This window comes from Bufo gargarizans, chromosome 3 (assembly GCF_014858855.1).
Source record: "Bufo gargarizans isolate SCDJY-AF-19 chromosome 3, ASM1485885v1, whole genome shotgun sequence".
Taxonomy (NCBI): Eukaryota; Metazoa; Chordata; class Amphibia; order Anura; family Bufonidae; genus Bufo; species Bufo gargarizans.
In genome coordinates this window covers 591,596,257-591,668,345 of record NC_058082.1, presented here as the reverse complement: position 1 = coordinate 591,668,345, position 72,089 = coordinate 591,596,257, and the positions used below count along the sequence as shown (strand labels likewise).

Genomic DNA, 72,089 nt, shown 5'->3' with positions numbered 1-72,089 from the left:
TAATTCCAGGTGGTATGTCTATAAATAAGGCGGTGAATGTGCCTTTAAGGATGGCGCGCTCAATTTAGAAAGTAGGTTATGACGGGGGAGCGGGCCTTTAGGAGGAGGCGTAATTATTTCCTAGAGGTTCTTTTGTCTTTTGTGATCCCGGGGGAGCGGGGCGCCCCCATGTACCGTGTCCATGTCCTGCCTGGACCACATAGAAATCTCCCAGTGGGCCCATCAGTAATCATGACCCATTTTCCTTCCAGCGACCCAGATCTCTGTAACGTAGACCAGGCTTCAGAGCATCGCTCCTTCCGTCACTAGGCTTTTTTTCGGCTTTCTTACTGCAGTTACTTTACTAGAAAATACAGAAAATCTGATAATCCGGCGATGGATACTGGACTAAAGGAATTTTACTGTATGTACCGTGCATTCCGAAAGTCTTCAGATCCAGTCAAATTCTTCACATTTTATGTTGTTCCTTGTGATAAAAAACAAAACAAAACATAATTCTACATTTAGTAATCCCCTCCTCCCCCCATGAGAAAGTAAAAACTGAATTTTAAAATTTTTTGCAAATTTATTAAAAAGGAGAAACCAAAATACCAGTATTTTTTTCCCTTTGCTATGACACGTGACACTTGGGCTAGGGCTTCACGGCGACACAAAGGGTACAGCTACATTGCAACATGTGTCGCACCAATGTCACGCAACACTGATTGTAATGATAGTCAGAGGGGACACGACAGTCACAAAAAAATCCATCAAAGTTGGCTCTATGCACGACTGTCGCCTTGCAGTGTGACACCATTGACCATCATTATAAAAAGAAGTCGCATGACACCGGTCGCCGTGTAGCCCTAGCCTTAGATCTGGGGCATCCCATTTCTCTCGATCATCTCTGACATGTTCTACAACCTGATTGGAGTCACCTGTAGTAAATTTAGTTGATTGGACATGATTTGGAAAGACAAGGTCCTGTCTATATAAGATCTCACCACTGACAATGCAGATCAGTGCAGAAACCAAGCCATGGGGAGGAAAGAACGTCCTGTAGAGCTCAGAGACAGGATTATGTGGAGGCACAGATTCCGAGAAGGAGACAGAAAAATTCCTGCTGCACTGAAAGTTCTCAAGCGCACAGTAGCCTCCATAATTCTTACATGGAAGAAGTTTGGAACAACCATGACTCTTCCTAGAGCTGGCCACCCCTCAAACTAAGTAATCGGGTGAGAAGGGCCTTGGTAACAGAGGTGACCAAGAACCCAATAGTCACTTTGATTGAGCTCCAAAGATCCTGTGTGCAGATGGAAGAAACTTCCAGAAGGTCAGCCATCACTGCAGACTGGCAATCTGGGCTTTATAGTAGAGTGGCCAGAAAAAAGCCTCTCTTCAGTAAAAGACACATGAAAGCCGCCTGGAGTTTGTACAAAAAAAAAAGCAGACTGTGAGAAACAAGATTCTCTGGTCTGATGGAACCAAGACTGAACTTTTTCACCTCAATTCTAAGCACTATATCTGGAGGACACCAGGCCTTGCTCATCACCTGCCCAATACCATCCCTACAGTAAAGCATGGTGGTGGCAGCAGCATGCTGGGGGGGCAGGGAGACTGGTCATGGTGGAGGGAAAGCTGAATGGAGCAAAGTACAGAGATATTCTTAATGAGAACCTGATCCAGATCTTGGACCTCAGACTGGGCTGAAGGTTCACCTAACAAGACAATGAGACTAAGCACACAGCCAAGACGACACAGGAGCGGCTTAGAGACAACTCTGGGAATGTCCTTGGGTGGCCCAGCCAGATCCTTGAACCCAATTGAACATCTCTAGATAGACCTGAAAATGGCTGTCCACCGACGGCCCCCATTCAACCTAACAGAGCTGGAGAGGATCTGCAGAGAGAAATAGCAGAAAATACCCAAATCCAGGTGTGCAAACCTTGTGGCATCATCCCCAAGAAGACTGGAGGCTGTGATCACTGCCAAAGGGGCTTCAAGTAAGTCCCAAGTAAAGAGGCTGAAGACTTATGTCAATGTAAGGGAAACATAGCACAAGAAGCAAGAGAACAAACTGTGAACAAAGTGAAATGGTCTGAAGACATTCCAAATACACAGTACGTCTATGTGGTATGGCACTCGTGATCTATGTGACATGCAGCTCTTGGGGGCTATGTGGTATAGCATTCATAGGCGGTATGGGGCCATGGGGGGCTATGTGGTATGACAATCATGGGGTGCTATGTGGTATGACAATCATGGGTGCTATGTGTATGACAATCATGGGGTGCTATGTGGTATGACAATCATGGGGGGCTATGTGATATGACAATCATGGGGGCTATGTGGTATGACAATAATCATGGGGGCTATGTGGTATGACAATAATCATGGGCGCTATGTGGTATGACAATAATCATGGGGGCTATGTGGTATGACAATAATCATGGGGACTATGTGGTATGACAATAATCATGGGGACTATGTGGTATGACAATAATCATGGGGGCTATGTCGTATGACAATCATGGGGGGCTATGTGGTATGACTAATCATGGGGGCTATGTGGTATGACTATAATCATGGGGGCTATGTGGTATGACAATCATGGGGGCTATGTGGTATGACAATCATGGGGGCTATGTGGTATGACAATCATGGGGGGGGCTATGTGGTATGACAATCATGGGGGGGGGCTATGTGGTATGACAATCATGGGGGGCTATGTGCTATGACAATAATCATGGGGTGCTATGTGGTATGACAATCATGGGGGGCTATGTGGTATGACAATCATGGGGGGCTATGTGGTATGACAATCATGGGGGGGCTATGTGGTATGACAATCATGGGGGGGCTATGTGATATGACAATCATGGGGGGCTATGTGCTATGACAATAATCATGGGGGCTATGTGGTATGACAATCATGGGGGGGGGTGCTATGTGGTATGACAATCATGGGGGGGCTATGTGATATGACAATCATGGGGGGCTATGTGCTATGACAATAATCATGGGGGCTATGTGGTATGACAATAATGGGGTGCTATGACAATAATCATGGGGTGCTATGTGGTATGACAATCATGGGGGGGCTATGTGATATGACAATCATGGGGGGCTATGTGCTATGACAATAATCATGGGGGCTATGTGGTATGACAATAATGGGGTGCTATGACAATAATCATGGGGGGCTATGTGGTATGACAATCATGGGGGGGCTATGTGGTATGACAATCATGGGGGGCTATGTGCTATGACAATAATCATGGGGTGCTATGTGGTATGACAATCATGGGGGGCTATGTGCTATGACAATAATCATGGGGTGCTATGTAGTATGACAATCATGGGGGGCTATGTGCTGTTGCACTCACTGATACTGTGGTGGACACTTATTGGGAAGTCTCTGTAATAATTTTTTGGGGTCCCAATTCCTTGCCCTGTTGGCTCGCACTGTATGGGGACACTATGGAATTTGGTGGGCTGTGGCTGCTCCGGAGTAGTAGAATGTGGCACTCTGTATAGAGTCCAATGTGAAGGTTAGGGGGCTGGGGGTAGCAGTCTTGAAGATCTTCTGTTTTTAAAAAGTTCTGACCAGCGAGACAATTGTTGCATGCAATGTGGCCCCGCATTAACGAGGCTGGGCGTCAGTGCACCATCTTGATGAGATGACATGCCCAAGGAGGCTCAAGAAGTCACAACCACTTACACTGTTTACATGGCCTGGAGTGGAACGCAATGGTGTATCGCCACCCTGTGGGCCAGGTCTGCTGGGAAACTAGAAGGAAATATTCGTCTTCTCCTCGTTACTAAGCTCCCAGAGGAAGAATTTCTGATGTTTTATTCAGTCCTGATATTTAATTCAGAAAATCTGTTTAGTGAAACGAGTCGAAGCCGAGAACAAGTCATCTCCGAGCCGCAAACAAATACTAATGCTTTAATTGGGAAATCGTTACGAGCCATGAAATTCACAAGCAGTTAGGAGACAAATGGGACTCCCAACAAGATGCTAACTAGTGATCTGACAACTCCACTGTAACCAGTCCAGTGGTATACCTACCATAGTTGGTGACAATGGGTGACTGTATTGAGGCCCTGGTGGGAAGGGACCCGGTAGTGAACTGCTTCCCCTATTTTGCTACCTGCAGCCAACACTAGAGGGAGCTCATATCATATTGATTTATACAGCTCCCATTGACTTCTGTACTACTTATACACATCTTTATGCATTAAGCTCCCCCTAGTGGTGGCTGCAAGAAGCCAGAATTACATGATTTATCAAATAAAAAATAGAGTTCTATTTGCAGACTGTGATCCAGGGTGAGTTTTTTTTATAGTGGTTCATTATTTATCCGTTTTCTAAACAGTACAACCCCTAAAATGTGCTTATGCGTGGCTCTATGCTGTTCGCACCCTTTCACTTTTTTCACTTTTTGTTATCTTGCGCCTTGTACTGTAAGTTTCCCCCATCATTCTGCACTCAATCACGAGAAAGTGAAGACAGAATTTTAGACATTTTTGCTAATTTATTGAAAAAAAAAAAAATAATAAATTCTGCCTGGACAGAAGTATACGGACCCTTTGCTATGACACTTGACATTGAGCTCTGCGGCTCTGAGATGTTCTACACCTTGATTGGAGTCACCTGTAGTAAATTCAATGGATTGGACATGATTTGGAAAGACGCAGCCCTGTCTAAATAAGATCTTACAGCTGACAATGTATATCAGAGCAAAAACCAAGCCATGGGGAGAACTGCCTGTAGAGCTCAGAGATCTGAAGAAGGCACAGATCTGAAGAAGGGGACAGACACATTTCTGCTGCACTTAGGTTTCCAAGAACACAGTGGCCTCCATAATTCTTACAAGGAAGAAGTTTGAAACAACCATGACTCTTCCTATAGCTGGCCGCCCCTCCAAACTATGTAATCAAGGGAGAAGGGCTTTGGTAACAGAGGTGACCAAGAACTCAGTGGTCATTCTTGCTGAGCTCCAAAGATCCTGTGTGCATATGGGAGAAACTTCCAGAAGGTCAGCCATTACTGCAGACCTCCACCAATCTGGGCTTTATGGTAGAGTGGCCAGAAAGAAGCTTCTCCTCAGTAAAATAAACATAAAAGCCGCCTAGAGTTTACAATAAAGCACCTGAAGGACTCTCAGACTGTGAGAAACAAGATTCTCTGGTCTGAAAAAACTAAGATTGAACCTTTTGACCTCAATTCTAAGCATCATGTTTGGAGTAAACCAGGCGACGATCATCACCTGCCCAATACCATCCCTACAGTGAAGCATGGTGGTGGGAGCATCATGCTACGGGGAACATGGACAGTGGTCAGGGTGGATGAGAAGCTAAGTACAGAGATATTCTGAAAGAAAACATGATCTAGAGAACTCTAGACTCTCATTCCAACAAGACAATGACCCTAAGCACACGACCAAGACACACAAGAGAGGCTTAGGGACAACTCTGAATGTCCTTGAGTGGACCCAGCCAGAGCCGAGCTTGGAGAGGATCTGCAGAGAAGAATGTGGAAAATCTCCAAGATTCAGGTGTCCAAACCTTGTAACATCACCCCCAAGAAGACTGGAGGCTTTAATCACTGCCAAAGAGGCTTCAAGTAAGTCTGTAGTAAATGGTCTGAAAACTTATGCACATGTGAAAGGGGCTGAAGTAAAGAGTCTGAAGACTTATGTCCGAGGTAAAGGGTCTGAATACTTATGTCAATGCAAGATTTTCGTTTTTCCTTTTCAATAAATTAGCAAAACTGTTTAAGTAACATTCTGTTCTCACTTTCCCATTATGGGGGACTGAGGGCAGAATGATGGGGGAGCATAACAAAATGTTAAAAAAGTGGAATGGTCTTTCCGAATGCCTTGTGCGGGATCAGGTCATGTACATGGACAGTTTTGTGGAATCTCGACGGTAACACAAGGACGGTAATTAGTTGGCTTTTCCAAAATAAACATCAACAACAAAGCATCACTCAGTATGTTTACCCATATATATCGAGGCCTCGCAGGGAGACTTATTAGGAGCTGGAATCTCATGTACTTCACAAAATTACCCAGAAATACAAACAATGAGCAAGAAAAATAAACAGCGTAATGAGAAAATAATGATCAGACATCTCCCCAGTGATCTGACAAAGCCGCCACATACCGAACACAATCTACTAATGGAGGATAACATGACACATCGCACCATCAAACCACCAACTGGGGTGTGCTTAACGAAAACAGTCTGTTCACTTCTATATTCTGGTCCATAGGAGCAGTATTATATTAGTTATATTCTTGTACATAGGAGGCAGTATTATAGTATATATATTCTTGTACATAGGAGCAGTATTATAGTAGTTATATTCCTGTACATAGGAGCAGTATTATATTAGTTATATTCTTGTACATAGGAGGCAGTATTATAGTAGTTATATTCCTGTACATAGGAGCAGTATTATAGTAGTTATATTCTTGTACATAGAAGTATTATAGTAGTTATATTCTTGTACATAGGAGCAGTATTATAGTAGTTATATTCTTGTACATAGGAGCAGTATTATAGTAGTTATATTCTTGTACATAGGGGCAGTATTATAGTAGTTATGTTCTTGTATATAGGAGCAGTATTATAGTGGTTATATTCTTGTACATAGGAGGCAGTATTATAGTAGTTATATTCTTGTACATAGGAGCAGTATTATAGTAGTTATATTCTTGTACATAGGAGGCAGTATTATAGCAGTTATATTCTTGTACATAGGAGCAGTATTATAGTAGTTATATTCTTGTACATAGGAGCAGTATTATAGTAGTTATATTCCTGTACATAGGAGCAGTATTATAGTAGTTATATTCTTGTACATAGGAGCAGTATTATAGTAGTTATATTCTTGCACATAGGAGCAGTATTATAGTAGTTATATTCTTGCACATAGGAGCAGTATTATAGTAGTTATATTCTTGTACATAGGAGCAGTATTATAGTAGTTATAGTCCTGTACATAGGAGCAGTATTATAGTAGTTATATTCTTGTACATAGGAGGCAGTATTATAGTAGTTATATTCTTGTACATAGGAGCAGTATTATAGTAGTTATATTCTTGTACATAGGAGGCAGTATTATAGCAGTTATATTCTTGTACATAGGAGCAGTATTATAGTAGTTATATTCTTGTACATAGGAGCAGTATTATAGTAGTTATATTCTTGTACATAGGAGCAGTATTATAGTAGTTATATTCTTGTACATAGGAGCAGTATTATAGTAGTTATAGTCCTGTACATAGGAGGCAGTATTATAGTAGTTATATTCTTGTACATAGGAGCAGTATTATAGTAGTTATATTCTTGTACATAGGAGCAGTATTATAGTAGTTATATTCTTGTACATAGGAGGCAGTATTGTAGTAGTTATATTCTTGTACATAGGAGCAGTATTATAGTAGTTATATTCTTGTACATAGGAGGCAGTATTGTAGTTATATTCTTGTACATAGGAGCAGTATTATAGTAGTTATATTCTTGTACATAGGAGCAGTATTATAGTAGTTATATTCTTGTACATAGGAGGCAGTATTATAGCAGTTATATTCTTAACCAAAACTCTTTTTATTGAAAGTGCAAACGGTCTGGTCAAAAAATACGTATCAGTATATAGCCATGTGCAAATGGCAGCAGTAGAATGGGTACAAATATTCTTACAGACCATATCATATCCACTAACATAGTGAGTATAAACACATTTAGTTAACAAAAAATGAAAGAAAAAAGACACAGACAAGAGTGGGGAATTGGGAGGAGGAGTAGAATGGGGTGGGTAGAGGAGGAAAGGGAGTTCTTCCAATTCACTCGGGATTGCGATACTTCTCCCACGGTCGCCACAGTTTGAGAAATTTGGAACGTGTGCGCGTTTCCCAATGGGCTAATTCCTCAAATCTAAACAGTTGGTCTGTTTTCTCGGTCCACATTAACATTGAGGGCGGCGAATCATTCTTCCAGAGGAGGGGTATCAACATACGTGCTGCAGTAAGAAGCATGGTCGGGAGGTCGGCTTTGGCAGGAGTAAGGGAATCATTGGGACACCAGAGGAGTACTAGTTTTGCATCCAGACGTACCTCAGAGGCGCATATCTGGTTAATTGTGTTCTCTATTTGAGACCAGAAGGGGCGAATTTTACTGCAGGACCACCATATGTGTGACAAAGAGCCGACTTCTGTTCCACACCTCCAGCACTGCGATGGAATATCCGGGTTGAGCCTATGTAGGAATTCTGGTGTTTTGTACCAGCGGGTCAGTAACTTGTAGGAATTCTCCAGAACTTTGATGCATAGGTTAAAGCCATGTGAATGGGCTAAGATAAAAGCCTTCTCCGGCTCAGTCAATTGGATTGTGAGCTCCTTTTCCCAGGCAGACACAAAGTGCAGTGCTGGAGGAGCAGAAGAGAGCAGCTCGCTGTAGAGTGTCGAGAGGGGCTTTTTCGGTAACTCGGGAACACAAAGCTTCTTCTCTAGCCAAGTAGGTGTATCATCAGTGGGCGAAGGTAGCTTGAGGGCTTTAATATCACGACTAAATGCCCCAATAGAAAGGAAGGAGAGGGCTTTGACCCTCGGCAGAACCTGAATCTTGTCCCATGCCAAGTCCCCAGACGTAGAAGCGATATCTTGTAAGGTAAGGTCAGATAGTATGCTCCAGACTCCGGAGGGTCTGAGTATATCGGGGTGAATATAGTTCTGTAGTAGATGCAGGGGAAGGTGGATATTAGGGAACCTGAGGTCCCGGGATTTATATAGTTTGGCCCATTCCACCAACATGCCTTTCCAAATGGGGGAGGCATATGCGTTATTCGGGGTGCATGTGCGGATTCCCTATAGGATAAGTCCTTCTTTGTAGGTGAGAAGAGCACGTTCCAGTTGTACGCAAAGATTCGGGGGTTGGCGTGAGAGGAGAGAAAAGCACCTGTTCAGGAGCGACGCTGTGTGATAAATTTGGATGTCGGGCATACCAAAGCCCCCAAATCTCTTTTCTCTTGTCAATATTGAGTACGCTATCCTGGAGGACTTGCCCGCCCACATGAACAAGGAGAACATACGGCGTATCTCCATAAAAAAGGAGCGAGGGAGCCAAATTGGTAGTGTCTGTATTAAATATAGAAGTTTGGGTACAATGAAGGCTTTAAGGAAGTTCTTCCTGCCTATCCAGGAGATGACGGGGAGTTTAAGGGACTGTAGATGAGTTCTAATTTCTTTGAGTAGGGGGCCGTAGTTGAGATTAAATAGGTCATCTTGGTTAGCTGAGATTCGTATCCCTAGGAACGTAATATCACGGGGGGCCCAAGCAAAGGAGGTGGCGCGTTTGAGGTTCTTGACTATATAGGATTTGCATGAAACATTCAGGGCCATGGATTTGCTATAATTAATCTTGAAATTAGAAATCCACCCGAACTCTTCGAACAAAGAATGGAGCCGTGGGAAAGAAATCGTGGGGTTGGTGGTCATAATTAATAGATCATCGGCAAATGCTGCGGTGGTATGCATACAAGAACCCATCTTGATGCCTTCAATGTCAGGGTCTTGTCTGATCTTGCATAGCAGGGTTTCCATTACTATGACAAAAAGAGACGGGGAGAGGGGGCATCCCTGTCTAGTGCCATTGGATATGGCAAAGGCAGGGGAAAGAGTGCCGTTGACCTTGACTCTGGCAGAGGGGGACGAGTATAAAGAGAAAATAGCCGCGATAAACTGATCAGGGAAGCCAAATTTCGACAGTGCCGCAGACATATACTGCCAACTGACCCTGTCGAAGGCCTTTTCCGCGTCTGTGCTGAGCAAGGCTAGCGGAGTTGAAGTGCTCCGCGCCCAATTCATGAGGTGGAGAAGGCGGACGGTATTTTCGTTCCCCTGTCTGCCAGAGACAAACCCAACTTGCTCCCTATGGATGATATCGGGGAGAATCTGCTGAATTCGCTGAGCCAATATCTTAGCCCACCACTTTACGTCCGTGTTAAGGAGGGAGATTGGACGATAACTACCACAATTTAGAGGATCTTTGTTCTCTTTATGAATAATCGTAATGTGGGCCGAAAGCGATTGGGGGGGGAGTTGGCCTCCGTTCAGAAGGTGATTACACATGGAGCGGAAGTGGGGGACTAGGATATCTTGAAAATGTTTATAGTACGTAATGGAGAAGCCGTCAGGCCCAGGGCTCTTCCCTGAGGGAATAGAGGCCAGTACTTTCCTCGCTTCAGAATCTGTTATTGGGGCTACTAGCTGAGTTGCCTGGGACTGGGTGATATTAGGGAGCTGTAGGGAGGAAAGGAATTTTTCCGTGGCATCCGTGAGGGTATTAAGCGACTGATTCGAGGGGGGTGGAAGATTGTAGAGCTCCGTATAAAACGTGCTAAAGGCCATCGCAATGTTAGGGGTGGACTTCAGGTGGGTTCCTTTAGCATCTTTGATAGCAGAGATAAAAGAATCAGAGTGTTGTTTTTTAACTAGCGCTGCCATAAGTTTGTTCCCCTTATCGCCATGAGCGTACGATTTAAATCTGGAGCGTAGGAGCAGTTTGGCCGATGTTACATTTAGTAAGTTCTTAAGCTTAGTTCTTGCATCACTAAGTTCAGTGGCACAACTAAGTGCCTGTGATTTTTTGTGCGTAAGTTCGAGCGACTCAATTTGGGACATAAGGGTGGCAATGGCTTGAGAGCGTTGTTTTTTAACGTGTGAGCCGAGGGCGATGAGTTCACCCCGGATCACCGCTTTATGGGTTTCCCATACAATCGGTGGTGAGGGAGGTGTGGGGCCTGCATTATTCCGCTGGAAGAACTCGGTCAGTGAGGAAGCTAGTTTCTGGGAGTTGGCTTGGTCTAAGATGAGGGTGTCATTGAGGCGCCAATTCCATTCCCTTTTTGGAAGAGTAGTCAAGGTGAAATGTATAAAAATTGGGGAATGATCTGACAAAGTAATATTACCTATTTTGGCGTGCAGGAGCAGTTGGGCATGTTTGGAGGATAAGAAGAAGTGATCCAGTCTATGGTATGAGGACTTGGCATGGGAAAAGAAGGTATAATCCCTACCAGAGGGGTTTAGAGTGCGCCATGTGTCAAACACACCTAATTTTTTCAAGGCCAGTTTCAAACGCCTTAGACGTATGTGTGTAATAGCCGATTTCCCGGAGGAGGAGTCTAAGCTAGGGTCAAGGGAAACATTAAAATCTCCCCCTAAAATGACAATGCCTTCTTTGAAGGAGGATAGGAGCGTGAGGGTCTGAATCAGCCATTGGACCTGTCCCCTATTTGGAGCGTAGACGTTAGCTAGTGTGATCTGGGTGTCAGCAATTGCGCCCTTCACAAACAAGTACCGACCATCCGGGTCTGAGGAAGAAGCCGAGACTACGAAGGGTAGTTGCTTGTGAATAGCTATGCTAACACCTCTGCTAGCCGAGCTATGTGTGCTGTGGTACCATTGTGAGAATTTTTTGGGTGGAAGATTAGTTATCTTACCCGACCGGAAGTGGGTCTCTTAGAAGAATGCTATGGAGACTTTGTCTTTCTGCAGTAGAGATAGGATTTGCGATCTCTTACATGGCTCATTCAGACCTCTAACGTTGAAAGAAGAAACTATGACTTCAGCCATCCCCGGGCGGTGGTTGGGTACATTGCATATCAACAGTTGTAGACCAGTCGAGCGTGGAAGAAGGAGGGAAAGACACGGTAGGAGAAGGGAGGACACAGACAAAATGAACAAAACATCTGCAAATAAAGAAAAAGAAAGTTAAATGCAATAACCAGCATAAAACACAGAGAGATGAAAGCTCCACAGGGCGCCCGATGTTAAAGCGATCCTTTTTCATGACGGCGGACAGCCGGGATCCACCGGGCGGGGGGTCTCGTGGAGCACTTGAGGGCCAGAAGAAGGCCATCAGGGGGTAGGGTCGTGAACAGGGTTAGATGCTGGTTAAACCCCAGCTTCTCGGGGGGGGGGGGGAAGGGGAAGGTAATGTGAACTATAAAACTTAGCAGTAACAAGGTCCCAAATAGAACGTAAAGGGAAAGTCTCTTTCGTGCTGTAACAAGGGACGTCATCTGGGTGTCATCAGGGGTCACAGGCCGGGTGACCAGCGAAGGAAGTGCCCTTCTAGTGGGCCGTAGAATTGGTTAGTGTCCCATAGGCGTCATATCATCTCAGCGGTACGGAGGAAACTCGGAAGTGGCGGGAAGATGGTGTTCCCGGTTGGGTCTGGGAGCTTTACCGGGGGGACAGTGTTCCACTGGGCCGGGCTTGGAGGCGAGGGTATTGGCTCTCCCTGGTCGGCGGGCATCCAGGACGGTATTTCCAGCGGTGAAATACCCATGTGAAGCCAGGCAGCGTTTAGATCCTGAGGGGAGCGTATAGTAATCTGTCTCCCGTTCTTCATAACGGCCAGGCCGAATGGGTAAAGCCATCTGAACTGGATGGCAGAGGCCTTGAGAGCTTCTAGGAGTGGCCGGAGAATTCGGCGTTTCGCCAGCGTAGTAGGAGCCAGGTCTTGAAAAAACAAGATCGGTGTGCCTTCAAATTCCAGACGGTCTGCTTCTCTACTTGCTTTCAGCAGAGCCGCAGTGTCCACATAACTTAGAAGGCCACAAACAACATCTCTCGGCGGCTCAGAGCCTTTAGGTTTAGGTCTCAAAGCTCTGTGTATCCTCTCAATTGTTATTTTCGCAGCTCTGTCCGTTCCCAGAAGATTCGCAAAAATTTCGCATGCGATTTTTTTTCCAGAGCTTCTGATGCGAATGATTCAGGCAGGCCCCGGATCCGAATATTTCGTCTGCGGCTGCGATTTTCTTGATCTTCGATGCGAAGCAAAGCATCATTAAGCAAGTCCTTATGCGATTTTAATGCCGCGCATATTTCTCCCTCATGGCGAATAATCGCATCATGCGAATTTTCTAAGTCCGCCACCCGCTGCCCCATGCTGCGCAGGTCTACCTTGATCTCTGCTAGGTCTTGTCGCAGGGGAGCCAGAGCGGAGTCCAGGACCTCCCGAAGTGCCTTCTTTGATAGAGTTCCACTCCGTTTTCGGGCTCTGTAATCTGAGATGTCAGAAGCGCTTCCTGCTTCAGAATAGTCTTCTCCCTCAGAATGCTGAGATGCAGCCGGCGCCATCTTGGGAGTCTCAGCCACACGGGTCTTGGGCTGCTTTTTCAAGTATTGCTCCATATCTGGTTGTTTGGAGCGGACCTGGGTGGTCTCTAAAGGGTCCTTGGTGCGGTCTCTCCCCACTTTGCCCATTTGCGCTGGTAAAAAGGTGCTTTTAATGGGGTTAATCACCAGCTAGTTGGAGGAGCTCAGCAACAGGCAGCCATTCAGGAAGGCAGCCAAGCTCCGCCCCATAGTAGTAGTTATATACTTGTACATAGGAGCAGTATTATAGTAGTTATATTCTTGTACATAGGAGGCAGTATTATAGCAGTTATATTCTTGTACATAGGAGGCAGTGTTATATTCTTGTACATAGGGGCAGTATTATAGTAGTTATATTCTTGTACATAGGAGCAGTATTATAGTAGTTATATTCTTGTACATAGGAGGCAGTATTATAGCAGTTATATTCTTGTACATAGGAGGCAGTGTTATATTCTTGTACATAGGGGCAGTATTATAGTAGTTATATTCTTGTACATAGGAGCAGTATTATAGTAGTTATATTCTTGTACATAGGAGGCAGTATTATAGTAGTTATATTCTTGTACATAGGAGCAGTATTATAGTAGTTATATTCTTGTACATAGGAGGCAGTATTATAGTAGTTATATTCTTGTACATAGGAGCAGTATTATAGTAGTTATATTCTTGCACATAGGAGCAGTATTATAGTAGTTATATTCTTGTACATAGGAGCAGTATTATAGTAGTTATATTCTTGTACATAGGAGCAGTATTATAGTAGTCATATTCTTGTACATAGGAGCAGTATTATAGTAGTTATATTCTTGTACATAGGAGCAGTATTATAGTAGTTATATTCTTGTACATAGGAGGCAGTATTATAGTAGTTATATTCTTGTACATAGGAGACAGTATTATAGTAGTTATATTCTTGTACATAGGAGGCAGTATTATAGTAGTTATATTCTTGTACATAGGAGCAGTATTATAGTAGTTATATTCTTGTACATAGGAGCAGTATTATAGTAGTTATATTCTTGTACATAGGAGCAGTATTATAGTAGTTATATTCTTGTACATAGGGGGCAGTATTATAGTAGTTATATTCCTGTACATAGAAGCAGTATTATAGTAGTTATATTCTTGTACAGAGGAGCAGTATTATAGTAGTTATATTCTTGTACATAGGAGCAGTATTATAGTAGTTATATTCTTGTACATAGGAGCAGTATTATAGTAGTTATATTCTTGTACATAGGAGCAGTATTATAGTAGTTATATTCTTGTACATAGGAGCAGTATTATAGTAGATATATTCTAGCCTCCATAATGAGCTGCACATTGTGATTGCATAGAGGGCTATTTGTTTTTGTAGAGTATTTTGGCTTTCTTGATGGTCTGTATGTTGTATTGGAGATGATTTGCTGTATATATGGTAAAGCACTCCCATACACACTGATGTATTCAGGTTTTCTGGCTGGATAACAATTTTTTGTAATAGGCTTTGAACATTAAAACTGTTAAAAAAGAAATGGAGTCATGAATCACCTCCCCAGTCGCCCCATCAGTCTGTCATTACTGGTCTCAGCACTTGGCGAGTGATTGGCTGAGCAGTCATTTCCCGCGCATCACGAGGAACCCGGAAGGAGAGATGAAGGAGTCCTGGAACAGTTAGGGGATTGGAGATTTCATTATCGCGTCTGGTTTTTATTTAACCCATTCTGAATATCCCCTTTAAGTGTAATATAATGTTAAGGCGTCTATTAGAGAGAAGCCTGTGAATTGTATTCCTGGCTCTAGACTTCGCCCTTTTATACTAGTAATAATGGCACCTGCTCGATTTTCGTCATTGACCTGGTTTTCTTCTTGTTGTTCCCCAGGACTGTCCCACGCAGTGCAAGTGACGATGCCTGACCACAAGAAAGCCGTCATGCTGTTCCAGTCAACCTTGTTGCGGTGCCATTACGCCACCACCTCGTCTCAGCCTGTCCTCGTCCAGTGGAAATACAAATCCTTCTGCCAGGATCGTACAGAGGAGGCTTTAGGCATCAGGAAAGCTCCCAGCAAGGCCAACATGGGGGGCAACCAGTATCTGGACTGTGCTGACGGCAGCAGGACGGTGCGACCCGTGGCTTCTAAACTGGGAGACAGCGTGACCCTGGGAGACTTCTACAAGGGACGGGCCGTCACCATCGTTAATGGTAAGGTGGTAAGGTTAAAGGATGCAGATTCCTTGCATAGAGTTAAATCATATATTTTGGATGTCTGAATCCACCACTAGGGGGAGCTTAAGAGCTTTCTGCATTCTGCATATTGTTTTCCCATTATTCTTCAATTCATAAGCTGTATGCAGTGAGCTCCCCCTAGTGGTAACTGCAGGTCGAAAGGATTTTACCATTTGGCTCTATTTCTGTGCAGGGGATTTGGTGCTCTGTATCAGAAAAATGCTTTTCTGGGCCCCGAAAAAATATTTTAAAGGAAAATTTTAGATGTTAAAAAACTTAAAGAGTGAATGGACGTTCACTTTAAGCCTCAGAAACTAAGATTGAGTGGTCAGTGATGTCATAGCTTTTTTTTTGCTCTTAAAGGGGTTATTCACCTTTAAAGTCATTTCCTGTATATCATTTCATACTTGACGGTCGGGTGAGAAATAATGACATTTTTATAATATTTTTTCATTCTGGAATGTGGACGTTTTGTACATTGTTTCTTTTCATAAACTGCACCGGCTTTCCTGTAAGTAACGTAACCAGCCGCGGCCTTGATCCTCGCCGCCAACCAGCCGTAAACCTTCAGAGCTGAAGTCGATGAATGAAACCAAGATAACAAGCTGCTCTGCACGGGCGACTGACCTGAATATTAAATACAAGGCCTTTTGGAAGTGTCAACCAGCTTTCTTCAAAGGCAAATATACCGTCACGGGGAAGCAGAAGAGGTGTCCCAGCATAACTTTGGTATGGGTGTAGGATCAGATTCAGATGTAGCAGAGCTGTTGTTGTCATTCAGCACTAGTTATACATTGTTTTATATTATGTTGACACAATGTAATATGTTCACCTGCTGCCTGGTAGGAAACACCCTGGTACCAGGATAAACACATTACTGCTACATCAGCCAAGCTTAGCACTGCTTCATTTGTCAGGAACCATTACAGTTCTACAGGTTTTCTCCCAGATTTCTCAAAGACAGATGTGCCTTTGGTATACAGTATTTCTTACTGTAGTATCAGATAGGGACTGATATTAAGATATAGGACCTGCCGTATATAAAGCTCCAGAGAACACACCTCGGTACCATGGTAAACACAGCTCTGCTACATCCGACCAAACACAGGACTGCTACATCCAACCAAACACAGCACTGCTACATCCGACCAAACACAGCACTGCTACATCCGACCAAACACAGCGCTGCTACATCCGACCAAACACAGCGCTGCAACATCCGACCAAACACAGCACTGCTAGATCCGACCAAACACAGCACTGCTACATCCGACCAAACACAGCGCTGTTACATCCAGCCAAACACAGCGCTGTTACATCCGACCAAACACAGCGCTGCTACATCCGACCAAACACAGCGCTGCTACATCCGACCAAACACAGCGCTGTTACATCCAGCCAAACACAGCGCTGCTACATCCGACCAAACACAGCACTGCTACATCCGACCAAACACAGCTCTGCTACATCTGACCAAACACAGCGCTGTTACATCCAGCCAAACACAGCGCTGCTACATCCGACCAAACACTGCTCTGCTACATCCGACCAAACACAGCTCTGCAACATCCGACCAAACACAGCACTGCTACATCCGACCAAACACAGCACTGCTACATCCGACCAAACACAGCGCTGCAACATCCGACCAAACACAGCGCTGCAACATCCGACCAAACACAGCGCTGCAACATCCGACCAAACACAGCACTGCTACATCCGACCAAACACAGCACTGCAACATCCGACCAAACACAGCTCTGCTCCATCCGACACAATAAAAGCACACAGAGCTATGGGGACTCGGTATTGCGGATGTGTTAGCAGCCATCTAGCAACCCATGTCCTCAGCTCTATGCACAAAATCCCGGTGACAGGTTCCCTTTAAGGACCTTTTTGTGTTGGCCACCCAGCTTTCTGAAAAACAGATAACCAAAAAGCTGTTGTTTTGCAAACCTTCCCCCTGTCCCCTTTTTCAAGGGGTGTAGATTATGTAAAGGGGTGTTGCTATATATAATCAAACCCCCTGTATTAATTTTTACCTAAGACCAGACCCCTTATATTCATATCAGACCCCCTCTATTAATATCACACCCCAGATCAGACCCCCTATATTAATATCAGACCACAGATCAGACACCCTATAATAATATCAGACCACAGATCAGACACCCTATAATAATATCAGACCACAGATCAGACACCCTATAATAATATCAGACCACAGAGCAGACCCCCTCTATTAATATCACACCCCAGATCAGACCCCCTGTATTAATATCAGACCACAGAGCTGAACCCCTCTATTAATATCAGACACCAGATCATACCCCCTATAATATCAGACCACAGAGCAGACCCCCTCTATTAATATCAGACCCAGACAAAACCACTCTATTAATATCGGACCCCAGATCAGACCCCCTATAATAATATCAGACCACAGAGCAGACCCCCTCTATTAATATTAGACTTGAAATCAGAACCCTTATATTAATATCAGACCCAGACAAAACCACTCTATTAATATCGGACCCCAGATCAGACCCCCTCTATTAATATCAGACCCGAGATCAGACCCCCTCTATTAATATCAGCCCCCCTATAATAATATCAGACCACAGAGCAGACCCCCTATATTAATATCAGACCACAGAGCAGACCCCCTCTATTAATACCAGCCCCCCTATATTAATATCAGACCACAGAACAGACATCCTCTATTAATATTAGACTTGAGATCAGAACCCTTATATTAATATCTGACCCAGACAAAACCACTCTACTAATATTGTACCCCAGATCAGACCCCCTATATTAATATCGGACCCCATATCAGACCCCCTATATTAATATCAGACCCCAGATCATACCCCCTATAATAATTTCAGACCACAGATCAGACCCCCTATAATAATTTCAGACCACAGAGCAGACCCCCTCTATTAATATCAGACTTGAGATCAGAACCCTTATATTAATATCTGACCCAGACAAAACCACTCTACTAATATCACATCCCAGATCAGACCCCCTATATTAATATCAGACCCCAGATCAGAACCCTTATATTCATATGAGACCACAGATCAGACCCCCTCTATTCATATCAGACCACAGAGCAGACCCCCTCTATTCATATCAGACCCGAGATCAGAACCCTTATATTAATATCAGACCCAGACAAAACCCCCTCTATTAATATTGGACCCCAGATCAGACCCCCTATATTAATATCAGACTACAGATCAGACCCCCTCTATTCATATCAGACCCGAGATCAGAAGCCTTATATTAATATCGGACCCCAGATCAGACCCCCTCTATTAATATCAGACCCCAGATCAGACCCCCTCTATTAATATCAGACCACAGATCAGACCCCCTCTATTAATATCAGACCCCAGATCAGACCCCCTCTATTAATATCAGACCCCAGAGCAGACCCCCTCTATTAATATCAGACCCCAGATCAGACCCCCTCTATTAATATCAGACCACAGATCAGACCCCCTCTATTAATATCAGACCCCAGAGCAGACCCCCTCTATTAATATCAGACCCCAGATCAGACCCCCTCTATTAATATCAGACCACAGATCAGACCCCCTCTATTAATATCAGACCCCAGATCAGACCCCCTCTATTAATATCAGACCACAGATCAGACCCCCTCTATTAATATCAGACCACAGATCAGACCCCCTCTATTAATATCAGACCCCAGATCAGACCCCCTCTATTAATATCAGACCCCAGAGCAGACCCCCTCTATTAATATCAGACCCCAGATCAGACCCCCTCTATTAATATCAGAGTACAGAACAGACCCCCTCTATTAATATCAGACCACAGATCAGACCCCCTCTATTAATATCAGACCACAGATCAGACCCCCTCTATTAATATCAGACCCCAGATCAGACCCCCTCTATTAATATCAGACCCCAGAGCAGACCCCCTCTATTAATATCAGACCCCAGATCAGACCCCCTCTATTAATATCAGAGTACAGAACAGACTGTTGTATTAACCTCAGGTCCTAGACAAGACACCTCCACACTCCAGACCTAATAGAATTTTTTTATTTAGACCCCCTAAGTATTTCCAGGCCGCTATGTTACTATCAGACCCCAGCCCAGATTGCACACTTACCTTACTCGCTCCTGGCCTTTGTTCAGCTGCGGTGCTGCTGCACTGGGTCACGTAAGGACCCTTTGTAGCGGTTCCAGTAACATAGTAAATGGATCCGCGTGTGATCCACCCAAAAATCCGGATCGGCCGTGGACACAAAATCCGGTTGTGTGAATGAGGCCTAAACTCCGTTAAGCAGGGTGTGATCTGCTGCAGGGCCAGGCACGGCTGCTGCGCCTCGTCTCTCCACGCACTGGCTCTAGGACGCGGTTTATAGCGGCCATCGCGCTTATGATTTTCCGGTTCACTGATTTTCTTTATTGTATCAGGATTGTTAATTACAATGTAGAAGTTTTATGAAGAGTGACGAGTGTGTGTGGATGTTTTATGCTATTGCTATACACAGGGTTATTACAGGTGCTTATTAAAGGGTTCACGACCTTCAGCAGTGAAATTACAACTCCCAGCATGTTCCTTTTATTTCTATTGGAGTTCACAGGTGTGCATGCTGGGGGTTGTAGTTTCCCAACAGCCAAAGTGCTGGAGAGTACTGACCCCAGGCCTACTGTAAAGGGGGTCTCATGTCAAAAAAGTGCAATCTCATCCCCTACTGGTGTTTACTTTCTCACCATTTTAATGTTCTCTGCTTGCTGTCAGTGAATAAGAACATTTTTGTTTACATCTTGAAGCTGAAAACCAGTACTTTCCTAATAGGTGAGGGTTTGTTACAATTGTATCCAGTCCAGACCCTGACCCTAATCCTCTGGACTCCAGACTGATGCATTATATCTACACTGATACATTGTAGCAAACTGTCCGGCCAGGAGAGAGGTTTGTGCTGCTGGGGTTTGTAGTGCACAGAATATTATCTACACTGGATACAATTGTAACAGACTCTCAGCTCTGAGGTGTATTATGTACATGTAGCCATTCACTGACAGCAAGCAAAAATCTTGAAAATGGTGAGGGCTTGAAGGGCTATTCCAGTTGTTTGAAGTTATTCCGTATTTACAGGATAGGCAAAACTATTTGATCCGTGGGGGTCCTACCGCTCATGAGAAAGGGGGACCTGTGCCGGTTGCATATGTGTGTGGCCGCTCCATTCATTTCTATGGGAGTTCTGGATATAGGTGAGTACAGTGCTCCACTATCTTCGGAATTCCCATAGAAATCAATAGAGCAGCTGCACGCATGCCTGACCGACCACTCCGTTCATTTCAGGGGGACTGCGGGGGGTTCAGGACCCTAGTTTTTGTGATCGGTGGGGGTCCCATCGCTAGGACCCCCACCGATCTGACAGTTATTCCCCTTTCCTGTGGATAGGGAATAACTTCAAACAACCGGAATACCCCTTTAAAACAATGAGTCAGGAAATTGCAGAAATGAATGGTGGTCATACTTACCAGAGCTGCCCCATCACACCTCTAAGCTCCTCCCCATCAAACCTCTAAGCTCCTCCCCATCACACTGCTAAACTCTCCATCACACATCTAAGCTCCTCCCCATCACACTGATACGCTCCACTCCATCACACTGCTAAACTCCACCTCCATCACACTGCTAAACTCCACCTCCATCAGCCTAAACTCCGCCCTCAGTTTAGCTGTGCAGCCTGGGCCTTCTGCTGCTGGAACTGGCGCCAATATGTCCTCCTCCTTAGTCGTTATTTTTTTTCCAGCCAGCAGGTGGCCCACTAATCGCTTGGGCCCCAAGTATTTGACTGCTTTGTATCTTGGTAAAGTCTGCCCCTGCCCATTGGACATCCCCTTTAAAAGGGATGGGATCGGAAAAATCTCATCTTAACCCATTAATCACAGAGTGCGTTAATCAGTGGTTTACCTAAGATGGAGGCAGACCACGAGGGAATGGAAGCCAGGCGTTGAACTCCTTTTCCCGTTTCCGATGTAGAGCCACTGCATTTCTCAGCGCAAACAGATTTTTTTTATTATTTTTTTACAGCTTCCATTGATATGAATGGTAACTGTATTTCCTATGCACTGAGCTCCCTCTAGTGGTGGCTGCAGGCAACCAGTTTTATAATACACTGTGTGAAGGGAAGCAGCAGATCTATAATGTATTTATGCCACGCGAGTGACTGCTCTAAATACGTGGAAGAATATAGTGTCCAGGGTGAGCTCCAGATTTATGAAGCACCTCTTCCTTTTTTTCCCCACTGGTTTTTAATAAAAAAAATTAAAAAATCTGAGGAGTCTCGTTTTGCATTGCCATTTCTGTTCCATAAATGTATAGCTCTTGGCGGTAGAAGGGCTAACCTATAGAATATGGCGCAGAACGGCTCGGAGTCCGTGTCATCATTTCACCTCTTTTCCATATGATCACGGCATTATAATCTAATCATCTGACTCTGAAGAGGCTTTTACGGCATAATTACAGGATCGGTGACATCAGCAGGTCGCGGCCGAGCTCTTGCTTTTAGTCTCCGCTCAGCACTGATCTAATTGCTATGGACTTTCTACCATTACACATATTACCCAGAATGCATAGGCTGTGGCAGAGGGCCTGCACTTCGGCCCCCTATGTCATAGGCAGTATGGCGGCATAACAGAGTAGGGATGTGTTGACATCACATGCTAATTGCACGATGATATACAGTCATGTGAAAAAATTAGGACACCCTTTGAAAGCATGTGGTTTTTTGTAACATTTTTAATAAAAGGTTATTTCATCTCCGTTTCAACAATACAGAGAGATTAAAGTAATCCGACTAAACAAAGAAAACTGAAGAAAAGTCTTTTCAAGATCTTCTGTAAATGTCATTCTACAAAAATGCCTATTCTAACTGAGGAAAAAGATAGGACACCCTTGCCCCTAATAGCGAGTGTTACCTCCTTTGGCTGAAATAACTGCAGTGAGACGGTTCTTGTAGCCATCTACCAGTCTTCGACATCGGTCTGAGGAAATTTTACCCCACTCCTCAATGCAGAACTTTTTCAGCTGTGAGATGTTTGAGGGGTTTCTTGCACGTACAGCCCTTTTCAAGTCACCCCACAGCATCTCAATGGGATTCAAATCTGGACTTTGACTTGGCCATTCCAGGACTCTCCATTTCTTCTTTTTCAGCCAATCTTTGGTTGATTTACTAGTATGTTTTGGGTCATTGTCATGTTGCATGGTCCAGTTCCGCTTCAGCTTTAATTTTCTAACTGATGGTCTCACATGTTCTTCAAGCACCTTCTGATACACAGTAGAATTCATCGTGGATTCTATGATGGTGAGCTGACCAGGTCCTGCTGCAGCAAAGCAGCCCCAAACCATGACACTTCCACCTCCATGCTTCACAGTTGGTATGAGGTTCTTTTCTTGGAATGCTGTGTTTGGTTTACGCCAAACATGTCCTCTGCTGTTGTGTCCAAATAATTCAATTTTGGACTCATCTGTCCAAAGAACATTATTCCAGAAGTCCTGGTCTTTGTCAACTTTATCTCTGGCAAATGTCAGTCTGGCCTCGATGTTTCTCTTGGAAAGCAAAGGTTTCCTCCTTGCACACCTCCCATGCAAGTTAAACTTGTACAGTCTCTTTCTGATTGTAGAGGCATGTACTTCTACATCAACAGTAGCCAGAGCCTGCTGTAGTTCTCGAGATGACACTTTAGGGTTTTTGGAGACCTCTTTTAGCATCTTGCGGTCTGCTCTTGGGGTGAACTTGCTGGGGCGACCAGTCCTGGGCATGTTGGCAGTTGTTTTGAAAGCCCTCCACTTGTAGACTATCTTCCGGACAGTGGAATGGCTGATTTCAAAATCTTTTGAGATCTTTTTAAATCCCTTCCCAGACTCATAGGCTGCTACAATCTTTTTTCTGAAGTCCTCTGACAGCTCTTTTGCTCTCACCATGGTGCTCACTCTCACTTCAACAGTCAGGAGCACACCAAACTAAATGTCTGAGGTTTAAATAGGGCAAGCCTCATTCAACATGCAGAGTAACGATCTACTAATTATGTGCACCTGGTGTGATATACCTGTGTGAGATCTGAGCCAATTTAAGAGGGAATACATGTGAGGGTGTCCTATCTTTTTCCTCAGTTAGAATAGGCATTTTTGTAGAATGACATTTACACAAGATCTGGAAAAGACTTTTCTTCAGTTTTCTTTGTTTAGTCGGATTACTTTAATCTCTCTGTATTGTTGAAACGGAGATGAAATAACCTTTTATTAAAAATGTTACAAAAAACCACATGCTTTCAAAGGGTGTCCTAATTTTTTCACATGACTGTATGTCATACACGTTGGAGCTTTGCTCCAAATTCCTTGCATAGTCCTCTAGGGAAATTTATCAAAGGCTACACGCCAGCTTTTAGGAGTACAAAAGCTGCAAAGAGCTCTGTCTGCAGCCACCACTAGAGGGAGCCCAGGGGCCTACTGCAGACAGTGTATACATTGTGCTCAATAATACCACACTATGCCATGAGCTCCACCTAGTGTCCACCGCAGGAAGGGAGAACTTTATCATTTCACTCTGGTAGCTGAATGTATCAAGGCCAGATTTTCTTTTAGACCTCTTGATAAATGAGGTGTAAACGTGTTCTCTGCGGTGCCCCACGGGTCGGTAACTCTGCTGCTCTTTGTGGTTGGTTCTAGATGCGGATCTCCAGTTTGGCACTGTGCAGTGGGGAGACAGCGGCCTCTATTACTGTCTTGTTGCTGTCTCCGACGATCTGGAAGGCAAAAATGAGGATCGTGTCGAGGTCCTTGTAATGGGTGAGTACTAAAATCCAATGCTGATGTTGGGGGTAGTAATCATTTGTGATGGAGGACAATGCTGACTGTAGAGTCTTATCTTATCTGCATTTGTTGTGTTTTTGAATGCAAACTGTTGTTCTCTGTTATCAGCTATTTAAACTGAGGAGAAACTGATTCTAGAGCTCTTAAAGGGATTACCGTGATTTCTTGGGTTGAAGCTCCGAAACTGCTGCTTTCCATTTACATGACAAAACTGTGGCTCCTGGTAACCACTAGAGGGAGCTTACTGAATCCACGTTTCTGATGCAATGTGAACTCTAAAACTCGGTATGCAGTGAGCTCCCCCTAGTGGCGACTGAAGGCCGGCAGATTTTTATAATTAAATGGGTTGTATCATCTGATACATTGGGGGCATATGGCTAGAATATGCCCTCAATGTCTGATAGGTGCGGGTCTCACCTCTAGGAACCCATAAAGTGAATGGGAGCGCCGAAAACATCTGAGTGCGCTATTTTCGTCAGTACCCGTAGAAGTGACTGGAGCGGTGGTCGCGCTTCCCATTTGTTTCAATGGGACCTTCATAAAATAGCCAGTCGCTCTGCTCCGTAGAAATTAATGGAAGGCAGCTGAGCATCGGCGGGACGCCCTCCTTCACTTAACGGGCTCCGTCCTTAAGATAGGTGCAGGTCCTAGAGGTGGAGACCCTCACCTATCAGACATTGGTGGTACTCCTATCTGGGACCCTCGCCTAAAGGGAGAACTTTCATAGGTCTCCCAGTCTTCAGAGGAGATGGTTGCAACCACCTCTCCATTGCAACAAGTCTCTTCTTGTTGAACATCCCAGGGGTTTTATTTGGTGGATGTACTGTAAATATTTTTGCTAGGAGTTCCCCTTTAAGGCCCTGTCTGCCCGTCTTTAGGCTGCAAAAAGCTCTGTTGATCCCATTGCGTCATCAGAAACCCCTCTCCTCAGAGCTGAGGACCACCTTCTACTGTGAAAAATGCAGGGAGGAAGCAAAAGAGACATATCATCCACGGGTATCATTATCAATTCTGCAATATAATGGGCTTCTGGCTGAATTTTTTTTCTGAAAACAGCGCCACACTTGTCCACAGGTTAGGTGTGGTATTGCAGCTTAGCTTTTATTAAGTGCCAAGTGCAACCATGGGCAGGTGTGCCGCTAGAAGAAAGCAGCCATGTTAAGTAGCCCCTTTAAGTTTGTAATGCCCACGGTAGCATGTAGTCACCTAGATGGGGTTCCCCAATGACGGGTGAAGGCATTTGCTAATGGATAATTGCACCGAGGACTCCCTGTGTAGGAGGAGGATGGGGGAGGTGTTGGGCGCTCGTACAGCTGAATGTGAATTTTCCCCGCCTGGCTTGGAGGTATAATTTTGGCTTAAATGCTGTGTTTAAAATGTGATTCATTAAGGAAGACTTCATTACTGCGGCTGGTGACAGAGGGGCGATTAAACTTTTAATATGTGCACCTCTCGGGAATATACCTCAGCTGTGAGCGCATCGTCTGCAATAATTCCGGCTTCTTGACGTCTCCGGGGGTCGGCCATCTCGAGATACCGAACTGCAACTGTAGCAACTTCTCCAGAAATGATTAGCATATTAATTAGCCCCATCCCCTCCCTGGTGACATCACAACCAGGGTTAATTGCAGAATAATTTTATGCACTGGAATTCATTAGGCGGCAGATTCAGGATACGGTTAGAGGGCAGCCGTGTGGATATTGATCCCCCGCCATTGGGTACTTGTATAGCGTCTGCGGAGCGATATATATTTGCTGGAATAAATGCAAGAAATATGGATTTGCCCCCCTACTGATTGTCACAGAGAAGGGTTTACGACCTTAAAAAGCGCCTGTCAGCAGAATACACTCTGTTAAACCAGGCATACTGCTTGGTAGGGCTGATCCTGCTGATTAAAATGATACCTGTCTTGTGATAATCGGTCGTGGCGTCCCCGAGAAAAAAGAGTTTTATTCTTTATACAAATGAGAACTTCTGTTTCACAGAGGGGCGGGGCCTGTCCACTCAGCTTTCCAGTGCAGGCCACACCCCTCAGTGACCTGAAGCCCTCACTTGCATAAACAACAAAAGTCTTTGTTTCTCGGGAACGCCTCAACTGATTTTCACAAGACAGGTATCAAATTAACCAGCAGGATCAACTCTACCAGGCAGTATGCATGGCTTAATAGAGTTGATCCTGCTGACAGGTGCTGTTTAAAGGGACCATGTGTGTAGACATAACATCTTCGAGGTACTATAGCATTATGGTTGAATAATCCCAATTTTGCCCTGAAAATCCTGAAAAATGGACCTCAAACGTGGGTAGGGTTTATCACTCCAGGCGTTCCAGGGGGGTGGGATTGATGAGTTACTATGGCATAGTAGCCTACAGTCTTAATTGGGTCGAATATTCTCAGGCCGGAAACTGGGGTGGGGTTTATGTTTTAAGGGAGTTCCCATGGGCGGTGCTTTAATGACCGTAATAGCAAGGTTATACAGCACCCATGTCACCCATCCAGTTGACCCTGTGACAGAACTCACAGCCCCATGAGAACAGCTACCTTTCACAGCTGAGAGTTTGGTACAGTTGCATCCAATAATATTCTCCGTGAACTAAACAGCTTGACCTGATGGGAGGATTTTTTGGGACTTTGATTAGGTCTCTAACGCAGGGGTGTGCTCCTAGTGGTAGCATGGTTGGAGCGAGCGGCATGGGCGGAGCAATCAATGGAGGCGGAGCTCCACTTAGCGTTACATTTGTGAGCGTGCTTATGAAAATAAAGGGTGTGGTTATGCAGATTGGGTAGTCACCATTACTGCATAGTCATCCATAAACATCTGCCACACAGTGAAGAGATGTCACACCAGGTGGTCACGCATCATCGAGCTCACCGTAATTTAGTACAAAATAAAAATTCAGGGTGCAGGGGGCCCCTTTTTAGAACATCCCGCCACAGCCTTCTGCCCTGGCTCCAATTCACCCCTGCTGTAAGGTTTTTTAATCCTTTAGGTGTAAAAATATTTTTTCTATTCACTGACAGCAAGCAGAAATCTTGAAAATGGTGAGGATTCGAAACTCAGGGTATATTTGAAAGTTGCAGAGTACATTGATTACATGTACTTACAGCTGGAAAATCCCTTTAAAGGGCATCTGTCAGCAGCTTTGTACCTATGACACTGGCTGACCTGTTGGCAGCTGAAGGCATCTGTCTTGGTCCCACGTTCATATGTGTCCGCATTGCTGAGAAAAATGAAGTTTTAATATATGCAAATGAGGCTTTAGGCTGCTGACAAAGCTGCTGACAGATGCCCTTAAAATACCCAAGTTCCCCTTTAACACTGGATAACAAGATGTTCTGACCCGCTCCTCTGGCAGTGGCCTGTACCAGGCTCAGCCTTGCCCAGGATTTACGCAGCGCTCGGTAATCCTGCCCTTTGTCTTCCTCACCCTCGCTCGTTGAGCCGCACAAATTCCACCCTTCGTCACGGAAAGCAGATGCACATTGCGAGTTTTAGGCAAACACGCGGCATTCATCTGTTGTAAAGGATCACATTTATTCCGCTCCGGATACCAATACAGAAAGGTCTGGGAAATGACAACCTTAGGAAATCATCTCGCACGCGCAGCATTGCGCATTTGGCCGCAGATTAATTAGACAAAAAAACAGATGCTACCTCCTGACATTTTCTCTTTTCCCGCAGTGAATTAGGAAAATAAAAGTTTACAATCTGCAGAGAGGGCCGGGATGGAGGAGATGCTCTGCAGAGGTAAAATAGGGGAACGTTACTTAGAGGGGTCGCTAATTTGGAGGTGCAGCTATCAGGAACCTATTCTGCTTTACTTGTCCAGCCCATTGATTCAAAAGATTACTGTGTAATACTTATTTTCACCAGTGGTGGCACTGCAGGAAAATGGAACACTTGCTTTCAGGTTCCACACAGCTGATCGCTGGAGATCTCAGCAGGAGGACACCCTGTGATCAGCTTGTTCTTGGTAAACCTTTCTCATCCAAAGGAGGAGGTGTGGCCTTTAGGCTAGGATCCACCATAACTTTTGGTCCCCCGTTGGCTGTGGTGAAATTACGGGGTAAGACAGCCTTCTCATGACCTTGTTGTTTTCCGAAGGGGGACAGCATTGCGGTTTGAATGATGTAGAATAGACATTTTTTGAGGCTAGTTGCCAAAAGTTTTTTGAGGGTGCAATCAAGTCATAGTAAAAATGAGGCATTTGTCAGGTCCCCGGGTTCTTAACCCATCTGGATCGGTCATTTTTCCACCCTCCCCCCCCCGGCTCTAGGAATTGTATGTATACATACAGAACGCGCAGCTTGATCCTCTGTAAATTGATTGGATAATAGCATTCTTATCTTCTGAATCTCCCGGAATTAGGCCATTGAGCAGAAGATATTTCTTCAAAAAGACCCTTGAGATTCAACAAGACCCTTGAAATTAGAGAGCTTTCCATAAAAGACATTTTGCTATATCGCAGTCACTGAACATTTGTTATGTGTTCAGATCAGATATCTAGATGACGAGAGGAACACAGAACAATCCCTTTCTTGGGGTGAAAATTGGCAGCAAGTGTTCAATTTTCCCCGCAGCTCCACCACAGGGGTAATGGAGCATTACACGGTGCCCATTCACATGTGTTCCTAGTTTTTCGGGACCCGTAGATTGGTCGCTCTGGAACCTGTCGTGATGTCACTGGCCTAGGGTAAGCAGTGAGAAGGCTAATCAGAGGATAAGTCATCAGTTGCAAAGAGTCGGATAACCTCTTCTAAGTATGTGAGGTCCACAATTCCTTCATCCTTGTTATAGACATAAAGATCAGTAGAGATCTGACCACTAGGACCCCACAGATCGCTAGAATGGAAAACCCTAGTCACCAGGTTTTACCTCATCAGAAAAACTGGAAACAACTGAACACTTTCACTTGGTAATTTCCATAGCTCTGCATGTTCAACCAAAACTCCATAAAAACTCCTCATTGGCACAGTCTGCTAGAACAGGGTATCCTATTCCCCTGCCCTAAGCAGGGTCCCAGCAGTTGGAAGTGGATAGGTGATACATATTTTCATCTGGAATTCCCCCTCAACAAATATTATCATATTTTTTTCAGGACTTTGTTTGTCCCCCTGAATAGAGCTTCTATTCTTTTTGGGGGACTTGTTTAAAGTCTTTCAGAGATCTACTGTAGACATCTCCAGAGATCAGTCTTAGAAGTTGGAGGCATTTTGTGCTTCTCACCATCCAAGTCATTTTGAATACCTATATTGACATTGAGATCTGGACTCTGGAGAGGGCTGCTCCATGGTGCTGAGGACAACATCAGCTTCTTGGTTTGATATGTTCATCTTGATCTTCAAGGCAGTTACTTAGAGTCTGTTTCTTGAGTAGAATGATGCCAGCCAAATGTTCTCCAGATGTTATAACATGGGTACTAAATTGTCCATGATGTCATCAATAAATCACCATCTTAAGATGCTGCACTTCCCCCGACCTGCACTGACTCTTCAACAGGCTGTACTCATGATTGTGGATTTTTTTTTTTTTTGCTTTAATGGTCTACAATCCTGCTTTCTGATATTTCCAAAGGCCTCAGACTTTTACACTCTCATCTCAGATATTTAGTTCCAGTTCAGTAAATCCATTCTACCAGATGTTAGAAGTTACAGATTCATGACAGCCCATTCAAAACCATGAAGTTGTCTTCTCATGCTGGAAGGAAGGTCAAACAAATTTGTGGATCTTGATGTTCCCCCAGTTTCTCAAAGATAAAGGTTTTAAAGAATTTGTCTACTTTTTATAATCTCCTTTCTGTATAAGTGTCCACCAGTGATACATTGATCACATGTTGCCTTGATACAAGAAACTCCAGAGAGCCAAGCAGCAAGCATTAGATTCCTCCACACTGCCTCCACAGGGGGAATAGAGTATTACAATGTTGGGTCCTCCACAGAGAGGGAGGGATTCTGTTTCTAGTGACACTCTGCTGTGAAGTCTCTCAGTTCCATGTCATCTTTGGGAGAATAAACTCAGGTTGGTTCACTTTGCAAGTCCCTTAGACTAGAACGGAGAAAGCCATGGACATTTGCGGCAAACGGGGAATCTTAGTGGTGGGACCCCAACGTATATGACCTTTATGGCATGTCCCGTGGATAATCATGTATGACTGATTTGGATCACAAGTTGAAGACCACAGATTTGCATAGATCTTATGCAGATGGTCACAGAGGCTTCCAGTAGTGAGAGAAGCTATTCGGAAATTAACTTTCTGTGTCTGTACAACTCTAGAAAGGCCATAAAGTCAAGTTATAAAAATTCACATCACGAAGGCCATAACTTAGAATTACTGAACGTACAGACAGGAAAGAATCGGGATGGAGATACTGGTTTGCTGAAAGGCATGAGCGGCTGTACTCCTGTGATAACGTCACTTATCTTCCAGGCCGGGCATGGCACTCGGTGTGTATAGCTCTGCAGCGGGAGGCTCATCAATAATCATAGCGACAGGCAGGCCGTCACTGGTGCGTTTAAGGCAGCTGAGTCTTTTGGTGTCACTAAAGTAATGTCACTTGTAGCGAAGCGTGGCAGCTGCGCTTAAAGGACTATACCAGGCCATTCATAGATTGCAGCTATTCGATTCACCAGCAGAATAGTGAGTGCAGCTCTGGAGTATAATACAGGATGTAACTCAGGATCAGTACAGGATAAGTAATGTAATGTATGTACACAGTGACTGCACCAGCAGAATAGTGAGTGCAGCTCTGGAGTATAATACAGGATGTAACTCAGGATCAGTACAGGGTAAGTAATGTATGTACACAGTGACTGCACCAGCAGAATAGTGAGTGCAGCTCTGGAGTATAATACAGGATGTAACTCAGGATCAGTACAGGATAAGTAATGTAATGTATGTACACAGTGACTGCACCAGCAGAATAGTGAGTGCAGCTCTGGAGTATAATACAGGATGTAACTCAGGATCAGTACAGGATAAGTAATGTATGTACACAGTGACTCCACCAGCAGAATAGTGAGTGCAGCTCTGGAGTATAATACAGGATGTAACTCAGGATCAGTACAGGATAAGTAATGTAATGTATGTACACAGTGACTGCACCAGCAGAATAGTGAGTGCAGCTCTGGAGTATAATACAGGATGTAACTCAGGATCAGTACAGGATAAGTAATGTATGTACACAGTGACTCCACCAGCAGAATAGTGAGTGCAGCTCTGGAGTATAATACATGATGTAAATCAGGATCAGTACAGGATAAGTAATGTATGTACACAGTGTCTGCACCAGCAGAATAGTGAGTGCAGCTCTGGAGTGTAATACAGGATAAGTAATGTATGTACACAGTGACTGCACCAGCAGAATAGTGAGTGCAGCTCTGGAGTATAATACAGGATGTAACTCAGGATCAGTACAGGATAAGTAATGTATGTACACAGTGACTGCACCAGCAGAATAATGAGTGCAGCTCTGGAGTATAATACAGGATGTAACTCAGGATCAGTACAGGATAAGTAATGTATGTACACAGTGACTGCACCAGCAGAATAGTGAGTGCAGCTCTGGAGTATAATACAGGATGTAACTCAGGATCAGTACAGGATAAGTAATGTATGTACACAGTGACTGCACCAGCAGAATAGTGAGTGCAGCTCTGGAGTATAATACAGGATGTTACTCAGGATCAGTACAGAATAAGTTATGTAATGTTATGTACACAGTGACTGCACCAGCAGAATATTGAGTGCAGCTCTGGTGTTTAATCCTGGTTCTAACTCAGAATGTAACCAACAGGAATGTTCACATTTACCACGTCCTTGCCCTAGGCCACTAGTGGTACTTAAACAAAGCTGTGGCCATCAGGGAGGCTGTCTTTAACCACTTCCCCATCCTAGACATCAGTGATGTTGATATGAGTCATTTAGTACACAAGACCACGGGACATTAGATATTAAGCAGACTTCAGGTCACTTCCCCAAGAACGCCAACCTTTTTTTTTTTACAGTATTTTTGGTAGCAAAAATTGGCAAATCTATGTGTGCTGCAGACTGATTTATAGACCAGATCGATGCATTTAGGGTTTGGAGAGCTGATTTAAGAGATGAAAAGGGGTTTGACAACTGATTGAGTCCCCACTCACTGCTTACAATACCCTGCTACTAATAAACCCTGAACCCTGTAATGTCAGGCAACATTTATATTAGGTAAAAAAACTATTCTTATGTTTTTTGCACTTAAGAAAATTGACAGAAATAGTCCAGAAAAAATACAGGTTGCCTTGACAACTTCTTCACGGCACCTTTCATCTCATAATACCTAAAACCCACATCACAATGCAAACGAGAGAGGAGGGAGTACATGCAACCGAAAAACAAGTGCTGCATTGTCTGTTTACACTGTAAGTGGTTCACACATTCAGGACTTCATCATTCAGCGTCAGCGAGCTTTATTGTTTCTTTAAGAAAATGGCAAAAAGACAGACAAGACAAATTATCTCTAATATGCATCGAAAAGCTGAACGAAGTGAAAGAAAATCAAATGACTGATGCAGCAATTATTCCAGAGAAATTTAATTTGTGATAATAATCTTTGCCAAATGTTATAATTTGTATTCTACATATCCCTCTTATCATGCCTCAGGAGGGAGCACAAAATGTCATATCCTTTTTACTATAATACTGCTTCTATGTACAAGAATATAACTACTATAATACTGCTCCTATGTACAAGAATATAACTACTATAATACTGCTCCTATGTTCAAGAATATAACTACTATAATACTGCTCCTATGTACAAGAATATAACTACTATAATACTGCTCCTATGTACAAGGATATAACTACTATAATACTGCTCCTATGTACAAGAATATAACTACTATAATACTGCTCCTATGTACAAGAATATATCTATTATAATACTGTCTTCTATGTACAAGAATATAACTACTATAATACTGCCTCCTATGTACAAGAATATAACTACTATAATACTGCTCCTATGTACAAGAATATAACTGCTATAATACTGCCTCCTATGTACAGGAATATAACTACTATAATACTGCTCCTATGTACAAGAATATAACTACTATAATACTGCCTCCTATGTACAAGAATATAACTACTATAATACTGCTCCTATGTACAAGAATATAACTACTATAATACTGCCTCCTATGTACAGGAATATAACTACTATAATACTGCTCCTATGTACAAGAATATAACTACTATAATACTGCTCCTATGTACAAGAATATAACTACTATAATACTGCTCCTATGTACAAGAATATAACTACTATAATACTGCCTCCTATGTACAAGAATATAACTACTATAATACTGCTCCTATGTACAAGGATATAACTACTATAATACTGCTCCTATGTACAAGAATATAACTACTATAATACTGCCTCCTATGTACAGGAATATAACTACTATAATGCTGCTCCTATGTACAAGAATATAACTACTATAATACTGCTCCTATGTACAAGAATATAACTACTATAATACTGCTTCTATGTACAAGAATATAACTACTATAATGCTGCTCCTATGTACAAGAATATAACTACTATAATACTGCCTCCTATGTACAAGAATATAACTACTATAATACTGCTCCTATGTACAAGAATATAACTACTATAATACTGCTCCTATGTACAGGAATATAACTACTATAATGCTGCTCCTATGTACAAGAATATAACTACTATAATACTACCTCCTATGTACAAGAATATAACTGCTATTATAATGCTGTTTATGTGTTTGTTTTTGGTCTTGCTGTGTTTTAAGTCCTTTGACAGTTTGTGTGTCGGGTTGATAATACATGTAATGTTTCTTAATACTGTAGAATGTCGTTACAAAATGTTATTTAGAGTAGAACCTTCCACCTCATTTAAAGGGTTTGTCCAGTCTTGGAGCGAAGAGCCCCTGTTGTCCTAACCTGTGTCTCTGTACCTCGCTCACTTGTCCTCTGTCCCGCAGCTGCTGTATCCATGGCTACCTCTAGAGCTTGGTTGTGTGACTACTGCAGCCAGTCACAGGTCTCAGCGTTCAGAGTGTTCAAGCCACTGTGACCATTGAAGCTTGTAAATGGACAAAGTGGTCTTGGGACTGCGTACAGGTGTTTTTTTTTTTTTTTATGTTCAAGGGCATAGGTTAGGTCCCCAGGGGTTCTAGGCTACGAGGCTGGAAAACTCTTTTAAATTGGTAAGAATAGTCAGAAATAATAGGCATTGTGCCTAATGTTTTGATGGCCTGCTCTTAGAGAAGTTAGTAAATTCAGGAAGACTTGTTGCTAGGATGTGTGGTTGCTAGGCAGTGTGTGTGCACTCATTGACCAAAAAAATCCCAATCCCAATTAGAAATGTCCTGCAGTTATGTCACAGGCAGATATGTAAATGATTGCAGGTGATGGCCAATCAGACACTGAGACTTGCCATAAAAGGGCATAAAAGTACTTCCGGCGCTGCCCTATGAAAAGGCTCTCAGAGGCTACTTTTGGGCAGTGTACCTCTTGGTAAGAGATCATAAACTTCTAGACAAGCTTTTATAACTCGCCGGAAGACATTTTACCCAGTTGCCTGGCTTTGAGAGTGGGCTCATCATTGGGCTGAGAGAAGCAGGATGGACCTTTCTATGAATCGGAGATGTTGTGAGTGTTTACATGAGGGCACACATGGAGAGCAGGCTTCAGTCGGCCCAGACAGACACTAGTGGAGAGTATCATTTGATCCGCCATCAAACATGAGCAGCTCCCACAGTTTCGGTGTCACCATCCAGACATGGGTGGCCCCTCTACAGAGCTCTGTTCCCTTAAAATGTGATCTCCAAAACACCCCACCCCCTTAACACTGACCTTCATAGTGGACCGTCCCCTTAACTGTGACCTCCACAGTTCCCTGTCCCCTTAACGGAGAATTCCACAGCATCCCACCCCCTTATCAGTGACCTCCATAGCAGTCCGGCCCTATAACAGTTACCTTGACTGCAGCCCGCCCCTTTAACAGTGATCTTCACTGTGGCCGCCCCTTTATTAGTGGCCTCCACAGTACCTCTTCTCCTTAACAGTTATTTCTACAACACCCCACCCCCTTAACAGTGGCCTCTACAGCAATCTGCCCCTTAACACTGACCTCCATAGCGGATCGTCCCCTTAACTGTGACCTCCACAGCAGCCTGTCCCTAGGGCGGCCAGAGGTCTGGTTTTAGGCCGGACAGTCCGGCTTTCAGACTCCCCGTCCTCCGTCCGGCGCAGGGCCTGGACGAACACAGGGATATTCTTTTGAGCAGCTCACTCTCAGACAGCAGCACTTTGCTGTCTGAGTGTGAGCTGCAGGGAGAAAGTCACCCTCCTCCCACCCCTGTAACTGACAGAAGCTGATCTTTACCTTCATTTTTTTAATCCCCGTCGGCGGCGGAGTGGGAGGGGGCGTGGCTTAGTGGGACCTAGGGGCGGAGTTTTTAAGTCCGTCTTTTGAGGGTGGCCTGAATGGCCACCCTACCTGCCCCCTGAACCGTGATCTCCACGGCACACCGCTCCCTTAGCAGTGTCATCCACAGCGTCCTGCCCCTTTAAAGCTGACCTGCAGCAGTGGCTGGGTTGTTATGGAAATCTGGTGTAAAACTGTGTGTAATTGGAGACAAAGGACCTGCGAGCTTCTATTGGCTGATAAGGGTCATGTGACCGTGTGTATGGCAGTTGGGATATGAAGAGAAAGACCTGCAGGCTTCTATTGGCTAATGTAGGTCATGTGATGTGCCATATTTGCATTTTTTGGGGAAATATCTCAGGAACGGTACGTGCTAGAGAGCTGAGACCCGGTCTAAAACCTTTGTGATTGTAAATGTGGATTCCTTTAGCGGACACACACACACATACACTCAGCTTTATATATTAGATATTTAGACGGAAAAGTTAAAAAAAATATATATATATTGTAGGATCTTCCAGTTTTTTAAAGGTTTTGTCTCAGTTCAGTAAGTGACATTTATCATGTAGAGAAAGTTAATACAAGCCACTTACTAATGTATTGTGATCGTCCATATTGCTTCCTTCGCTGGCTGGATTCATTTTTCCATCATAATATACGCTGCTCGTTTCCATGGTTACAGACCACCCTGTATTACCGGGGAGAATCTGGTGACCTTTTGCTTGCGCAAACTAGACAAAAAAAACACAACGAAAAGGTCAGTGAAAACGGAGGACGCGCGGCGCTGCCTTGTGGATTTCAGAAGTAATCCACGCTCCCGAGCGTCTTCGTGTTCTTTTACTTACAGACAGTGCTACATACATACATATATTTAAAGGGGTTGTGCAGCTGTTACGATGACCCATCTTCAGGGTAGGTCATCAATATCCGATCAGCGGGGTCTGACACCCAGCACCCCTGCCGACCAGCTGCGAGACGAGGAGTCGGCCCTCCATGTGAGCGCTGCCTCCTCGTCATTACACTACGGCGTGTCTCCTCATAACAGTGCCCATAACTGTCTAAGCCGCAGTGCCCCCTTGTCCCCTGCCGAGCGGCGGCGTAGTGTAATTACAAGCACTCGCTCCATTCACTTGCAACCTGAAGAGAGGTCCTCAATATGAACCTCTGCACAACCCCTTTAAGGTTGAAAAAAAATCACAGATTTTTTTAGTATATATATATATATATATATTTTTTTTTTTAACCTTACCCGCAGCAGGAACAACACAGACATAGTATAGTTAGTATTAAAAGAACGTATGTTTATTGCTCTACTAGGAGCACCCATCTTAATGTTTGTGACTACTATTTCATCACCCAGGTGGATACATGTGTCCCGTGGAGCCACATGTCCTCCATAGAAGTGACTCCATAATAGGGTGAAAACAGTGAAAATCCTTGTGATATAGTTTGACACAGTGCCCTCATAACAGTGACGTCCACAGTGCCCCCATAACAGTTACATCCACAGTGCCCCCATAACAGTGACATCCACAGTGCCCCCAAAACAGTAACATCCACAGTGCCCCATAACAGTTACATCCACAGTACCTCCATTACAGTGACATCCACAGTGTCCCCATAATAGTGACATCCACAGTGCCTCCATTACAGTGACATCCACAGTGCCCCCATAACAGTTACGTCCACAGTGCCCCCATAACAGAGACATCCACAGTGTCCCCATAACAGTGACAACCACAGTGCCCTCATAACAGTGACATCCACAGTGCCCCCATAACAGTTACATCCACAGTGCCCCCATAACAGTTACATCCACAGTGCCCCCATAACAGTGACATCCACAGTGCCCCCATAACAGTGACATCCACAGTGCCCCCATAACAGTGACATCCACAGTGCCTCCATAACAGTGACATCCACAGTGTCCCCATAATAGTGACACCCACAGTGCCCCCATAACAGTTACATCCACAGTGCCCCCATAACAGTTAAATCCACAGTGCCCCCATAACAGTGATATCCACAGTGCCCGCATAACAGTGACATCCACAGAGCCCCCATAACAGTGACATCCACAGTGCCTTCAAAAGTGACATCCACAGTTCCCCCATAACAGTTACATCCACAGTGCCCCCATAACAGTGATATCCACAGTGCCCCATAACAGTTACATCCACAGTGCCCCCATAACAGTGACATCCACAGTGCCCCCATAACAGTGATATACACAGTGCCCCATAACAGTTACATCCACAGTGCCCCCATAACAGTGATATCCACAGAGCCCCCATAACAGTAACACCCACAGTGCCCCCATAACAGTAACACCCACAGTGCCCCCATAACAGTGACATCCACAGCGCCTCAATAACAGTGACATCCACAGCTCCCCCATAACAGTGACATCCACAGCGCCCCATAACAGTGACATCCACAGTGCTCCCATAACAGTGACATCCACAGTGCCCCCATAACAGTGACATCCACAGCTCCCCCATAACAGTGACACCCACAGTGCCCCCATAACAGTGACATCCACAGTGCCTCCATAACAGTGACATCCACAGCTCCCCCATAACAGTGACATCCACAGTGCCCCCATAACAGAGACATCCACGGCGCCCCATAACAGTGACATCCACAGTGCCCCCATAACAGTGACATCCACAGTGCCCCCATAACAGTGACATCCACAGCACCCCATAACAGTGACATCCACAGTGCCTCCATAACAGTGACATCCACAGTGCCCCCATAACAGTGACATCCACAGCACCCCATAACAGTGACATCCACAGCGCCCCATAACAGTGACATCCACAGCACCCCATAACAGTGACATCCACAGTGCCTCCATAACAGTGACATCCACAGCTCCCCCATAACAGTGACGCCCACAGTGCCCCCAGAACAGTGACATCCACAGCGCCCCATAACAGTGACATCCACAGCACCCCATAACAGTGACATCCACAGTGCCTCCATAACAGTGACATCCACAGCTCCCCCATAACAGTGACACCCACAGTGCCCCCAGAACAGTGACATCCACAGTGCCTCCATAACAATGACATCCACAGCTCCCCCATAACAGTGACATCCACAGATCCCCATAACAGTGACATCCACAGTGCCTCCCATAATAGTGACATCCACAGTGCCCCCATAACAGTGACATCCACAGTGCCCCCATAACAGTGACATCCACAGTGCCCCCATAACAGTGACATCCACAGTGCCCCCATAACAGTGACATCCACAGCGCCCCATAACAGTGACATCCACAGTGCCCCCATAACAGTGACATCCACAGTGCCCCCATAACAGTGACATCCACAGTTCCCCCATAACAGTGACATCCACAGCGCCCCCATAACAGTGACATCCACAGTGCCCCCATAACAGTGACATCCACAGTGCCCCCATAACAGTGACATCCACAGTGCTTCCCATAACAGTGACATCCACAGTGCCCCCATAACAGTGACATCCACAGTGCCCCCATAACAGTGACATCCACAGTGCCCCCATAACAGTGACATCCACAGTGCCCCCAGAACAGTGACATCCACAGTGCCCCCATAACAGTGACATCCACAGTGCCCCCATAACAGTGACATCCACAGCTCCCCCATAACAGTGACATCCACAGTGCCCCCATAACAGTGACATCCACAGTGCCCCCATAACAGTGACATCCACAGTGCCCCCATAACAGTGACATCCACAGTGCCCCATAACAGACATCCACAGCGCCCCATAACAGTGACATCCACAGTGCCCCCATAACAGTGACATCCACAGTGCCTCCCATAATAGTGACATCCACAGTGCCCCCATAACAGTGACATCCACAGTGCCCCCATAACAGTGACATCCACAGTGCCCCCATAACAGTGACATCCACAGTGCCCCCATAACAGTGACATCCACAGTGCCCCCATAACAGTGACATCCACAGTGCCCCCATAACAGACATCCACAGCGCCCCATAACAGTGACATCCACAGTGCCCCCATAACAGTGACATCCACAGTGCCCCCATAACAGTGACATCCACAGTTCCCCCATAACAGTGACATCCACAGCGCCCCCATAACAGTGACATCCACAGTGCCCCCATAACAGTGACATCCACAGATCCCCATAACAGTGACATCCACAGTGCCCCCACAACAGTGACATCCACAGCGCCCCACAACAGTGACATCCACAGCGCCCCATAACAGTGACATCCACAGTGCCCCCACAACAGTGACATCCACAGCGCCCCACAACAGTGACATCCACAGCGCCCCATAACAGTGACATCCACAGTGCCCCCATAACAGTGACATCCACAGTGCCCCCATAACAGTGACATCCACAGTGCCCCCATAACAGTGACATCCACAGTTCCCCCATAACAGTGACATCCACAGCGCCCCCATAACAGTGACATCCACAGTGCCCCCATAACAGTGACATCCACAGATCCCCATAACAGTGACATCCACAGTGCCCCCACAACAGTGACATCCACAGCGCCCCACAACAGTGACATCCACAGCGCCCCATAACAGTGACATCCACAGTGCCTCCCATAATAGTGCCATCCACTTAACATGTAAAATAGGAATCAGAAGTGGGCTTTGGTACTGGCTGGTACCTTGGTATCAAAGTCTACTTCAGATTCATTTTTGAAATAATTTTTAAAGACGCAAATATAAATACCGTAGTAATTCACCAAAGTCTCGCACGACTTCAGGTAAGGCGAAGTTTGGCTCTACGGAGCCAATACGTATTAATGCTGTACAGAAACAGAATTAAAATCGAGGTATTTGAACAAATCGGCTCCGGATCTATAATCTATAATCTATGATCTATGATCCGAAGCTCGATTTGCTTAAGCCTATTTGCAGGAGCTGCTGTCCCTGGTTACTGCAGCACTGCTCCCATTCAAGTGAATGGATAGAGACCTGCAGTACCATTCATGACCACTACACAGTGTATGGCGCTGTGCTGGTGCCTGGTTTTAGTTCTAAGCAGCTCCTGCAAACAGCTGGCTGGTGGAGGTGCTGGGGGTCGGACCCTCACCGATCTGATAGCGGTAACCTTCCTAATGATAGGTCATCAATAATAAAGTCACCAAAACCCCTTTAAAGGGGCTGTCCGGGTTCACAGCTGGACATAACCAGAATATCACCCGGGCAGCCCCCCCCGACATGAGCATCGGAGCAGTTCATGCTCCGATGCTCTTCCTTGCCCTGCGCATGGCAAGGGCTCTTTTATTTACTATAACACACTACTGGGGCGCCCAGCAGTGTGTTCGGTGACGTCACCGGCTCTGATGGGCGGGCTTTATCGTTGCCCTAGCTGTTCTAGCTGTTTTACGGGCTAGGGCCTTGCTAAAGCCCCCCCCCCCCCCCCATCAGTGCCGGTGACGTCACCGGACTCACTGCTGGGCGGAAGCCTCCGCCTGGCAGCCCGAAAGATTCAGCGCAGGGCGCGATTCAGCGCACTGCAAAGGAGAGCAACGAAGCATGAACTGCTCCGATGCTCTTGTCGGGGGGGCTGCGTGGGTGAAATTCTGGGTATGTCCGGGTTCAGAGCCCCTTTAACAGTACCAGTCAGACTGCTTGGAGCATTCTTTTGACACCGGTGACCTTGGACCCCAATAATGAACATAGGAGCGCCCTACTGCACGTCTTCTGCACCTCACAGCGGCGTGATCCGTCAGACATCTGATGAGCGGAGCCCTGTCCTTTTGCGGGCTCTCACGGATGTAGACAATCAGTCTAGAGACTATTATGGGGGTCTTTTGAACCAATATTAAAGGGGCATTCCAGTTTTACGTAAATACAGCTTTATCTCTGTATACATGGAAAGTTCTACAACCTTCTAATATACTTTGTGTTTCCGTTTCTCTCCATTTTCAAGATCTCTGCTTGCTGTCAGCGAATGAGAACACTCCTCAGTGATCCTGTCCGCAGCCGGTCCTGCTGTCAGTGGATACCTTTGTATCCGGTCCAGACAATGCTCTGTGAGCTGAACGCAGCAGCTGCTCAGGCTTCCTTCTGGTTTGCTACAATGTAACGGAGGAGTCCCGACTGTTCAGCTTCCAGACTTTTTGGACTTGGCAGGTGAATCCTGGCCTCCTGCCCAATTCCTAGCCTCGTAATATTTCAACCAAGATATGATCTCACTCGGTAGTGTTCTTAGAAGGATTTATGTATCCGCAGCTCTTCTCACCTCCTGACAGGCGATAGAGAAATATTGCAACAGTGACGTCATCAGGTTCATTAAGCCTCGAGAAGCGGTCGACTCAATAATCCAGACTGAAGCTCTCAATATCTCATCCTAGATCGCAACTTAATCACAGGGCAGGGTCCATCCAGATGAATAACCAACGGCGCCTCGCCGCGATACTTAAATGTAATTAGTCTTTACCATTGATTTTGACTGGGAATTGACTGCTTACAATGTCTACGGTCCCTGCAGTCACTTCTGCGAGACTGCTCCTCGCATATAGAGGTGTGCAGATGTTCCAGTTCATTCCGCAGTGATTGATGGGATTCATTTGGTGAGGCTTGTGCATATGTATAGGGGGGGGGGGGGCTTGTCAAGTATAATGGATGGCTGTTCATAGGATTTCGAGTGGCTCAGATCCAGTTGAATAGGTCTCCATGTAAAGCCGTGGGCTCCGTCCTGCAGCCATGCTTGCTCCGTAGCCACTAAGTGGGCTTGACCTGATAAAGATGGAGGTCTGTCTCCAAAATGTGCTGCATCTGTAGAAATAAGGTACAGGTTTGTCTTGCCGCATTGCAACCCGAAATCTGTGGCTTTGCTAGACCCGCGCTTGGTGGTTACAATGATGGCACAAGAGGCACCAGGCTTGATAGTTGCAAAGAATCTCTTCATAGGCAACGGTATTATTCTTCTTTCTGGTATTGCGCCTAACTTTGCGGCCTGGATCCTCCCTCTTTGTGGCAGTGATGAATATGGCTATATGCTGCTTCATGCAGCACACATACGTGCTTGCAGTACTCCGACTTCCTTGATGAATACAGTCTGGTGCTCCCCTACGCAGGCTGGTCTGTTCTTCCTGACCTGAGCCATCACAGGACCACTGAACGCTCATAAATGTTAGGGCTAGGAAGCACAATGGTTGACTTTTCCTGCTGAACTCCATCCATCTGCTGTGGGCATCACTGCTCTGGAGTCTATCTTGGTCCCCATTGTGGTGCGCCAATTTGTGAGCATCACTCACCTCCACTTGGTAGCTAACTACCACTCAGTGCACCTGGTCCTCTCTATGCCAGCAGATGCAGCATTCTCTCTACTTACTGCATACTTTGACCACAAGTTCCTCCTGGGCACCTTTGTTTAACAGCTACAGGAACGTGCTACATGTGGTGGTGAAGTCATAGGCATACCCTCTATGCTGACTCCAATTCTGTGGCATTCAAGGACACCTTTTTTTTGTAATCAGTCACTTAACAGTCCAACAGTTTAACATAGGTGATATTGCCACCCTAACAGAGTCATTGTAAACCCATAGGCATGCAACAGTAACCGGTCATTAGTGTCTTTACCTGTGAGGGGTAATTTCCAATCTTCCTAACTGTAGACCACATCGAAAGGTATGGTTATTAACAATGCGGCCAGTGTCCTTGCCTTCACTGGGTTTCCCTTGTGGTGCATGTGTCGTCTTAAAAGGTCAGGTATACAGGTGTCTGAAACCATGCTGACTGCAGTGCACCCCAAAGCTCCTGGAGGGTGCCTGGTGGAGGATCCATAGAGAGAACACAACCATGGAGGTGGTCCCACAGATGCTAAGTTGGGTTCAGGTCTGGGAAATTAGGGGTCTAGGGTGGTACTTGGAAGGCCTGGGTCAAGCTCTTCCAACCAATGTCAGACATGTCTAGCCATGTTACGTGTCCCATTGTCTTGCTGTTGGTCTTATTTTAGACACCGGGTTTAATAAGCCCCTTATCTGGCGGTGTAGGCGCCGAACTCTACATAACTTTGGCTCATCCACTTAAATGTAAGACCGCATCCTTGCTGGCTAAAATTTGGACCATTTTCTACGCCTAAAACAAGCATAGAAAATAATGAATGAGACGTGCCCCCCGGCCCGTTCCGTCCCCTTCCCTACCTATGCCGGAGCAGGGGACTGCAGACTGTGGCGCAAATAACCTTTGCGCTGCAATCTGTGCCAGAAATACGCCTAATATAGGGGTATTTCTGATAGTAAATGACCCACTTTATCTCTTTCTCAAGGCCGTTTCTTACCCAGTGGTCTACTACCAATCTTCTGGCCTAACCATGACAGTCCTCTTGCCATACCTCATCCTATATTCAATCTTAATATGAAATACTAAATCTATATCTTGTAAAAATTAAACGTTGGAAGTAATTACAGGGAGCAGAAATCTCATTGATATTCCTGGTTGTTCCGTCAACTTGTACTTCAAATCATGCGTGTGAACACAAAGTTGTAGTGTGGCGCTACTGCTGATTTCTAAAATATGAATATTTATTGCTTATTAGTGCTCCGATCTCTCATATTCCTATTGTGCATACAATGCGTCCGTGATGCCCATTCCCAGCCCATCCCCCACCCCTCACTCATCTGCCACACAGATGTAGTATTTTCAGTTTTTGAATAGGTTTTGTTTGGAATTCTGGAGCATCAGAGGATTGTGTCTCGGGGGCTCCAGTGTATTTTATCATTTTCAAGGAAACGTCACAGAATCATATAAAACCTAAACACAAAAATATTAAAAATACAGGTAAAAGGTGCCTAGAAAATAAAATAAAAACTAGGAGGTTAAGGATAGAAATAATTCCAGTGTCTGGAATTCAGGAGGAGTGTGGTGTAACTTGGCATTGTGGGATACTTTGGTACCATATGGTGGTGGGATAGGGCGGTAAGGGCTCAGGATAAGTACTTACTGTATGGTGCCTGGGAAAAAGCTGGCAAAAGTGCCTGCTATCATTCAAGTGGTGTGTGGCCCATCCCTGGTGTCTAGTGAATTTTTGTTTCTCAATCCAACTAATTAGAACTATAATCCTTGGTTACCAGTGATTTGTTTGTCCCAGTCCCTGGTGTCCATGGGAATTTTGGACCTCAGTTCCTTGTTTTTGTTGAGTCTAAGTGCTCAAGTCCCTGGTGGACTCGTTGTATGGTTTAGGTGTCTAGTATTTGAGGCTGCAGTTGTTATTAGTATTTAGTGACTTAGTGCCCAATTTCTGGTATCTTGTCATCTTTGACTTGCCTACTGAGGACGCAAAATCAGAACTTGGTTCTAGAATGAAGGAAAACATTTCTGTATGTAGCACAATTTGTGACCACACTGCTTGGCCCTGCGGCTTTACGATTTGGTCTGACAGATGTAAATAATTAGCAGGAGTTTTATGAGTTGATGGTCTACAATGAACAAAATATAGGCATATGTAGTCTTCCTGTAGATTAGTAAGCTTTTTTACATTGACGAACCTTTGGAAAAAATGTCCTCCTCTAGGGAAAACTCTATGACTATCTCACGCCTTTCGTAAACGGGTTGGCTCTTGCTGTTGCCAGGTTCTGGGGAACCCCTAACCACAGAACCCAGGTTGAGAAACACAGAAGTTTATACTTTTGGTGGAGCAGTCATCCTTTAGGCCCCGAAGACAATTCCACCACCTAGGCAACTGCTTCTAGTGCCCTGCTCTGGTTCATAACACGTTGGCCTTTCTTCCTATTTTCTTTGTTGACCAGAAGATATAAAGTAGATTATTCGCCGTAGAAAGCCTTACTTGTTAGAAGGGTCCCTTAAATGGGTTGTCTGGTGGGTTAAATTTTTTAAAGTAAGGGGCAGAATCAGTTAAAAAATATAAAAGATATCCCCTCATCTATCCCTAACCACTGTCACTCCAACTGTTACTTGGTCCCCGCTGGTTTTCACCTCCTCGTCTTGGATCACCACACAGGAAATAGTAGAAGATACCCACCCCACCAACCACTGGCTAAAGAAGGTCATTGATGTGGCCAATGACAGGCTCATCAGGCATGTCCTGGGGACCTGGTAAGAGTATGGTGCTCTTATTTAAAAAAAAAAAAAAGGTTCCCGCCAAATAATCTTTCAACATTCAGCAGATTACAAAGTGCCTGAGAAATCTAGCGATCAGATGGAGAAACCTGGCAATATGTATACAGTGTCCCTGTAGCACCACCACAGGAGAAATGAATTTTTACACAGTGTCCATTCACATCAATGGGTTGTCTGTGTAATGCAGGACAAGACAGGTCCTCCACAGCGAGAGACGGTTTTTTAAACACTCTCCACAACGGTCAAGAGATAAGAATCCTGAACAGAAGATCCCCACCCATCCACTTCTAACTCAGAATTTCTTAACTGTGTACATGAAAACGGGTTTTCTAGACTTGAGATGACCACTTTCATAACCCCTCAAGTTCAGATCTTTGGAAATGCTGGTGACGGTCAGTCATCTCCCTTTCTCCTCGGGTGGGAGTCAGATGTGACATTTTGGCTGGTTGTCCTTTTTAATTTCCTTAAGATCTGCAGTGTTTTCGTCTCTGAACTGCCTTACTTGTGTTTTCTGCTTAGATTTCGCAATGCTAAAAGCAGATGCACTGGGGGAATAGTGAGTGGGCAGACTCATCCTGCAGAGCAATGCTAAAAACGCGCTCCTCATCTTTATCTAATAGCAGAAATAATATTCTGTGGTTGAACATAAACCCCATTGTGTCTAGTTTGTAGGACAATGCGGGAGACTGCAAATTATTCCAACCCCTGATAAATCCTTCTTGTAATGCCGGTGGTAATTGGAGCAGGGGACATCACTAATGGACGCTCATGGGATATGGAACTACGTCAACATTTATAAACCACACCGCATGAATCTGCAGAATTTTTTTGTATAAAATCACAGCCAGTATGTCCGGTAATATCAAAGAACTTAAAGCGTACCTGAGATTTCAAAAAAAGTTTAAATATTGGCTGTGCTTATTTGTGAAGGAATACATCTTTTTTGGGCTTCCCTAATGTCATTTTAGCCTAATTATTTCCAGTTTCAGCTGCACATATAGATGCATTTCTCTCACAAGCTGGGGACATCTGCCTTCTGTGAAATGACCCAGCGCTTTACTGCCGTGACGTCCTTTCTCTTACTTTCTAATTTCTATTATGTTTGTTTTCAGCTCCGAAGCTCACAGAACAGATAAGAAGGAGGAGATAACACCTACAGAAAGGCAGGATATTCCTGTGATCTTCAGAAGCAGTGTAGTAGCAGTTCTTTTATCAGGCTCAGGATCTCAGCTAGCGCTGACACGCCCCCACTTCCTCTCTGCTGTATTCTGTGTCTCTGTTAATATGGACGGATCTTTCCTGACAACGTGCAATGGACTGCAAATTAGGTGGAAGTGAGACCCGTAGTGGCCATGACCTTACAGGTTTTTTCAGGTGGATGCAGGATCCAACCATTGTGCAGTAAAGAACATTGTAGTGTTTGAACTGTTTCAGGTATGGGAGTCTGCTGCCTGTTTCTAGTAACCAGAAAGAATAACGAGTGCAGCTCTGGAGTATAATACAGGATGTAACTCAGGATCAGTACAGATAAGTAATGTAATGTATGTGCACAGTGACTGCACCAGGAGAATAGTGAGTGCAGCTCTGGAGTATAATACAGGATGTAACTCAGGATCAGTACAGGATAAGTAATGTATGTACACAGTGACTGCCCCAGCAGAATAGTGAGTGCAGCTCTGGAGTATAATACAGGATGTAACTCAGGATCAGTACAGATAAGTAATGTATGTACACAGTGACTGCACCAGCAGAATAGTGAGTGCAGCTCTGGAGTATAATACAGGATGTAACTCAGGATCAGTACAGGATAAGTAATGTATGTACACAGTGACTGCACAAGCAGAATAGTGAGTGCAGCTCTGGAGTATAATACAGGATGTAACTCAGGATCAGTACAGGATAAGTAATGTATGTACACAGTGACTGCACCAGCAGAATAGTGAGTGCAGCTCTGGAGTATAATACAGGATGTAACTCAGGATCAGTACAGGATAAGTAATGTATATACACAGTGACTCCACCAGCAGAATAGTGAGTGCAGCTCTGGAGTATAATACAGGATGTAACTGAAGATTAGCACAGGATAAGTAATGTATGTACACAGTGACTGCACCAGCAGAATAGTGAGTGCAGCTCTGGAGTATAATACAGGATGTAACTCAGGATTAGTACAGGATAAGTAATGTATATACACAGTGACTCCACCAGCAGAATAGTGAGTGCAGCTCTGGAGTATAATACAGGATGTAACTGAAGATCAGCACAGGATAAGTAATGTATGTACACAGTGACTGCACCAGCAGAATAGTGAGTGCAGCTCTGGAGTATAATACAGGATGTAACTCAGGATCAGTACAGGGTAAGTAATGTAATGTACACAGTGACTGCACCAGCAGAATAATGAGTGCAGCTCTGGAGTATAATATAGGATGTAATTTAGGATCAGTACAGGATAAGTAATGTATGTATACAGTGACTGCACCAGCAGAATAGTGAGTGCAGCTCTGGAGTATAATACAGGATGTAACTGAAGATCAGCACAGGATAAGTAATGTATGTACACAGTGACTCCACCAGCAGAATAGTGAGTGCAGCTCTGGAGTATAATACAGGATGTAACTGAAGATCAGCACAGGATAAGTAATGTATGTACACAGTGACTGCACCAGCAGAATAGTGAGTGCAGCTCTGGAGTATAATACAGGATGTAACTCAGGATCAGTACAGGATAAGTAATGTATGTACACAGTGACTGCACCAGCAGAATAGTGAGTGCAGCTCTGGAGTATAATACAGGATGTAACTCAGGATCAGTACAGGATAAGTAATGTATGTACACAGTGACTGCACCAGCAGAATAGTGAGTGCAGCTCTGGAGTACAATACAGGATGTAACTCGGGATCAGTACAGGATAAGTAATGTATGTACACAGTGACTGCGCCAGCAGAATAGTGAGTACGAGTACAGCTCTGGAGTATAATACAGGATGTAACTGAAGATCAGCACAGGATAAGTAATGTATGTACACAGTGACTCCACCAGCAGAATAATGAGTGCAGCTCTGGAGTATAATATAGTATGTAATTTAGGATCAGTGCAGTATTCTTGTTTAAAAGCTAGATGCGTTGATGTGCTTTTCTTATGGCCACCACATCATGTGAAGTTGGCATATAGACTCTGCCATTGAATGAGGTCACATGGGCACCACGTCTTTATATTCAGTTCACCGTTAAGAAGTTGACCCTAAATCCTTCATTTCTCTAGTGTCCTTTAATTTGTCCCTAGACAATGCAGCGTATACAAAGATCCATGTCATGGGGAAGCGAAAGCAAGTTCTTTATTCATGGCACGTAACCCAAGACAGAGCGGAGACATGTAAAGGACAGGACAAGAATTGTGTTCAATTCGTTTTATTGTAGTCAATGTCAATTGCGTCTGGATCCTTTTAGAACGGTAATGGGAAATCATTAAGAATCACAGAACGGACGGCCGTGCCTAAAACGTAACCTAATGGATTGTCCCTTATTGCGTCTCATTGATCTTCCCGTCTCTGTGGATGTTGTGTAGTAACCCGGTGGTCCCTCACCATTTGTTATTCCCAAACTAAAATATATCGAAACAGAATATTACAGTTACGGTTTTCAACCACCAGTTGGGTTCTGTCAATGTACATTTTCCCTCTACATACTCTAGTGGGCGTGCTCTTTCCCATGTGATTTTGTATGTTGCCCTTTTTGCTCCTCCTCCTCAAGCTGCAGCTGCATCTCCCTCCTCTCCTTCTTGCCTTCTCTTTGCTGTTTTACACTAGATGGATTTTTTTGGGTAGACTGAGGAGGTTTTTGACATTTACATAGATCCTGCAGGCACAGAAAGGAGAACCCCAGGTGAGGAGGATGTCAGTCCCCCAATAAGATAAGATCATACATTTTTATATATTCAAATATTTTTTTACTTTATTAAAAAATGCTTTAAAATAATAAATTGCTGCAGGGGATACATTTCTGTAGCAGCAGCGTTCCATCATTTATTTTTTTGTCCTTTTTTTGCCTGACTTGTAAATCTTGCCAAACCAGGCATCAGACTCACCCAACCGTGTAAAACCTCACTCTCTCCATTACAGACTTATACGGCTTAACACAATAATGTCCATCTGTGGCCTGACAAATAGATGCATGTGTCAGCTGAGAAACGAGCGTCTCCACAGCAGAAATTGCCCGCAAGTGACTGATGGCTACAGTTTTATGTACAACAGCCAAGTATTGATTTAGAATTTTTTATTATTTTTTGTAGCTTGGCTGCAGAATGAAATGTCCACCCCGCCCAGTGATGGTCAGAGTTCACCTCACCAGAGCAAAGAGTGAAATACAATTCCAGGATGATAAGAAGATCTAGCAGAAGGTTTAGGAGAAGCTCTTTATAGGAACATTCCAGCTGGAAACATTTGTCACCCATCCACCGGTCGGTGTTGGTCAGTGTGTCACTGATCTTTAGAACGGAGGAACCCAGACCCAGCCGTGACACCACAGGAAGAAGTATTCCATCTTAGGCTTTTATGATAGGTCCATGCCCCACCTCTGAGACCCCTCACCTTCCACTTTACTGGAAGAGTGGCTGCTCTTGAGCCTATGAATGTGGCTGATGGAACTAATGCAGGCCCAGTTCTTCTGATCGCTGAGTGTTTCATTAGTGGGACCTGAACCTCTTAGTAACATCCCTTTAATGAGGATCTGAGGACCTGATTGGATGTGTATGTGATCATGTGATGCCCAGGTGAAGACATTTCTAAGAGCAGTAGTCTACAACCTATAGCTAAAACCAGGGGCGTAGCTAAAGGCTCATGGACCCTGGTGCAAGAGTTCAGCTTGGGCCCCCCTTCCTTCAGTGCTTTATGGCCAGGGGCAGGGAAGCACATAGCCTTCATGCTGCCTAAGGCAAACATTGTACACTGTACAAATTCTTGACATTACCCCTTTCCCTCCAGCCAGTGACTTGACCAGCATGCACTTTCTATAATACTGGTGTCTTCTTATGTGGCACAAGGGTCTATGGGCCCCCTCCGACTCCTGGTCCCGGTAACGACTGCTACCACTGCACCCCCTGTAGCTACGCCCCTGGCTAAAACCATACCTTCTTAGAATACCCTGACAGTGGCAGGTTGTCAGGGCTTGTTCGGATTCATAGTCTCATAGCGGCTGGAGATCCACAGGTTGGAGACCATTGCCAAGGAGCCTCATAAACAGTGCATGCTAGTCCCTAAAAACACTAATGCGTTACATTGACAGTCCATTTAATGAGAACTGTCTAATTCCTTATTGTGCCTGCAGGTAAATTGAGCAGTTGTTGCTTGGTTCCTCACCAGATCATAGTTGATCGCTGGAGGTCCCACCATCAGGAGACCATGTGATCAGCTTATCTCTTCTTTAAAGTGGTATTGTCCAAAGCAGGCAACCCCCATTTAAAGGGTTTTGTCCTGGTCACTAATTCCCTTTTAAGGGACTTGTCTCATGACAAGAATAGGGTCTCTCAACATTAAAGCAGGGAGATGTAAGAGCTGCTTCCACCAGACCCAGCCCTTCATTTCATCACATTGTTGGAATTGGATTGCCACATCCTGCCTAAAGGGGGTCCAGATCAGTGATCAATGGTCTGGCTCCTATTTTAAAAGGACATTTCCAATAGATCCAAAAAGTTGTCCGACAACCCCCATGGGCGCTTCAGTAATTTCCGTATTGGTTGTTACCAAGCTTTCCCACAAATGTCTAGCAGCATCAAAGAATCTACCGTACATTTTCTATCATCTCAACAGAAGAGACTTGTATTTACTGTAGATTTCTTGATGTTCAGAAGATTTTCTTTAAGTGTCTTCTCGCTGAAATATAATCATCTTAAAATGAACATTTTCAGAACGGCTCAGTTAAACAAATATCACATTTTTGTCGGGTAAATCTGACGGTGATCGTTTCATTTCATGCGACTCCCGGATGTCTGCGTTCGCGGCTGAGGACGGTAAGTAATCATTTCAGATCAGGCAGATTGAAATTGCTTTGACAGGCGACGCACAGGTTCATTTTCTTAATCCAACTTTGCATTCCTGGAGCAGATTATTCCCATTTATTGAGTGCATGGTTAATCTTCCAGAGCCGCTGCCTTCCCCGGCGTAATGGAATATGTTGCAAACTAACAACACAGGGGAAAGAGACCTTGGTGCGGACTCGATCGGCCGAGCGGTGGGTCGGAGCCCATCACATGCCCTCTGCAGTCTTGTCTGTGTTCTTAGGATTGTATACAATGCGTTTAAAAAGTTTTGCACACAACTTACAAAAGTCTTAAACATACGTTTTCTACATAAAATTAAAGTTTATAGACTAGTTGCTAGAGCAGATACAATTTGCAAATATGTGACAGCTTTGCTGTATGGACTGTGACAGCATGAACTGAGTCATCTCATTGTCATCAGCGGGTGGACCTGGTAATGACAGATTTGTTATACTGATGAAGCCTAGAGAGTGCGGGATACACTCTGTACATGAATTAGGCTGTGTCTGGAGCTCCCCTTTCAATGCCAAATACCTCCTCAGCATTGCCAGATATCACAGTGCAGCACAAAATACCTCCTAAGCAGTGCCAAAGGTCACAGTGCAGCACAAAATACCTCCTCAGCAGTGCCAAAGGTCACAGTGCAGCACAAAATACCTCCTCAGCAGTGGCAGATATCACAGTGCAGCACAAAATACCTCCTCAGCAGTGCCAGATATCGCAGTGCAGCACAAAATACCTCCACAGCAGTGCCAGATATCACAGTGCAGCACAGAATACCTCCTCAGCAGTGCCAAAGGTCACAGTGCAGCACAAAATACCTCCTCAGCAGTGCCAAAGGTCACAGTGCAGCACAAAATACCTCCTCAGCAGTGCCAGATATCACAGTGCAGCACAAAATACCTCCTCAGCAGTGGCAGATATCACAGTGCAGCACAAAATACCTCCTCAGCAGTGCCAAAGGTCACAGTGCAGCACAAAATACCTCCTCAGCAGTGCCAAAGGTCACAGTGCAGCACAAAATACCTCCTCAGCAGTGCCAAAGGTCACAGTGCAGCACAAAATACCTCCTCAGCAGTGCCAGATATCACAGTGCAGCACAAAATACCTCCTCAGCAGTGCCAAATGTCACAGTGCAGCACAAATACCTCCTCAGCAGTGCCAGATATCACAGTGCAGCACAAAATACCTCCTCAGCAGTGCCAAAGGTCACAGTGCAGCACAAAATACCTCCTCAGCAGTGCCAAATGTCACAGTGCAGCACAAAATACCTCCTCAGCAGTGCCAGATATCACAGTGCAGCACAAAATACCTCCTCAGCAGTGCCAAAGGTCACAGTGCAGCACAAAATACCTCCTCAGCAGTGCCAAAGGTCACAGTGCAGCACAAAATACCTCCTCAGCAGTGCCAAAGGTCACAGTGCAGCACAAAATACCTCCTCAGCAGTGCCAAAGGTCACAGTGCAGCACAAAATACCTCCTCAGCAGTGCCAAAGGTCACAGTGCAGCACAAAATACCTCCTCAGCAGTGCCAAAGGTCACAGTGCAGCACAAAATACCTCCTCAGCAGTGCCAAAGATCACAGTGCAGCACAAAATACCTCCTCAGCAGTGCCAAAGATCACAGTGCAGCACAAAATACCTCCTCAGCAGTGGCAGATATCACAGTGCAGCACAAAATACCTCCTCAGCAGTGGCAGATATCACAGTGCAGCACAAAATACCTCCTCAGCAGTGGCAGATATCACAGTGCAGCACAAAATACCTCCTCAGCAGTGCCAGATATCACAGTGCAGCACAAAATACCTCCTCAGCAGTGCCAGATATCACAGTGCAGCACAAAATACCTCCTCAGCAGTGCCAAAGATCACAGTGCAGCACAAAATACCTCCTCAGCAGTGCCAAATAGCTCAATGCAGCATGAAGTACCTCCTCAGCAGTGCCAAAGGTCACAGTGCAGCACAAAATACCTCCTCAGCAGTGCCAAAGATCACAGTGCAGCACAAAATACCTCCTCAGCAGTGGCAGATATCACAGTGCAGCACAAAATACCTCCTCAGCAGTGCCAAAGGTCACAGTGCAGCACAAAATACCTCCTCAGCAGTGGCAGATATCACAGTGCAGCACAAAATACCTCCTCGGCAGTGCCAGATATCACAGTGCAGCACAAAATACCTCCTCGGCAGTGCCAAATATCACAGTGCAGCACAAAATACCTCCTCAGCGGTGCCAAAGGTCACAGTGCAGCACAAAATACCTCCTCAGCAGTGGCAGATATCACAGTGCAGCACAAAATACCTCCTCGGCAGTGCCAGATATCACAGTGCAGCACAAAATACCTCCTCGGCAGTGCCAAATATCACAGTGCAGCACAAAATACCTCCTCGGCAGTGCCAAATAGCTCAATGCAGCATGAAGTACCTCCCCAAACAAATACAGTGATACACATAAGGAATGTATGATAGGTTGGTACATATAAGGAAGAATGGATAGGATGGCACGTAATGGGATAACGAGGGGTAAGTGAGCCCACAGGGGAATGATGGGTAAACTGTCACACAGCGGTGTGGCTATATAGCCAAGTGGTGTCCAATGCTGCCTGTTCCCTTTTTATCTGTGGTTTACTTACCTGCTGGGGTGTAGCTTGGTCCCGATGGGTGGCACTGGTAGGGTTTGCTTCAGAATTTAATGAGAATGGCAGCTTTGCAGCGTTATGTGGTTTTCTGGTAGCCCGAGCACTGCTGCCACCATGACAGAGGTTCCTAAGAACGTCACCAGCTTGGACCCGTGACCACTGTGGGCAGTCACTGGCATGCGTTAAAACGGCACGTCACTATCAGTGCACATTTTTTAGCACATGTGACCACCGATGCCAGTGTTTGGTCGCAGTGGTCACAGGACCAAGCCACTTCCAGTCTGGACTGTGGACAGATGAATGTTTTTGTTTTTAATTGGGTACAGGTTCTGGGGATTGGGTTGGTTGGCTCCTAGGCTGGACAACCCCTTTAACATAGTCACACCAAAATTTCGGTGCAAAATAAGTTAGACAAATTTTTGAATCATTGGCACCAAAAGGAACAGATGCATGCCCCTTGTAAACACTTTCCAAAACGTTGTTGTGTCAGACGTTCGGACATGCAGCATCTACTGCTCTAAAGTATATCAAAGAGGTGACCGATTTGGCCCATCTTCTGACTGCCTGGTCTAGGTTTGTACTGTCCAAATATAAAGCATTGCTAAACCTGCCCTATTGTTCATGTGGAAGGGTAAGGGGTGACATGGGTCTGGGCACCCCTCTGCCCAGGACCGCATAACAGTGGTCGTCACTATGATACATATACCCATATATACCCATACCCCAAATTCTGTCTTCCTACAAATGCCACTAGAGGGAGCTCACTGTCTAGAGATCTGGATATGCAGTCAGCCTCGCCTAGTGGTGGCAGGAAGCATTTTAACATCTACCAGATGCCTGAAAATATCCTTTAAAGGGTTTGTCTGGTGGGTATTAATTATTTTTTACAACAATTAAAAGAAAAAAAAAAAGGAATACCTGCCTCATGGATCCCCTGTTCACTACCATTCAGATGTTGGGTTCCTGGCCCCTCTCAGCAAACAGAGAATGATTTCTCAGCCAATCCCAGGCCTCTGTGGTGAGATGCCTAATTCTGTGCTTGGCTGAGAGGTCATTTACTGTGGAATGAGAGGGACCGGTAAGAGATCAGCGGAGGGCCCAGGAGGCGTCAGAGCAGTAGCGAGGACGAGATGGTGAGGTGAGTATAGTTTATTTCATTTTTTAACCCATTGAGAGCCTTTAAAAAAAAGAAAAGACCCAAATGGATGAAATAAATGTCTGTGTCTGTTGAAGTTTTCGGAGCTGGCGCAAAACACTTTCCGATAGGATATTCATCCTGTCGTAATGTTTTCATGCCAGAGTAGGTGCCAAAGGGAAAAAAAAATAAAAAATTCAACTTAAAGGCAATGTACATTTTTTATGATTGAATTTTACTCATTTTGGGCTAAAAATATATTTTTTAATTGGTCTTTTTTTAAAACAAATGTTCAGCTGTTTCCGAGATACAAGAGTTAAAAAATCTGTCTGTTTACAAGCTGTGACTGTTTTCTTTGAATCCCATCATCTGACGGCTCATGTTTATCTCTGATCTCCTGACCTCATAAACACTCATTATAGATCAATTCTTATCTTACTGATATGAATATAGCTCACATAAGTGTTTATGAGGTCAGGAGATCAAAGGTAAGAGCTACACATGAGCCATCAGATGACGGCATTCAAAGAAAACAGTGACAGTTTGCAAACAGACTGATTTTTTAAACTCTTGTATCTCAGAAACGGCTGAGCATTTTTTTTTAAAAGATCAATTAAAAAAATAATTTTAACCAAGAATGAGTAAAATGCAATAATGAAAAAAATGCCTTTTTAATAACCCAGCCATGGCTTCTTCAAAAGCTTCTCCAGAATCTTCCCGCCGGGTGGTGGAAACCCCTCACATAAGATGATCGGAGGTCCCTGCTGAGGCCCTGGTGACTCGTGTAGGTGGAGGCCATGAGAGAAACCTCATCTTTCGTCATTATAGACTCCGCCACTTATATTATCCCTCAGAAGATGATGCCGTTAACGTTTAGTTGGACAGTGTTTCGGAAACGAGAAGTCTAAAACCGTTCTCCAGTCATCGTGGCTTGATTCTGTCAGCGTTACGGGTCGCCTGGCGATGGATCTTTCTGTTTTTTTTCAACCTATCCTTGTGTCTCCTAAAAATATTCTCTCTCACGTCGTTGTTACCTCAGCGTGAGTCACTAAGCTCTGCGTCGCCGCTGCTTCCACTCATACTTTTCAAAATGCTGCTGCGTTGCCAAGGATTTTCCACCCTCCCGTTCAGTTTTTTTTTTTTTATCGAGCGGCGCGCGGCTCACAACGAACGTTTTTTTTTTCCCCCATTAAAGACTTCGACTACTAGAGTTTCTATGGCAACACCCTTCCAGAGGTCTTGTTGCCTGCTAGGCCTTTGATCTTTTAGAGCTCCTGCCACCCCGTCCCTCTAACATTTACAAACACGGCGTGGAGCAGAAGCAATGAGAACATACACATGTACAAAAAAACTTTATGGTTGGCAGAAATCAAAAAGTTTCGAGGAGAATGACTCCGGACACACTTGGCTTATAAATCTTGTAGAGCCACCATGGCCGCCTCCGTGTTATGTTTGTTTGGTGTCCTACTTGTTGCTCTCCCATTCTTTTCAGACACAATAACGAGCGGCTGCCTCTTAATTACTGTCACTGCATTTGTGGTTGTCTTGTTAGAAGTGCTCCCTGCCCTCCGCCACCCGTTGGCATGACAACCATTCATGGAAGTGAATGGCCCTTTTGAGGCTTAGTGAAATAGGCTTATTAAAATATGGCATAAGAGGGAAGGCGCTTGTAGAGGTCGGAGCCTTCGTGGGAATTTGCAAGCTCATGTTGTCTATATATACTCTCATTGACCCAAAAAAATCCCATGCCAAGGAGGAGATGTTGGAACGAAACCTTCTCTGTGTGACTGTAATGATGATAAATAGAAGTGACCTCAATATTAGAGGAAGGGAGAAGGTTATGGGGAAACCTGTACAATGGAAGGTAGGCTCTAGGAACTTGTTGGGCGCCTCTAGCCTGGATACAAGATGAGATACGGCCTCCTCTAGCCTCGATAAGAGATGAGATACGGTCTCTAGCCTGGATACAAGATGAGATACGTCCTCTAGCCTGGATACAAGATGAGATACGGCCTCTAGCCTTGATACAAGATGATACGTCCTCCTCTAGCCTGGATATGAGATGAGAAATGGCCTCTACCCTGGATACAAGATGAGATATGGCTTCTCACCTAAATACAGGATGAGATACGGCTTATAGCCTGGATACAAGATGAGATACGGCCTTTAGCCTGGATGCAAGTGCAATACGAGGAAGGAAGAAGGTTATGGGGAAACCTGTACAATGGAAGGTAGGTTCTAGGACCTTGTTGGGCGCCTCTAGCCTGGATACAAGATGAGATACGGTCTCTAGCCTGGATACAAGATGAGATACGGCCTCTAGCCTGGATACAAGATGAGATACGGCCTCTAGCCTGGATACAAGATGAGATACGGCCTCTAGCCTTGATACAAGATGATACGTCCTCCTCTAGCCTGGATATGAGATGAGATATGGCCTCTACCCTGGATACAAGATGAGATATGGCTTCTCACCTAAATACAGGATGAGATATGGCTTGTAGCCTGTATACGAGATGAGATACGGCCTCCTCTAGCCTGGATACGAGATGAGATATGGCTTATAGCCTGGATACAAGATGCAATATGGCCTCCAATCTGAATACTAGATGAGATACAGCCTCTAGCCTGTATACAAGATGAGATACGACCTCTAGCCTGGATACAAGATGAGATACGTCCTCCTCTACCCTGGATACAAGATGATATATGGCTTCTTACCTAAATACAGGATGAGATACGGCTTATAGCCTGGATACAAGATGAGATACGGCCTCCTCTAGCCTGGATACGAGATGAGATGCGGCCTCTAGCCTGGATACAAGATGAGATACAGCCTCTAGCCTAGATACAAGATAAGATATGGCCTCTAGACTGGATACAAGATGAGATACGGCCTCTAGACTGGATACAAGATGAGATACGGCCTCTAGACTGGATACAAGATGAGATACGGCCTCTAGACCAGATACAAGATAAGATACAGCCTCTAAGCCTACTTTCACACTGGCGTTTCTGGGTCCGCTTGTGAGATCCGTTTCAGGGCTCTTACAAGCGGCCTCAAACGGATCAGTTCAGCCCCAATGCATTCTGAATAGATAAGGATCCGTTCAGAATGCATACGTTTGGTCTGCGTTTTTTTGTGTCAGCCTAACGAAGTGAAGCGAAATGGATCCGTCCTGACTTACAATGTAAGTCAATGAGGACGGATCCGTTTTCACTGACACAATATGGTGCAATTGAAAACGGATCTGTTCCCCATTGACTTTCAATGTAAGTCAAGACGGATCCGTTTTGACTTAGAATTTTAAAAAAAAAATAATGCAAACGGATCCGTTCTGAACGGATACAAGCGTTTGCATTATCGCTACAGATCGGTCTGTGCAGATACAAGACGGATCCGCACCTAACGCATTTGTGAAAGTAGCCTAACCTGGATATAGGATGAGATATGACCTCAGGCCAGGATACAAGATGAGATACGGCCTCTAGGCTGGATACAAGATGAGATACGGCCTCTAGGCTAGATACAAGATAAGATACGGCCTCTAGGCTGGATACAAGATAAGATACGGCCTCTAGGCTGGATACAAGATGAGATACGACCTCTAATCTAAATAAAAGATGAGATACAGCCTCTAGCTTGAATGCAAGATAAGATACGGCCTTTAAGTGTCCGTCTGGGCCGTTTGGAGCATGTTCCCCATGTGTGCCCTCATGTAACCACTCTTCCTGGCATCTCATAACAGCTGGACAAAATGACTTCTAGTACACTACCCAAAAGTAGCCTCTGAGAGCCTTTTTATAGGGCAGTGAGTGAAGCACTTTCGTGCTCTCTTGTGGCAAGACCCAGTATCTGATCAGAACACACCTTGTAATCATTTACATATCTGTCTGAGACATCACTGCAGGACTAGTTTTGCACAAAACCCCCCCAAAAACTAACATTTGTATCTGGGTGTGTTATTTTTTTGTCATGATTGTATTATTTTTTTTATTTGGCAATAGAATTCCAATTTTTTTTAATGGATTTATTTTGAAACTTTTTGCAATTTTCCAAACATTTTTTTTTTCTTCCTAAGACCACCATGGACCTGCAAATCCCCGAAAGCACACATCATTGAAAAGACATCTATACAGAGCAGCAGTTTGTTCTCCAGAGCTGCGCTTCCTACGATAACTGTCTGCAGCCACCACTAGAGGGCGCTCACCACATACTGTTTATGGCTTGAACTCAATAATAAGACATTGGGCTCCCTCTGGTGGAGGCTGCAGGAACTCGGCATTCTGGTTTTTCTTTTACATCTATCTCTATGCAGGGGATTTGGAGCTCGAACCACAATAATTATATATAAACCTAAAAATTACAGGCGGAGATTCCTTTTAAGACGGTACATACTACCTACATCTCCACGTATACAGCACCATAATGCCGTGATAATACCTCCGCACTGCGACATCCCTAAGGGCATGCTGTATGGAACTGGAAGATACGGTGCGGCCCCGTAGACCTCTGCTGATTCCATGCTACAAAGCGGACCTGAGTGTGTATGAGGTCTGACTGTCGCCGCCTGCCGAGGTCATGATCCGAGCGACGTCACGTAGTCAGTGATTGATGGCCGCTTACTGGAACCGCAGAGATAATAATGGGTATCAGCGGCTGCAGACCAGCTCTATATCACCGCAATCCGTCAGACCTCAGATCAGCAGACATTTATGTCGATTTTGACTATGACAAATCGTTCTCCCATATATGCAAACCTTCTTATATTATACAAAGCCTTAAAAAAAGGTGTTAACGCTCCTTGATGGGAGGTCTTCCGAAATGAGGGCCATCCTCTGTCTTGTGGGAGCGAGCAGCATATGGAAATATATAGTTCCTGTTGCCTTTATAGAGTGTTGTAAAAATATGTGTATGGAGCTCCCCCTAGTGGATGCTGCAGGCAGTCAGAATATTATCATTGAATTCTATGGCATTCTGCTGGCAATAGGGGGCATCATTACAGATCCTGCAGGCTCCTCGTCTTGCTTTCAGCTTTTCCAAGTATTGAGATGTCTCGTAGACATCTTCAGCCTTAAAAGCTGAAGTCATAAGTTCTCTCGAAGCTTTAATGGGTGACTATGATGTCCGGGCTCTGGGACGGCCAGGCTGTAGTTCTGTCTCTCTGAGTCAGAATGTTCAGTATTGGCTTTTCAGAGGTACCTTTTATTGGAAACAGTCAGCAAGCCTGTGAAGAAACACCCCCCAAAAGCCTAGCAGAGCCCTTATAATGCATTGGCTGCGGAACTTAGTTCTTTCTGCATAAAATGACCGTATGGAGCCTGGTATAAAGATGACACTTCCCAGAATGCAAATCACTAGGGATATCCTTTTGCAGACCCTGAACAAGCAGGGGACGCTAGAAGATCTCAGCTCTGAAGCCAGCAGAATTGTTAAAGGCATGGTCTTGGTCAAACATGTGAGAGGCTGTGTGCTCTCTTGGACCAGCTGTAGACTCCCTTGGTACAGATGGCAGTAGGGCCCCTGCCCCTTGGGGCCCCTGTTACACAGGCACACTAGTGCATGATGACATACGATGATTGTAGGATGTCCCGTGGGTTTTGGCAGCAGCGGGTGCTCCGCTACGAATCAGACAGCCTGGCATTGTTCATTCCCGCAAAGTGAACAGTTGTATGATGACAGCGGAGTGAATGACGGGTGGTCCACGGCGCGTTGACGACGTGACGGCGATACCAGGCCGGTAAGGGCAGCAGATGCCACGCTCGCTGCTCCGCACCTCACCGAGCCGCTTCTCAGTTAGGATCAGTCATCTGTGATCTCCAAGCAATTTCATTTTCATGCAGGACGGAGCGAAGAGCTTGTCAGGCGGACAGCGCTGAGCAGAGCCGGCATTGTTTGTGTGCACACAGGGGGATGACTTGGGAATAGCTGAGCCGCTCTAGTGGAGCGCTGTGCACGCAAATAATAACAAAGGTGACAAGAAAATGAATCGGTCGCACCGCCGCCGTCCTCTGTCGCGCCAGAGCCTCTTAATCAGGGTATAAAGGACATTGTATATAAATGTTCAAGATCTCTGCTCGCTGTCAGTGAACGGGAGCCGTCGACATATCTAATACTTCTCACAGATGAGGGTTTGCTACCATTGTATCCAGTGTAGACACCTCCTGTCCTGATTGTTACAAAATGTAACTTTCCAGAAATGTCCCATGTGCCCCTGACCTGGCGCCCCTTTTGGCTCATGCAGCGGGCTGGCAGGCCCATGTAAATAACAGACTGTGACACCTGTAGAGTCTATAATGGCAGGTTCCAGACCACCGCATCCTCCTGTGAGCAGATGGGGAGAGTGGTAGTCCTTATTACTCATCTAGTACCGTAGTACTTGACATTTCTCTCTCCCTTTGGTCGAGGACAGTTCGGTTACACACTTAGCTCTGCTACATATGTCATTTTCAGGGAGGCTATAAATGACGGTGGAGACGTGAAGCGGTGGCTCTCTGTTGGCGCCCGCTCTCTTCCATTATTCATAGCTGATCCTCGTGCTTTGTTAGTTCAAGGTGAGCCTTGATGATCCCCGCCGCTCCCCGCAGGACCCTCCTGGTAATATATACAGACCTTGAACGCGTCCTTATACCCAGAGCAAGATGGAAGAAGAGGGACGAGGCGACAGCGGGAGCCTACGGCTACCTACAGATGTAGCAGAGATGAGCTGGTCACATGTGGTAGAGCTGATCAGGCCATACAGTGCCTTGCAAAAGTATTCAGCCCCCCCCCCCCCCCCTTGACCTTTTTCGTGTCTTGGTGCCTCACAACCTGGAATTAACATGGATTGTTTGAGGGTTTGTATCATGTAATTACAGAACTTGCCGACAACTGAGAAGATGTCTGTTTTTATTTATTGTGAAGCAAACAACAAATCGGACAAAATAACAGAAAAGGTCAATGTGCAGAACTATTCACCCCCCTAAAGTCAGTACTTTGTAGAGCCGCCTTCTGCGGTAATTACTGCTCCAAGTCGCTTTGGATAAGTCTCTATGAGCAGTCGCCACATCTTACCGCTGGGATTGTTGCCCGTTCCTCCTTGCAGAACTGCTCCGGCTCCTTCAGGTCGGAGGTTTCCGCTTGTGAACAGCAATCTTTAAACTGACCACATGTTTCCCCTTAAACCACTCAAGTGTTGCTTTAGCCGTGTGTTTGGGGTCATTGTCCTGCTGGAAGGTGAATCTCCCTCCGTCTGAGCCTCAGATCACGTTTTTCTCAAGAATATCCCTGTATTTAGCACCGTCCATCTTTCCCTCAGCTCTGACCAGTTTCCCATTCCCCCAGTATGATGCTGCCACCACCATGTTTCATTGTGGGAATAGTGTTTTTTGGGTGATGTGATATGTTGGGATTGCACCAGACATAACGTTTTCTTTGATGGCCGAAAAGTTCAATTCAAGCCCCTTCCTCCATACATTTTGGGTCTCCTCAGACCAGAGCCCCCTACTCCATACATTTTGAGTCTCCTCAGACCAGAGCCCTCTACTCCATACATTTTGGGTCTCCTCAGACCAGAGCACCTTCCTCCATACATTTTGGGTCTCCTCAGACAGAGCCCCTTCCTCCATACATTTTGGGTCTCCTCAGACCAGAGCCCCCTATTCCATACATTTTGAGTCTCCTCAGACCAGAGCCCCCTACTCCATACATTTTGGGTCTCCTCAGACAGAGCCCCTTCCTCCATACATTTTGGGTCTCCTGTGACCAGAGCCCCTTCCTCCATACATTTTGGGTCTCCTCAGACAGAGCCCCTTCCTTCATACATTTTGGGTCTCCTCAGACCAGAGCCCCTTCCTCCATACATTTTGGGTCTCCTCAGACCAGAGCCCCTTCCTCCATACATTTTGGGTCTCCTCAGACCAGAGCCCCTTTCTCCATACATTTTGGGTCTCCTCAGACCAGAGCCCCTTCCTCCATACATTTTGGGTCTCCTCAGACCAGAGCCCCTTCCTCCATACATTTTGGGTGTCTCCCACAGGCCTACTCACAAACTCACAACGCGCCTTATTGTTTTTAGCTGACAGTAATGGCTTTCTTCTGGCCACTCTGCCATAAAGCCCAACTCTATGGAGCGTACGTCTTATTGTCGTCCTATGTACAGATCCTCCAGTCTCTGCTGTGGAACTCTGCAGCTCCTCCGGGGTTACCTAAGGTCTCTGTGCTGCCTCTCTGATTAATGCCCTCCTTGCCCGGTCCGTCAGTTTTGGTGGGCGGCCGTCTTTTGGCAGGTTTGCTGTGGTGCCATGTTATTTCCGTTTGGTTATGATAGATTTGATGGAGCTCCTGGGGATCATCAAAGATTTGGATATTTTTTTATAACCTAACCCTGACTTGTACTTCTCAACAACATTGCCCCTTACTTGTTTGGAGAGTTCCTTGGTCTTCATGGCAGTGTTTGGTTAGTGATGCCTCTTGCTTAGGTGTTGCAGCCTCTGGTGTGTATATGTAATGACTGATCATGTGACACTTAGATTGCACACAGGTGACATCATGTCACAAATTATGTGACTTCTGAAGGCAATTGGTTGCACCAGAGCTTTTTATGGGCTTCCTAACAAAGGGGTTGAATACATACGCACATAACAATATTCTGTTCTCTATTTCTAAACAGTAGTTTTATTTATATATTTTTCTCATTTCACTTCTCCGACTTAGACTATTGTGTTCTCATCCATCACATAGAATTCAGATTAACAAAACATTGAACCTAAGGCTGTGATGTAACAAAACATGAAAAAAAAGTCAAGGGGGTGAATACTTTTGCAAGGCACTGTAGCTGGGTTGATCAAATGTAGTAGAGGATGACGGTGTCTGATGTAGCAATGCTGATGATGCAATGGAAGAATTTGATGTAGTGGGGCCGAGTTGATCAAATGTAGCAGAGTGAATCTGGTCGCATGTAGCAGAGGATGAGTTTTCCTGATGTAGAAGTGTGACTCTGGTCTTATGATGCAATGGATGTGTTTGATGTAGTGTGTACCCGGTCATAAAACTGCAGAGGATGTGTTTGCTTGATGTCGTAGAGTAGATTTGGTATTAAATGTAGCAGAGTGAATTTGGTCTCATGTAGCAGAGAATGAGTTTGTCTGATGTAGCAGTGCTGCATTTATCAAATGTAGCAGAGTGGTTTTGGCCTTATGATGCAATGGATGAGTTTAATGTAGTGGGCCGACTTGATCAAATGTAGCAGAGGATGAGTTTGTCTGATGTAGTAGAGCAGATTTGGTGCTAAATGTAGCAGAGTGAATCTGGCCGCATGTAGCAGAGGATGAGTTTGATGTAGCAGAGCTGCATTTATCAAAAGTAGCAGAGTGGTTCTGGTTTTATGATGCAATAGATGTGTTTGATGTAGTGTCTACAGCAGTGGATGTGTTTTTCTGATGTAGTAGAGCAGAGAATTAGTTTGCCTGATGTTCTAGAGCTGAGTTGATCAAATGTAAATGAGTGGATCCGGTTATGTGTATTAGAGGATGTTTGCCCGATGTAGCAAACTTGAGTTGATCCAATGTAGCAGAGTGGATCTGGTGACATCATGCAGACGATGGGGTTTGTTGTAGCAGAGTGGATCTGGTCACATGTAGCAGACCATGAGTTTGCTGTAGCAGAGTGGATCTAGTCGCGTGTAGCAGAAGGCAAGTTTGCTGATATGGTAGAGTTGATTTACAGTTGATGTACCTGTGGATGAGTGTGAACCATGTAGCAGAGCTGAGTTGATCACATTGTGGATCCATCACATGTAGCAGAGGATGAGTTTGATGTAGCAAAGCTGAGTTTATGAAATGTAGCAGAGTAGATCTGGTCAAATGTAGCAGTGGATTAGTTTGTTTTAGCAGAGCTCATCAAAATTAGGAGAACGGTGTTGCTCAAATGTAGCAGAGTGAATCTGGTCACATGCAGCAGTCCATGAGTTTGCTGTAGCAGAGTGGATCTGGCCGCATGTAGCGGAGGATGAGCTTGTCCCATGTAGCAGAGCTGAGTTGATCGAATGTAGCAGTGTGGATCCTGTCTCTGGTGGCTGTGGATGAGCTTCTCTAATGTAGCAAAGTTGAGTTGATCAAACATAGCAGTGGATCTGGTCACATGTAGAATGAGCTGTGGGGATCGCCTGCGCCCCAATACCGCCCACCCCCCAATCCTACAGCTGGCATTCTCCTTTTTCCGTTACTTTGAATTCATCACGGATGGGAAATCACTTTTATTTGCCTCCTGAGCGATTGCGTTCATTCTGCCAAGTTGGGAAAACCACCAACTCCATTATCTTTCCCGTCCTTATCTGACCGGCAGGAAGCGGAGCCAAATCCGTGCCAGACTCTGTGCACAGAAACATCCACCAACACAGCGCGGCGGAAACTTGTCCTCCCTTTTCATGTTCTCAGACTGTGATTCCGTTCCAAGTTTCCTCTGTGTTAGTAAATCTATCTTGTATCGCTGTGGTTTGTAACATTTGGGAAGATGGCGAGGCGTGATCGCGGGAAACATACCGCCATCTAGTGCAACAAAGATTTACATCATCATATTGTGTGTTCCATTGGGACAGACCCTGAACCAGCAGGAGGTGATGGATGAGCAGGATGGCGGCATTTTGCTGCCACATCTACATGCAGTGTAAGAATGGAAAGGTTCCATCTTTATTCTCGTCATTCTATGTCCAGGCTTCTTGTAGGGCCAAAAACAATATATCAGAAACTGTACTTATATAGGTCACCCGAAAATTTTAAGCAGGAAGCAGGTGTAAGTCCAAAGCCCAGGAGAGGCAGCAGACTGTGCTGTGCGCAGCAGCGCGCAGCATGTCGCAGGCATATCTTATCATAACCTTACAGCAGTCACTATGGCTTCCACACAACTGTCCTGACATTACCGCCACATCCCCGTCCTTAGAGCACCACAGAGCAGTCACTGAAGCAGTAGGGGGTAGCACATAGATGCAAGGTCGTACAGCCTGACCGTTAAAAGCCGTGTGCAGGGAAAAAAAAAACTACCGTTTTGTGTTTACAGCTCCCATGCCGTCATATGTATTCTGATTCTGCAGATGTGTTACTCCCGGTCACCCCCTCTTTATTAGACGTTAGTAATGTCAGAACTAAGACAATCATTTTTGCCCTCAACTCTGATTTTATAGTGACCGCCAGAAGCGAACACAGACCCCCAGGGCTGCCCTGCCTTTTTTCTTTCTCGGCCCCCTTTTTCTGTCAGAAAGAGCGGCAGCAGAAATATATTAGCACCTAATTGTAGGACCTGACTACACAAGGTTTCTTTGTAGTCTGTAACCATGGAGACACGAAGATCTGCACAAGGAGCTGTGTATGGAACACGGTGGAAGATTTTTAATTACAACTATTTACAAAGTTGCTTCCTTTTCCATTTTGACTTTATTCTTGCCATAGTTAAGGAATAAATAATGGAGCTTAATTAGGCCCCGCTCGCCGTATACGATGTCATCCGTGACTCACCGGCATTAATATCTCCGCCGGACTCTCAGGGAACTATATATAGGAATTTCATCTCACGCGGCTCTCGGGCGGATGGAGCGTCAGAGCTCTCGTGTAAGATTGGTCTCCGAGGCCATAAATCATATCTGGAGCATTACTAATACAGGGATGATTGTCCCAGCGCCGCGCCAATAACACAGGGGGTTTTCTGCCCATATTCCTCCCTGGCTCGGAGCACGTTTTGCCCCCCCCCCCCTTCCCTGGTGTGAAGATCTGAAGTGATATCTTTAATTATTGGTTTATTGTTCTGCAGAGGATGAGAAATTGTGTTATACAGTTTTTATTTTATTTTGCGCCTGGGATTGTCTCCGGCGTCCTAACGCTTGTGATGTGTGCCCAGTGGGGTAGAAATGGGATTATCTGCAAAATGTGCACAAAACCTGCCGCAAGGGATTCTGGGAAAGTCTGGAAATGACTAAAGTAGAGTAGAAACCTGGACAGCGCTTCGTTTTGATGATAGACTGTGGCCCCCACAGAACCAACACTATGGGTCTGTCCTTAGGATACACCGGCAGTAGCTCAGTCCCAGACAAGCCCTGTAACATTTATTCCGTTTTATACAGTTTGTGCTGGTGATATAGGAGCTTCAGCTGGAATCATTTTAAACAAAAATTCCACCAGCAGAATAGTTAGTGCAGCTCTGGAGTATAATACAGGATGCAACTCAGGATCAGTACAGGATAAGTAATGTATGTACACAGTGACTGCACCAGCAGAATAGTGAGTACAGCTCTGGAGTATAATACAGGATGTAACTCAGGATCAGTACAGGATAAGTAATGTATGTACACAGTGACTGCACCAGCAGAATAGTGAGTGCAGCTCTGGAGTATAATACAGGATGTAACTCAGGATCAGTACAGGATAAGTAATGTATGTACACAGTGACTGCACCAGCAGAATAGTGAGTGCAGCTCTGGAGTATAATACAGGATGTAACTCAGGATCAGTACAGGATAAGTAATGTATGTACACAGTGACTGCACCAGCAGAATAGTGAGTGCAGCTCTGGAGTATAATTCAGGAGGTAACGCAGGATCAGTACAGGATAAGTAATGTATGTACACAGTGACTGCACCAGCAGAATAGTGAGTGCAGCTCTGGAGTATAATACAGGATGCAACTCAGGATCAGTACAGGATAAGTAATGTATGTACACAGTGACTGCACCAGCAGAATAGTGAGTGCAGCTCTGGAGTATAATACAGGATGTAACTCAGGATCAGTACAGGATAAGTAATGTATGTACACAGTGACTGCACCAGCAGAATAGCGAGTGCAGCTCTGGAGTATAATACAGGATGTAACTCAGGATCTGTACAGGATAAGTAATGTATGTACACAGTGACTGCACCAGCAGAATAGTGAGTGCAGCTCTGGAGTATAATACAGGATGTAACTCAGGATCAGTACAGGATAAGTAATGTATGTACACAGTGACTGCACAAGCAGAATAGTGAGTACAGCTCTGGAGTAAAATACAGGATGTAACTCAGGATCAGTACAGGATAAGTAATGTATGTACACAGTGACTGCACCAGCAGAATAGTGAGTACAGCTCTGGAGTGTAATACAGGATAAGTAATGTATGTACACAGTGACTGCACCAGCAGAATAGTGAGTGCAGCTCTGGGGTATAATACAGGATGTAACTCAGGATCAGTACAGGATAAGTAATGTATGTACACAGTGACTGCACCAGCAGAATAGTGAGTGCAGCTCTGGAGTATAATACAGGATGTAACTCAGGATCAGTACAGAATAAGTAATGTATGTACACAGTGACTGCACCAGCAGAATAGTGAGTGCAGCTCTGGAGTATAATACAGGATATAACTCAGGATCAGTACAGGATAAGTAATGTATGTACACAGTGACTGCACCAGCAGAATAGTGAGTGCAGCTCTGGAGTATAATACAGGATGTAACTCAGGATCAGTACAGGATAAGTAATGTAATGTATGTACACAGTGACTGCACCAGCAGAATAGTGAGTGCAGCTCTGGAGTATAATACAGGATGTAACTCAGGATCAGTACAGGATAAGTAATGTAATGTATGTACACAGTGACTGCACCAGCAGAATAGTGAGTGCAGCTATGGAGTATAATGCAGGATGTAACTCAAATCAGTACAGGATAAGTAATGTAATGTATGTACACAGTGACTGCCACCAGCAGAATAGTGAGTGCAGCTCTGGAGTATAATACAGGATGTAACTCAGGATCAGTACAGGATAAGTAATGTATGTACACAGTGACTGCACCAGCAGAATAGTGAGTGCAGCTCTGGAGTATAATACAGGATATAACTAAATGATTTTCCTATTTCATGACGTAAAGTCATAGTTTTATTAAAGACACGGAGGCGAGTATTGCTTTCTCCTTCTTTACTTTCCACCAATAGCAGCAAAGAAGAAATTTACATAATCATAACAATAAAGGCCCCTCCCCTGACAGATCCTATAATAAGCAGTGTCCTCTTCAGTAACTTCCTCTTTCTTTGTATCCGTGACACCAACTGCATAACCGGAACCGGAACTGGAAACTGGAACTGGACCCGAGAACGAACCATTCTGGTCCATCACACTGTAGAATTCAAGCCAACATGGCTAACACCTCAGGAAACCTGGGACAACGTAGAAGTCCATACGCCGAGGAAACTTCAACCTGAAACAGAGCAAATAATATAGCCAGTGTAAGAATCAGTCAGAAACTGAGCAAGATCGACCCTGGAAACGGTCGTACATTATAAGGTCGCTGAAAACAGAACCATAAACAGTCATTAATACAATTATACGTAATAAATAACCATAAAAGACAATGTAAACAGTCCAATAATAATAACACCACAAAAGGGCGGGCAGGAGAAATATCCAGGGCGGGCAATACTCGCCTCCGTGTCTTTAATAAAACTATGACTTTACGTCATGAAATAGGAAAATCATTTAGTTTTACAGCAAGACACGGAGGCTCATATTGCAAGTTCAAAGCTGATCAATAATCGATGAAAACACATGAGGTGGCGGCCGAAAATAAAATTCTCTAAACGTCGTGGCCTTAGACCAGTCAGCCAAACGCAAAATGTCCTCCAAACGAGCCCCCGAAACAGCCAGGGCAGTGGGAGCCGCTGCCCCTGGCCGAATGAGCGGTAAAGACCGCCGTATCAATCCCCGAAAGGGACATGACCCACTTCATCCAACGCGCCAAAGTGGGACTAGACACCGGGCCAAAGGGATGGCGAATAGAGAGGAACAACTGTGGAACGTCCGCAGAGCGGTGAGCCCGAGTGCGCAACTCATATTCCCGCAAGCAGGCCACAGGACAAAGCGCCGGGGAAGACGGGAAACAGGGATAAGACACAGACCGAATATTGGTCTTGGTGCGCCGCGTAATGTGAAATGTGACGCCCTCGGGAGTAAAGGATCTCGCATCATGATCCAGAGCCCTGACATCGGAAACCCTCTTACAGGAAATGAGGCAAAAGAGGGTCAGCAACTTGGCCGACAGCTGACGGAGGGAAAGAGCCGCGTTTTCAGGCCACGCAGAGAAGAAAGAAAGGACCAGGGAAACGTCCCACGTAGTGGTGAAGCGTGGCCGAGGAGGCCGAGCCAAGCGTGAGCCACGCAGAAGGCGTGACACCGAAGGGTGTTGACCCGCCGGAACACCATCAAAACCCTGATGAGCAGAAGAGATCGCTGAACGGAACAAATTAATGGTCCGATAAGCTTTTCCTGCCTCAAAAGAGACGTAAGGAATTGTAATAAATGGGTCACAGGCGCCGAAATGGGATCCAGGTCCCGTTCCAGGCACCAGCTAACCCAAGATCCCTAAGCTGCCCGGTAAGACTTTCTGGTGACGGGAGCCCAAGCGTTGTCCAGGAGGCGTCTAGTTGCCTCCGAAATTCCCTCGACCTCACCGGGAGTCCTGAGAGTCGGCATGCCAGAAGTTGAAGGGATCCGTCGCCCAGCAGGGGGTGTGGAGCACCCAGAGGGTCCTGGAGGAGATCCGTCCGATCCGGAAGGAGGAGAGGTGCATCCACTAGGAGTTCCAGGAGGATCGGGTACCAGGTTTGAGACCCCCAGAAAGGGATCACCACCACCAACTCCGCATGCTGACGACGAGTCTGTAGCAACATCCTCGGGATCATGGCAAAAGGTGGAAACGCGTAATGTAGAGCTGATGACCAGTCCTGGAGAAACGCATCCACCGCCTCCGGATCCGGGCGCCAGCTGAAGAACCTGGGCAGGTGAGTATTGAGCCGGTACGCAAAAAGGTCTATGGCACAAGGACCCCAGGCGTCCGAGATCACGGAGAACATCTCCGGTGCGAGCCTCCAATCGCTGCCGTCCGTGAAGCATCTGGAACTCCGATCCGCTCGGTAGTTGTGTAGACCCAGAAGGTACTCCGCCTGTACCATGATGTCCCTGGAAGACAGTAGGACCAGAACTCTTTCGCCAGTCGGGCCAAGGTAGCCGATTGGGTGCCGCCCAGGTGATTGACATAGCGGACCGCCGACACATTGTCCATGCGTAGACGGATGCACGCATGTGCGATGTCCTTGGTAAAACTCCGGATGGCCAAGGAGCCCGCCAGAAGTTCCAGAGCGTTGATGTGGAATTGGGTCTCGTCCTCCGACCATCGACCCCCTGTGGAAACACCCTCGCAGTGGGCACCCCAGCCTTGGAGACTCGCGTCCGACTCCACCGTGAATTCTGGTTGAAATCCGAAGATCGCTCTGCCGTTCCAGGCTTCCAAGTTGCATATCCACCAACAGAGTTCCTCCCGAGCCTCTTGATCCAGAACCACCGCGTCCGCGAACGAGGCCCCAGTACGAAGGTGGGCGATCTTCAGGCGTTGTAGAGCCCGATAATGGAGAGGAGCGGGGAACACCGCCTGGATAGAGGAGGCCAACAGGCCAATGATGCGAGCCAGATGGCGTAAGGATAGGGAGGTAGCTGAGAGAGCATGTCTCAACACCTTGCGTATCG

General features: G+C 45.3%; 1 protein-coding gene across 1 annotated transcript; it reads left to right on the top strand.

Annotated features, from left to right (window-relative positions):
- Nucleotides 1-15,023: 15,023 nt before the first annotated feature.
- On the top strand, nt 15,024-27,925 carry LOC122931858 (immunoglobulin-like domain-containing receptor 2). Its single transcript, XM_044285913.1, has 3 exons — nt 15,024-15,337; nt 24,092-24,211; nt 27,918-27,925. The coding sequence occupies exons 1-3, from the start codon at nt 15,043-15,045 to the stop codon at nt 27,923-27,925; spliced, it is 423 nt and encodes a 140-aa protein (XP_044141848.1). The 5' UTR covers nt 15,024-15,042.
- Nucleotides 27,926-72,089: the final 44,164 nt, after the last annotated feature.

Coding starts and splice junctions, on each gene's coding strand:
- LOC122931858 (XM_044285913.1), top strand. CDS start 15,043: ATGCCTGACCACAAGAAAGCCGTCATGCTGTTCCAGTCAACCTTGTTG. Junction 15,338..24,091: donor GGCCGTCACCATCGTTAATG/GTAAGGTGGTAA, acceptor GGTTGGTTCTAG/ATGCGGATCTCCAGTTTGGC.